General features: G+C 42.3%; 1 protein-coding gene across 1 annotated transcript; it reads left to right on the top strand.

The window, feature by feature from the left end:
• Positions 1 to 11,722: 11,722 nt before the first annotated feature.
• On the top strand, positions 11,723 to 52,036 carry TBX15 (T-box 15). The gene is made up of 7 exons (XM_026859477.1): positions 11,723 to 11,931; positions 21,121 to 21,222; positions 22,980 to 23,151; positions 23,503 to 23,670; positions 27,026 to 27,090; positions 34,534 to 34,631; positions 49,856 to 52,036. The coding sequence occupies exons 1-7, from the start codon at positions 11,840 to 11,842 to the stop codon at positions 50,638 to 50,640; spliced, it is 1,482 nt and encodes a 493-aa protein (XP_026715278.1). The 5' UTR covers positions 11,723 to 11,839; the 3' UTR covers positions 50,641 to 52,036.
• Positions 52,037 to 72,089: the final 20,053 nt, after the last annotated feature.

Here is a 72,089-nt window from a genome sequence, read left to right as displayed (position 1 = left end):
TCCAACTCCTAACAACCCGTTCTGTAAGGAAATGCTTCCTAATATCTAGTCTGAACTTTCCCTGGTGCAACTTGAGGCCATTCCCTCTTGTTCTGTCACTTTCTACTAGGCTAAAGAGGCTCAAACCAGCTCTCTGCAGCTTCCTTTCAGGGAGTTGTAGAGGGTGATAAGGTCTCCCCTCAGCCTCCTCTTCTCCAGACTAAACAATCCCAGTTCCCTCAGCCGCTCCTTATAGGACATGTGTTCCAGACCCTGCACCAGCTTTGTAGCCCTTCTCTGGACATGTTCAAGTAACTCTATGTCCTTTTTGTAGTGAGGGGCCCAAAACTAACACAGTAATCAAGGTGCGGCCTCACCAGCGCCAAGTACAGGGGCAAGATCCCTTCCCTGTCTCTGCTGGCCACGCTAATCCTGATACAAGCCAGGGTGCCATTGGCCTTCTTGGCCACCTGGGCACACTGCTGGCTCCTGTTCAGCTGGCTGTCAATCAATACCCCCAGGTCCGTCTCTGACTGGCAGCTCTCCAGCCACTCCTCCCCAGGCCTGTAGCGCTGCTGGGGGTTGTTGTGGCCCAAGGGCAGCCCCCAGCATTTGGCCTTAGTGAAACTCCTCCAGTTGGCCTCAGCCCATGGCTCCAGCCTGTCCAGGTCTCTCTGCAGAGCCTCCCTACCCTTGAGCAGATCAACACTCCCACCCAACTGGGTGTCATCTGCAAACTGACTGAGGGTGCACTCGATCCCCTCGTCTAGATCATCCATAAAGATGTTAAACAGGAGTGGCCCCAACACCCAGCCCTGGGGGACACCACTCGTGACCGGCCGCCAGCTGGATTTAACTCCATTTACCACAACTCTCTGGGCCCGGTCGTCCAGCCAGTTTTTTTACTCAGCGAAGTGTGTGATTGTCCAAACCTCGAGCAGTCATTTTTGCCAGGAGAATGCTGTGGGAAACGGTGTCAAAAGCCTTGCTAAAGTCAAGGTGAATTACATCCACAGCCTTTCCCTCATCCAATAAGCAGGTCGCTCTGTCATAGAAAGAGATCAGGTTTGTCAAGCAGGACCTGCCTTTCATAAACCCATGTTGACTGGGCCTGAGCATCTGGCTGTCCCTCATATGTTGCATGATGGTGTTTAGGATGAGCTGCTCCATCAGCTTCCCAGGCACCAAAGTCAAGCTGACAGGCCTGTAATTTCCCGGATCATCCTTCCGACCTTCTTATATGTGGGCATCACATTGGCCAATTTCCAACCAGTCAGGACCTCCCCGGTCAGCCAGGACTGCTGGTAAATGATAGAAAGTGTCCTGGTGAGCACCCCAGCCAGCTCCTTCAGCACCCTCGGGTGTATCCCATCCGGTCCCATAGACTTGTGTATGTCTGTGTGATGCAACAGGTCACTGACTCTCTCCTGGATTGCAGGGGGGTCGTTCTCCCAGTCCCTGTATTCTGGCTGTGGAGACTGGATTCCCTCAGTACAACTAGTCATGTTATTAAAGACCGAGGCAAAGAAGGCATTAAGCACCTCAGCCTTCTCCTCATCACTTGTTACCAAATATCCTCCTGCATCTAGCAGGGGATGGAGTCTCTCCCTGGACTTTCTTTTGCTACTGACATAGAAACTTTTCTTGTTATCCTTGATTGCAGAGGCCAAATTAATTTCCAGTTGAGCTTTAGCTCTTCTTATTTCCACCCTGCATAGCCTCACAGCCTCTCTGTAATCACTGTGCGTGGCTAGCCCCTTCTTCCAAAGGCTCTAATCTCTCCTTTTCTTCCTGAGTTGCAGCCAAAGCTCCCTGTTCAGCCAGGGTGGTCTTCTCTGGCGTCGGCTTCTCTTAGAGCACCTGGGGACCACCTGCTCCCAAGCCATTAACACTTCCTTCTTAAAGAGCGCCCAGCCTTCCCGGGCCCCTGTACCCTTCAGGAGAGTCTCCCAGGGGATCCTTTCAAGCAGGTGCCTAAACAAGACAAAGTCAGCCCTTCTGAAGTCCAGGATGTCAGCCCTGCTTAGCTCTCCCCTGACCTCTCTAAGAATAGAGAACTCTATTATTTCATGATAGCTGTGCCGTAGTTGGCCTCCAACCTCCACGTCATCCACCAGCCCTTCTCTGTTCACAAAGAGGAGATCCAGCAGGGCACCTTCTCTGGTCGGTTCTCTCACCAGTTGCGTCAGGAAGTTGTCTCCCACACATTCTAGGAATCTCTGGGACTGGTCTTGTTCTGCCATTTTTTATTTCCAGCAGATGTCTGGGAATTAAAGTTGCAGACAAGAACAAGGGCAAGAGATTGTGAGATTTCACCTGAGTGCCTACAAAATATCTCATCCATCTCTCTGTCCTGGTTGGGTGGCCTGTAGTAGACTCCTACTATAACATCTGCCCTGTTGGCCTTCCCCCTGGTTCTAATGCAAAGACACTCCACCCTGTCTTCACTGCACCTGTGCTCAAAGCAATCATAACAGTCCCTAACATACAGCGCCACCCCACCACCTCTCCTTCCCTGTCTGTCCCTCCTAAAGAGCTTGTACCCATCAATTGGCACACTCCAGTCATGGGAGACATCCCACCATGTTTCTGTAATAGCAACATCGTAATTTTCCTGTTTCACCACAACTACAAGCTCCTCCTGTTTGTTACCCATGCTGTGTGCATGCACTTCAGATGGGCCGATGTTTTGCTCCTTTCCCCCTTCAAATCTAGTTTAAAGCTTTGTCAGTGAGCCCAGCTAACTCCTGCCCCAAAATCCCCTTCCCTCTCCAGGACAGGTGCATCCTGTCTAATGTCAAAAGATCAGGTGCCCTGTATACCAAAACATGATTGAAGAATCCAAAGCCCTGATGGTAACACCAGTCTTGGAGACACCCATTCATATGCTGAATTCTCCTGTAATCTTCCTCATCCATCCCCCCAACCAAAGGATGGAGGAGAACACAATTTGTGCCCCTGACCCCTTAAGCAGTTTTCCCAAGGACCTAAAATCTCTCTTCATTGCTTTAGGCCTTCTCCTGGTGATGTCATCACTACCTACCTGAAAAACCAGGAGAGGGTAGTAATCCTTCGGTCTCACTAGGGTAGGGAGTGTTGCTGTGAGGTCCTTGATGCGGGCCCCAGGGAGGCAGCAGACTTCCCTATGAAGTGGGTCTGGTCTGCATGTGGGGCCTTTGACACCCCTTAGAGTGGAGTCACCCACCACAGTGACTCTTCTGGGGTTCTTTTCAGAGCTGGTTTTAATACCTGGTCTGAAGTGACCTGGCCTTGGTGGACCTTGGTCTTCTTCGTTTGTCTCATTTTCTTCCTCCTTCTCATCTTTGTTCAAAAGTTCCAGGGCCCTGAATCTATTGTAAAGGGGCACCATGAAGGGTGAGGGAGGTGGGGAGAGGATTTTCCTGCCTCCCCGAGCAGCGACTTGTTTCCAGCCTCCCTTGTCTCTTAGTGCCCCTCCTTCTGCCTGATAGTAAGAGGCTGAGGGATTACCTGCCTCGTTTGGAGCTTCCATTAGCTCCTGTTGCTTCAGGGGTGCTAGGGTGTTACTCCAGCAGTCGATTTCCTGTTCATACTCCCTAATACTTCTTAATCTCTCAACCTCTTCTTTGAGTTCCGCCACCAGGCTGAGCAGGTCACCCAGCTGATGGCAGCGCACACAGGTGCTGTCCCTGCTGCCCTCCGGCAGGACCGACAGGCTCAGGCACTCCTGCAGCCTGAGACCTGAACCTCTGCATGTTTGCATGGCAGCTCCGTCTGGGTTGCTACGTTCTTTCTGGCGGTGGTTTTGATGTGAGTGGAGACCATGGTTCGGGCTACTCATGGAGTGGGATTTTTTTATTTGATGGGATATTTTCAGTTGTGATGAATAGTCTAAAGCACAGACCAATGAGTTGCAGACAGTTGTCCTGAGACAATATGGTGGGATTTGGTATGAAGCCTATGAAGAAATCCTATGCTGTGCCATTACTCAGAACACTTTTGGTCACCTATCTTACACTTCTGTAATGAAAAAATGTATTTGCCAAGCATGACTTCAGAGCCCAGCAGCCAGCATCTCCATTTTGAGCTGATGCAGCTTCAGCGTGGAGCTGGTCTCTTGAATGTCTAGTTCTGAACTGTATATTGTCAAAATGCAAAAGTTTTCTTTATCTCAGCATTCTTAAAAAGTACCATTGATTGTGAGATTAAAAAAAACACTTTAAAGTTTAACTGTGGCTGATATTCTTTATCCTGGCTGGAGCAAGAGTTAACTTTTGAGGGCAAAGCCCCAGGGCTAACTATACTAGTAAACTCCAGCTGCTTTGTACTTCTTTGCCAATACTGAGAAGCCATAAACCCAATTTTACTTGCTGGTTAAACCAGGTTTACAGCTGTTTTGCATTGCTGGAGTGCAACAGAGCAGCTGGAGCATACCAGTAAATCAGGGTGATTTTTTTTCTTTGCTGGGTCTTGTGTCCTTTTGTTGAGTCTTACATGGACGAAGCCAAGGCAGAGGCAGTCAGTCCTTGGCAGCGCATAGTTAAGTTGATGCAAGACTTGCATTTAGAGCCAAAGCCACCACTTTTTTTTTTTTTTTTTTGTCTTTGTGTTTGTTTTTATATTCTCCTACTAGCTGTTTTTGCCATGGGGATATAGATGTGTAATAATTCTGTGTCATACTGGCCTTATTATATTCAGTGTTTGTTTTGGTAAGGGCAGTCATCAGCTCGAGTGTATTTTACAAGCTTTGCTGGCTTACGAAAACACCTTATAAAATTATAATTCAGGAGGATGAAGAAGTCTTTGAGATTAAAGTGCCAGAGGAATTCTTCACTTCAGAATCAGCTTGTCTCTCATTGATTTCACCTGTGACTGTATCAGGTTTCTTTATTTGTCTATGACAGATTTTCCCATTTGTACAATGTCTTCTAGTTTTTGTCTCTTTGAGTCTTGCTGATATTTATGCAATTTTGTGCTGCTGTGGTTTAATGAAAGAGTCTTAGGCTGAAAATTAATTACTCTGTACTCAGACAGCCAAAACAAGTATTCTTACTGTAGCATAAGTATAGATGGATTTGATTTGGACAAGCTTGTACTGTCTCCAGATCAGTAAATCCTGATATTGGTTGCAACTTGTAGTCATTAGTGTAGTAATGATAAATGTTATTGGGGGATAGACAAGATATATAAAAGGTGTCTTCCAACCCAAACTGTTCTATGACTCTATTATCAGTAACAAATAGGTTACAAATTCTAGCTGTATGTAGTTGATAATGGGCCTAATGCTGGAAAAAGGAATTATTAATGTAGTAGGGTATGGCAACGAATAGAAAACAGTTCAGGAGGATAAGGCAGCATATAAGAACACCTGTAGAACTTTCTTTGTGTAATTTGTTGTGTGCAGCATGTGCATATGGTTACAATTACCTGGGAAGCATTTAGAAACTTTTGCCTTCAGCAAAAGTCAGATCAGCTGCATAAAATGCAACCATGCTAATCTGCTAACCATGAAGTTACTGAGGTCTTTGTTTTAGCTTCTGCTTAAGTATTAGTTATCAGAGGAAGAGTCATGTGTACCTGAAATAGTTGCACCAGCAGCTACCACACCATAGCCAGATGAACTTCCACTCTTTGAAACTGTTCTGACTTAATGAGTTTCTGGTTTTTCACTTTCATAGGGTTGTGACATTTTGTAGCCAAATTTCAGTAACGTCACACTGCTATATGCATGGTTCCTATGTGGCTGATTTTTTGGGGTAGCAGTAGACATTTTAAAAATTAGAAATCTAAAAAAGAACCATGATATCTGTCTGGAAACAACAGCAAAAGAAGATGTCTGGTCTGTTAATTTCAGCTGAGTTCACAGAAAAAAAAATAACCAAACAAAACAGTGATGTCCCCCAAATTTTTTCTGCCCATGTACATCCAGGATTTTGTACCTTCTTTGTAGTCTTTAGATTGCCAGCAAATTGACTGCAGGGGAGAGGGAAGGACCACCTGTTGCACTAAATGTTCACAAACCTTGCAAACAAAAATAAACAAAAAAACCCACCCCAACCCTAACAGCTTGTAACAGCTGCCACATTCCACTCAAGAGAAATATTTATGCAAATGGAAGCTGACAGAATCTACATGAGATATCTACACATACGCAATAATTAAAAAAATAAAAAAAAAAAAAAAAAAGAAAGTGGTTACAAAAAGAGAAAAAGAAAAAAGAGAAAGATATTAAGTGTTTTTGGGCTCCTATGGGTAGGCAGTGTTCTATGTATGTAATGTTTTTGACATTGTTCTCAATCCTGTAGTTTACATTCTTTGATACCTTGGAGTAAAACATTTGTTGGGTACATGAGCTACTTGATATGGTCAAGGACTAAACTGAGCTCTTTTTCTTTTATTGGTTAAATAAAGGGAGCAGTATCCCTGCTGTGCTCCAGCTGCAGAGAAAATTCTGCTGAAGATTCATATATGAAGTTGCTTAGGAAATTAATGTCTTTTAATGTCTCACATTAAAAGACTGATGAAAAAGCAGGGTATGTATATGAGTAATATTGAGCAGCTGAGTTGTAGAAAGAAGTCCAGCAGTAGCAGCTCACTGTTTTGTGTATGAGGGCTCTGATCCCAGGACACATAATGTTGGTGCAGGAAGCCGGTTGGGGTTATTTTCCGTCATCTTGGGGCACTCAGTGGGGATGCTGACCTCAGAGTCACCATGCTTGTGAGAATGATGTTTTCCTTCCTATCTGCCAACAAGAAGCCTGGGAATTTGTGGATCAAAAGAAATGATGAGCTGAGGATTTCCAGGGTGATCTGGAGATAGTAGAAATGGGAAAGCGATTAAGAAAGAAAAAATCTGAACTAGTTTAATTTCCTCTGTAATCTCAGCAACGGCCATGGTATCCCTGGGCACTCTGAAAGTGACTGTGTGGTCTTGTTGGCAGGCTCAAAGGTTGCTGGAAGTGTAGAGAAATTTCATCTCCTCCAGGCCTAATAGGTTAAACTGCAGTAGCTGGATATGTGGTCAGTGTGGTAAGAAGGGATGATGGGAAGCCATCCAACAGGGCAGTAGAAAGGGAAGAGCCTTTTTGCACAGTGGCAGTGAAAGAGCGCTATGCTTCAGAATTTTTTTTGCACGTTGAACCCACGGGTCTTCTCCATGAACTTTTCAGTAGTGTCGCATGAGATAGTTTCAAACTTCTTGAAATACAATGCTTGCAAGAGCCTGTCTGGTTTTGACAGATCAGGCCAAGTCCCGTGGTCAAAAACACTTGGTTAGCCTGTTTGTCCAGCCTGTAACAAGGAACAACAGTATTTTAGGAACTCTGTATTGTCTCTGGTGAGAATGTATCAGCCTAGAGGAGTTAAGAACTGGCATTCCCCTGTGATTACTGGGTTCTTCTCCACACAGACCAAAATGGCTGTGTTTTCTTCTGGCTACACATCACTCCATAGAACAGCAGAAATAATTGGTGGAAACAACAGAAAAGAAAGAACATAAGGAATGAGCAAGAGTGGAAATGGATGCTTTTAGAATAGAAGGGGGAAAAGAAAGGGGCAGAGTGATACAAACTGTGCAGTCGGCAGGAGCTGTGGAGGTATTAACCTCAATAGCTATGGTGTGGCAGGAAGGGCCCTTCTTCAAGCAGACGGGTGAGAAAAGTAGGTAAGATCAGAAAATGCAAGTTCATCCATTCCTATAAAAGCAACGAGGAACATTTTGACCTGAGACTGTCTCTGAAAGTCCAGTGGAATACTGTAGGTTTAGAAACCTCAGTTGCACCTACTTCCACTTTTGCTAGTTACCAGCAACGGATAAGCTTGGTTTTGAAGTATCCTTTCTCAAGGACTGTACTCTACCCTAGCAAGAGAAAACTATAAAACTGTTTTAATTGCCATTTGCCTAATATATGTCAAAAGTAGCAAGGATTGCAACCTAACATGGCACCATAGAACCAACATTCATATGGCAGGAGTCTGATAAGTTCTCCTAACTCTGAAAGGAAGTGACTGCATGGTGGGGTCTGCATTTCCCTGTGGCTGGACTTTGAATCCAGCATGTGGGATTTTGTACAAAGCACCTCTTTAGGGAAAGGCAAATAATCTTATCTTGTCACTTTGGAGCTAGAAGAAATTATAGAAGGTTTATCTTCCTCAGAAATCCTTCTTCAGAAATCCTTGTCCTTCAGTCAGACACAATCTGCACCTCAGGGTGTTCACAGACATGTTCTTTTTTGTTGGCACTTCTGGAGCTATTCCCTAATTCCCCTCTGTTTACACCAAAGTAAAGTAGAAATGTCTTTGAGCTTAGCAAAGTTGCACTCCACTGAAGCTGTTGCATGAAGAATGCCAAGCTCCCAGTTCCCAGAAGAAAACTCAGATCTTCCTGTCTTGTTTCATCATGAGCAAGTATGTGCAGCAGAGTGGCTTGAGCTGTGCTAGCTGCCAGACCCAACAATTAATTAGTACATATTGAGACTGGTTCACTCTGCACCCCTCTGTATGTTGCTCACTTACAGATGTTGACACCTCTCTCTTGATTAATTCGGAATCCTAACACACAGAGAGAATTCTAGTTAAGAGTCACAGAGTCTTATGGAGCCAGATGTCATTAGGGATGATTTTCATATGTCAGATGCACTTAAATTCCCCCAAATTCTCTGGATATGGAATGAAGTCTGTGTCTCCAGCTGGATGACACCATTCAGGAGAGTTTAGCACAGGAAAAGCTGAAGAAAACATAAAAGCCATCTTAATGCCTACTGAGAGTGAACTAAGAGCAGCAACACTAGTGACTCTCCCTCTTCCATTTCCAAAATTGGAGGAAGGAGAGGTACTTGCTGTTCTGGGCACTAATTTGGGGGTAATTATAACTCATATTTCACGGTGAAAAAAATAGTCCTTGGAAGAAAACCAAGTTATTTCCTCCTTCATGTCGTACTGCATGGCTGGGTAGATACTGACTAGTGAATTCCTTTTGTAATTTTTGATTTGTGCCAGCATGGCAAATTATATCCAAGGTTGTGGCTCTCCTTCCCTTTCATCATTGCCAAAAGTCTGTAAAGTCAGTGGAGTGATATCAGCATAAAATCAGTGAGAGGGATCTTAAGCCTCTGATACTTAATTTTCTGCAGCATGTAATTCCAGTCGATTTCCGGGGATCCCCAAGGCTCCAGCCACACACCCAGTTTGAAAGGCTGTCCAGGAAATGCTAGAGTGATGCGGGGACAACATCTAGCCAAGTGCCATCTGTTGGCCATTTACCATACTGCTTCAGGGATGCACAGAGTTTGAGTGCCCCAAACAAACACAGGTGATGTGTCCTAAACCTGTCTCTTAGATTCAAACCGGTGGGTTGGTACCTCATTTCGGGTGGAGGACTCCATAATGGAAGCTTTTCCCTAGGTCCAGTCTCTTCAGACTCCCGGTATAGTTTACTGTTACTTTCTTAGGACCTCAGAGAAGATGTAAGACTTTTGGTTAATGGTTCAGCACGAGTGATGAAAAAAAAATCTGTGATTTGTGAAGCATATTCTTGCTTTTTGTTGAAGGATAAAGTGATTAACCATTACTAGGAAAACAAATGTCCTTAGCACCCAGGTTTATCCTCTCCAACACTCTGAGGTGGAATAATTTGAGCAAGAGGAAGTAGATAAGTATCACATTGCTCCTGCATCACTGGGCTCCTGAAGCACAGAGAAAATGTCTCAGCCCCTCCGTACTCTCAGATTGATTCTCTGTCTTGTGACAGAACCCTAGCAGGTTATCTCATCTTATCTTGAATCATGTTGTGTCTAGGATATCAATTTTGGGTGTGGTACTGGTCTCCAGGTAACAATCCTCTGTTGGTAGGCTTGTGCTACTCCTTTAGAGGGATGTATCTGTTATTGCTTCAGTCCACCTTGGAAGTCAGTGGGAGACATAAAGGACTCCATATTCGAAATGGATTGGGAGAAATACATACTGAACCTTTCTAATGTCCTACAGAATTGCTACATTGTACTGGCAGATTATCTAAATCATTGACAAAGTTTACTGAAAATGTCCTTCAAGCAAAATGTCCGCTACCTGATGACATATCACTTAGGGTTCTCACAGAAGATAAATGCTTCCTGATGGCACCTGGGGCTGGAAGATTCTCATATACTGTCAGCCAAACAGATTATGTCCATGCCACTGTAGCAGTACGAGTTTTCCAGAAATGTTTCCGTGTTGCACAAAATGGGGCTGGTGGTTCTGCAGAGGCTGGTGGTTCTTCACCCCCAGTCTCTTCTTAATTATTGCCCTCTGCAGTGATGTGCAAGCTGCTCCAGGAAACACTGTCTCTAAGAAATACTGTAAATCTGAGACTCAGTCTGCATGACCTCAGGGTTATTAAAGAGTTTCTGGCATTTGCTTGGTATGGAAAGAATTTTAGCTGGGATGATTTCATCACATTTTTAACACAGATAGTTACTTTTTGTCTCCTCAAGTTTCCCCAGCAGAGATATCTCTCTTAAAGTGCAGAGAATACATATAAATAGCTGTTTAATTCCTTCATTGAGATGCTTGTACTTATGTGATCAATGAGGATACTCTAAAGTATTGTTTCTGAATCTTCTTTGAAATCCACAGAACTCTTCTTGAGCCACTTGACCAAGTGCTTTACTCATTTATTCCTCTGTCGATCATCTATATAAAACTAGTGCCAATTTGTTAGAAATCAAGCTCAAAACCTAAACACCTTGCTTTGCAGAATGTATTGTGAATTATTTTGATGTTGTGTGAGTGTGCAGCCTGTTGCAAAATAACACTGCTATTTTCAAAATTCCATCTTAACCCTACCGTATGAGAACTAAGACCATATATATACCATGCCTACCTAATACATATGACATATTTTTGCAAAGAAATGGCCATCTTACTCAACATGCCAACCTGGCCTTTTAAACTAGTCCAACCTACTTTTTGTTTTGCTTTTTTTTGTTTGTTTGGGTTTTTTTTGTTTGTTTGTTTGGTTTTTGTTTTGTTTGCTTATTTTTTGAGCAAGCCTACTTCTCCCCCATAGAGAGGTGGTTGTCTCATGTGCTCTTTTCTGCAGTTTGCTTCAGTTGCTTTCCTCAGTAACATATTCCATATGTTTATTATCTCCGCTTTTTGTCCTTCAGTAGCCTAGAGCATTTTCCGCACTAAAAGCTGCATGGTTATTTTCCCAGGAAATATCATTGTTCCAAAGAAGATATTATAAGAGCAAATAAAACACATTTCCAAAATGGTGCTGCCAAATAGCAAAATAAAAAAAATGCTCATTATTTTTGATGACAAGCATATTAAAAGGAAAAAAAATGTGTTGTTTAAAAATAGCCAACTCTTCAATAGTAGTGCGGGAGGATATTCAATTAAACAGAATGTAGTTTTCCAGTGAGCCCATCTAATCTTGGATTGAAACTATGGGTTGAATTAGGTTTTTTTCATTTCTATTTTTTTAATCTATATTTTGTACTCCGTTCCCAGCATTGCTTGATGCTATTTATATTTTATGTTAAGTCCTTTTTTCAGCTGTTTCTAAAACTTTAAAAAAATGCCAGATGTCATGTTGGAAACCCAAAGCCCCACATCAGGCCATAAATCACAACAAACCATAAATGTATAAATGTGTTTATATACATAAAAGGCCACTGTAATGTTCTTTAGCACTTCCCTTGTTGGCTTTCCTCTTCCCTCCCTTTACCACTCACAGCAGGTAGAATTGAAGTCTCTTACCTGGCTTGTTTACTTTGCAGACTCAGAGCAGAGCACTGGGTCAGACACGGAAGTACTGGCAGAAAGGACGTCCTGCTCATTTGGCTCCCATTCTGACCTTACATCTGGTGGTTCAGGCCCTCAACCTCCTCCACCTTCATCCATGGAAGAGATTCAGGTAGAACTGCAGTGTGCTGACCTCTGGAAAAGATTTCATGACATTGGGACAGAGATGATCATCACGAAAGCAGGCAGGTAAGAGATCTTTGGCTTCTCATCCAGTTAAAAAAAATCACAACAAAATATTTTTTTAAAAAATAAACTTTTTTTTTTTTTTCTTTTCATTCTTGATAAACCAAAGGAATATGCAGGAAAAATTAAATGGCTGACAGAGTTTCACAGCTGTATCTCCTACTAGCTTTCTTAAGACAGGTAAAGTTGTTTCGTATTGCTTGAATTAGTGGCTCCAAAGGAAAACTGGCAGCTGCAGGAAGCTGTTGAGGATAATCTTTCTTTTGAGCAAGTAAGTCAGGAAATGATCATTGTACTGCTGGCTGTACTGAATTTAAGATGAGTTATGAGTTTTGGGGTGAGCCATTTGAATTTCCTTTCAAGTTCCTATAGCACTTCATGATCCAGTTGACTTAATCTCAAATACAGTGAAATTCAAACTCACCTTTGCACCAAATGAGTTTCTTCCTGCAATTCTAAATAGATAAAATGTTAATGACTTCCTGTGTAAAAAATGTGCAGGTTTAATGTTTCCCTCTGCTATTGCAGTGAATACCACATCAGCTGAGGTTAGAAAGAGTCACTAACAAGACAGATTTTTTTTTTAAAAAGAACACCTCACCCTGCTATGCTGTTAGTCGATCTTCATTGCTGTCTACTGTTAAAAAAATGGCTAGAAATCTGTTAGCCAAAACACACCCTGAAGGTAGTTGTAAGTTTCTAGATCCCTCAAACTAGCAACTTTCAGCCATGTTTGTGTTAACAAAACGTTCCTGACTTCCACCTAATGCCGTTTGAATGCCGATTGAGTCTGTGACCGAAGTCAGGACCATGGACAGAGCCGGTTAAAGCGAAGAAACCACGTGACTGTCACAGGAGCTGTTCCGCTCCTTCCACAGGCCTGCAGAAGGGAATTTCCCTCAAGTTTTGGGGAAAAACCACGGTGCTCTATGGTTTGTAATTTTGTTTCACGTTTGCACTCCCAGAATTTGCCAGAACGGCTAGACTTGTTTCGCGTTCTTGTGAAGTGAGCACTATTGCTCAGTAACTCCAAGAAGTCCAGATAATTTGAGAAAAGTTATATTGGACAATCAACCCAGATTATCCCTGAAGAAGATTATCAGAACCAGGTTAGCTCCCGATTTTAGGTATATGATCTCATTGGCACAGGAAGTGTCTTGCATCAGTAGAGTGGCCTGTGGTTTTTGCCTTTCTGCCTAAAATGGAAGAGGCAAATAATGGGAATTATAACACTGGCTACTATGCAACACCTTTTCTCTGAAGATGTCAAAGGAGATGTAGAGAAAATTGTAATATTCCTCTTTTTATAGGGATTGAAATTGAGATCTAAACAGATTAAGTGATCTGTCCAGCATCATATGACACTGGCATTCTGACTTTGTTGTCCTGGTGCCTGGGTCATGCTGTTTCAGAAACTGAAAGAATGTAATATTAATTGTTGGATTAACACATATTCTGAATGAATTAGTTGATCTTTATGGGATCTTAAAAAGCCATGCCCTGATTACAAAAAAAAGTCACAAAAAAAAATTGCAACATTGATGCCACTGCAATTTTGCAAATAGTTCAACACAACTTCTCACAAAAGCCTTGACTGCATTGGCAGGGGTCCTGGAGAAGAAGTGTTCATAGAAAAAAATAGCAAAATATTCTGTGGAGATAGAACATAATGAAATTAAATACTTTAGATCCGTTCAAAAAAATGAAAATTTTCTATTTGGTCAGACTGATGTATGTATACAAAAAAGATTTTGTAGTTCCTTAAAAGTCTTTAGGAAATTACAATATTGAATACATTGCTTTAAAAACAAACAAACAAAACAAACAAAAAAACCACAAACCCACAAAACAAAAACAAAAAAATACAAAAACCCAAACCCAATCTTTTTTTTTTTTTTTTTAAATTTGTCATCTGCTATCTTCAAGCTATAAACTCTTCTTTGTTGATTGTAACTATATATTTTGACACTTCTGATATAAAACTGTTGTTCTGACATCTATGAATTGAAATGTTTCGTGTCAGCAATGGTTTGTGGAACTTGCCATTCATGTTGCCTTTCTGACAAATATGGTTTCTCCCATCACATATCATCATAACAAACAATAGATCTAATTACACAGTAATAAAAGGAAGCTAATTAAAAATTACTGTGAGATGTACATAGCTCCTTCCATGTGGGTACAGGATGCATCTGAAGTACAATTTCATTGAAGAACCATGCCAAGAATAATGAGCCCTATTTAATAAAGAGGCATCGCAAATAAATGTTCATATTCTCTTTCCCCTCCTGATTTTTTCTGCCCTCTTCCCCCCTCAAAAAAAAACCCAAACCCCAAAGTTTATATTTTTTTACATTTTAGCTCAAAGATTTTGCTTTTCATGTTTTGGAGGAGAGGTCTCTATACTCTCAGAAAAACCTTGGTCTGAATTTTCTGATTCTGAATATGTCTTTCCCCATTTACGCAGCTGTCAGATGCGTTTAATAGCACATGTTAAGAAAGAAGGACACCCTAACTTTATTTTAAGGAGCCCAATACAATATGTATTTCCATAATTTTTAGTAGGGAATAGACAAAGGAAAACCTGTAATGACTGTATAAAGAATATTTTTCTTTCCAAGATTTTTTTTTCTGTAACACCATTAACAGCAGTACCTTTGCAAGCTCCAATCTCGATAATTTTTCCAGTTACAAAAGACTATTTATCACAATACAGAGAATAACTTACTGTGCAAACGATTCTTTACAATCTTAAATAATATTCTTTCCCCCTGAAAGGAGATGTTTATCATTACTTGAGTCCTGATGGTCAACTGACTCATTGCTGGCTGCCCACACAAAATCTGCATAGCTACTAAATATATATATTTTTTCTGCTTGATGATGCTCTTCTCCAGAAGTGATGTTAACAATATTGGAGGGAATTATTTTTATCCTGCTGACTACATTTGTAAGATAGCTAATCATTGCAAAGCATAATGAAGAGTTGGGTAGTTTCTTTAGGTAGCACTTTGTATTGGGAATGGCCCTTCGAGATATGATAAAATTCAGAAATTAAATATTTAACCTCTCAGGTTAAACATTTTTCTTTCAGAGAGGATGCGTCTGTGATGGGTGAGAGCTGAGTCTAACAGTTCTGTTTCTCCATATGGGATGCATGGTATACAATTAATCCAATAGATTAGACGATGATTTCTAGCAAAAATAACAGAACTGGTGTTATTTTCTGTAGATTTCCTACTACTTATCAAAATTGTGAGAGACACACAGTGTAATCTGCAACTTCTTCCTTCCCCTGGGAAGATTTTTCTCTTCTTGTTGCTTTCTCTTTGGAAACCCTGTTTTGAGTCCTGTAAGGCCTTGTTTTGAGAGCCATTATAATTACAGATGCAGTTGCCTATAACTACAGCTGCTCCTTAATTTTCTATGACTCTTAAGGCACTGCTTCGTTCCTGTCTGACCCCACAATGTCTTTCTGCTCTTACTGTGTAATGCTATTTTCTAAGCTAGGTTATCATTTTAAACATATTTCTGGAGCTATATCCTGCCTATGTCAGTCCTACTATGCTTTTTAACTTTCAGACTCCCACTCCCACTCACATTTAATTCTGCTTTGTCTTTTCTTTTCTTGATGCTGTATTTATAGAAGTCTTTTTTTTTTGTCTGTCTCCATAAACCTACTTCAGTCCTCTTAGAACTTTTCCTTTCTTCCTTTCCATCGGAACGTTTTTATTCAGAATTTAATAAGATGCTTATAACAAAACTCCTTTGTGCTAAAGATGCAAATGGCTTTTTGTCAGCTGCTATGCATTCAAATCTGCAACCACCTTTATCTCCTTTTTGTTTGAAAGGCAATCTTAGAGTCTGTACAAAATAAATTCAACTTAAGCCCCAGGTCATACTGATTTAAGCAACTAGACCTAAAACCATCTTGAACTCCTTTTCTCTACCTTCCTTCACCAACAGTGACCACGCATGTACTGGCAACATCAGCAGAGGAATTTGAGTCCCTCCCCACCCCCGCCAGCTGAAGTTCATGGTCACCTGAGCTGCAGGGGTAACAGTTAGGTGACTGCTTCATAAAAGTGCTGCTCAAACTGGGAAGCAATGTGCACTTAGCACTAGGGGAATATACTATAAATATTGCTTGGATTCTTGTTCTGGAAGGGAAACGTTGGCTACTGTTTACGGAGGTGGCTATATGAGTGTGGCCACACACACAGGCACAGCCAGGAGGTGTTCCTCTGCTGACCCAGGTTCTACCTCTCACAGAGCCAGGATCTCATCTCAACAGTGAAGGAAATGATCTCATCTGTCATGTTATAGTTATCATATCTCTACTGTGGGATGGCTCCAACCTATGTACTGAGGCCAGGCTCAGTAATAAGAGTGAAAAAAAACTAATGGTGAGTGGAACAGGTGATTTTGTCCTGTCCTGACAACTCTGTGCCTCTTGATAGGTTGGTTGTCTGGAGTTTCTTTGCTTCCCTGAAACCACGAGCCTGAGTTGTTTGAAACGTGTACTAGGGGCTGTTTACATTACTAAATGGGAGGTTTTTTTTAACTCCAGAGGAAGGAAGGAAGGAAGGAAGGAAGGAAGGAAGGAAGGAAGGAAGGAAGGAAGGAAGGAAGGAAGGAAGGACGGAAGGACGGACAAGGGTCCCACAGTGCTATTCAGTTAGAGATAGCAGCAGGGATTTTGTTGCAAAGCTCTGTTGAAGCTGAAGGGGCCCATGAGAGGACTTCTCAAAGTGAGGACTGGCAGGTTACAGCTACCAAAGTGCCACCCAGAGGTCCTGGTCCAGTGGGCTAGATAAGATTTCTGCAGCTTCCAGAAAAAAGTCACCTTCGGGAGCTACTGAGAAGATCTGCTGGTCTCCCTCTCCCTCATAAACAATACATCCTTTTGCTCCCAGACTCTGCCCTCAGCCTTTCCTCTCAACACAAACATATCCTCTACATGATCCCACTCTGCAGAGGAAAACAAAAAGGCATTCCTCCCTTGCCTTGCCTTGCCTTGCCTTGCCTTGCCTTGCCTTTCTTTCCCTTCCCTCACTTTCACTCATCACAGGTTTCTTTTCATAAAGAAATATACATGTGGCAGCAGTCTTAAATGCAGGGAAATATGAGGTATAAAATAGCAATGATAACCTCAGGCTGCCCTGTAAACTCGTGCACATTGTAAACACCATGCACACTTAATCTGCAAACCTAAATCAGATTATTTTGCAGTGTTCTCAATCACATTTTTTAATGAGTAGGAAATTATTACTCTGTTTCTGTCAATAGACAAATTGTCTTTTGCTACAACTGAAGAGCACATCCATTCATTTTAGGGTTTGTATTTAGCAGATGTTACCCGTAGGCAAATTTAATCTTGTTTAAGTTAAGTTGTTCTTATGCAGTGTATAAACCATTACATTAAACAGGCATGAAAACTGTATAGTAAATTGTGTCAGCCCTTTTAAACTCTCATCCAACTTCTGCTCACTAAGCTGTCTCTACAGGAGTATTTCCAATGCCTGAAGACTTCAAGGAATTTTAATTTTTATCCCCTAATGGAGAATTGTCCTCTCTAAAGCTAAGATGTGAAACAAAGAATGAATTTATGTTGGAAGGAATTTTTGGAGGTCATCTGGCTCATGCCTCCACTCAGAGCAGGCCAACTTTGAAGACAGATCCAATTGGACACAAGCTTCATATGTGTTGATTCAAGGAACAGGGACAAGAGTTGGGACCTTGAGGCTTCCAGGTGTTAGAAACTGAAGCTTTATAATATTGGGGGAAAAGAAATCCAGTTTGGGGATATACCTGTGATCCTCCTTCTTTGAAATTTTCACAAAGGAAAATTGAGCTATATTTTTGTATTAAATGAAAATTTTAAACAACAATAAATAATGCTGGCTGCCATAATCTATGACTTCTTTCTATTGCTGAAAGTTCCCAAACATGATTCGTAATATCAATACACTACTGTGCTGACAAATACTATTTTAATAAAATTATAGAGATCTCTGTATATAATTAATTTTCTTCACATTCAGAGTTTTGTAAACTTAATTCTCATTATGGAAGGAGATGGGAATTCAGTAGACTGAGGTACAAGGACGTCACAAAAAATGCCTTTTAAAACACTTTTAAGTGGTCTTAAAAATAATTGTAATAACCTATTTCATATCACATCATATTTCTCCTAAAAGGGTACTGTGTGTAAATTCACAGTCTAAGTTCAGAAGACTGTTTTCCTTCTGAGTGGTAAAGTTGACATATAAATAACTTAATCATCTCAAACTGCTGTTGATATAAAACCTCCTCCTGAAATCTATCAGATATTGTCACGTGTCCCCTATGAAAACAGCCTTCATGTCTGTAGCTGTTGACTATAAAGTTAGCTGATATTTTTCTAGATGAAAGGTTCTTGACTGTTTATTAATACAGTCATTCAAATGGCCTGAATTCCTTCCAAACCTTCAAGCCTCCATTTTCTATAGGGCTTCCTCTGGGAAGCCAAGAGTCAGCCAAGAGGAAACCCAGAGCACAGAGACTTAGCCAGGATTATACCTGAGTACATCCCTAAATCACCTCTCTTTGCCTCTGCCTTTTCCATTTTCCCCTTTCCACACAGCAGCGCTTCTGGAGACCTGCTGTGACAGTTCCAGGCCACATCCTTATGGCAAAGAAACCTGAGTTACTTTTACATCCCCTGAAAAAGAAAAACAGTAATAATTTACAAAACTTTAAAAGTACACTTAAACCTTAGAGAAAGCAGTGGGATCAGCAGAGCTCTCTCCGATCATTTTAGAGATTAGCCTCTAAGCCAGCTGAATGGTCTGTGGTAATCTTTTACAAGGTATTTCATAAGCAAACAACCCCACTGGCTATACGCAACTTTACACGGGGCTGCAGATTCAGAGAGAGCTTCTTGGGACACGCAGCGTTCAATTTTCCCAATACAGTGCGCAGACTTAGACCCAAAGAGACTTAGATTTAATCCTGGGTTTCTCATCAACCCTCTGAAACATGACCCACCTCTTAAGCTGCTCCCAAGCCACTTCTCTCCAATTAAGGAAAGCTGGACTGTAAAATGCCACATCCTGTACCCATTTGGCTTGGCAGATTTAATGAGCCATTGTGGTAGAAAAAAGGTAATGCCCTCAAGCCACTGAAGACTAATCCATTATTCCTTTTTTTCCCCAAAAATCATTCAACTAACACACTCACACTATTAGTTGTACAAATGTCCTCTCTCCTTGAAGGGTTTCTGCATAAAAAAATTCTGACAGTTTTATGTCTCTCATAACTGTGGTTAGCTGTGCTCCAGCAACTGTGGGGTGGTGCTCTCCCTGCTCCCCATGATAAATGCCCATTTCTAAGGCAGATGTAGTTACTAATAGGTCAGAACTTTACTTCTTGGTGGCCTGAAATGGAAGAGCTGTGTATAGGGCGAAGGCTGAGCACAGCCTTCTCCTTCCCACCCTCTTCTGCAAGTGGGTATGTGTGGCCTAGATGAGAAAGAATAAAATAGTTTCTCATGGTTGTATCCCTTCAGTGCAAAGTTCTAAAGAGATGTTTGGAGATCTTGACATAAGATTTCTTGTTTTCTTCCTCCTTCAGGCTGTGTCCATTAATAATACTTTGAGAAACAAAAATACTGGGAGAAGGTTTAAATCTTCTTCTCTGATATTTCACTGCTCCTTACTAAATAGAAAGGAAAGTGTCTTGATGGTTTCCAGGGATGACCTGTAGAAACAGTGGACAAACATTTCTGGTACACTTTTCCACAATTCTGGCATTGCAATCTTAAATTCCCCTTCAATATCCTCCTGCCATCCAATCTACCCTCATTCCATAAAGATATATCTATTAATCGGTGAAGCAGAATGTAGTTTCATATGAGCATCCAGTACTTTCAGTGTTCCTCCTACCAAAGCTCTGTATCTTCTGGGCAGAAGTCATGCAATCGGGTAACACCATCCTGTAGGACCTCAGCTCAAGATTTTCTCCAATAAAGGCTGAGAAGCCACTCAAGTAGAGCTCAGGTTTGAGTTAACAGACAGTGAAACAACTCAGGATTTCTTTCAGTGCTCTGCTGCTCATTTCCTTTTGCATTTCACCCAGTTCTGCTCCTCAGATTTTATGAAGATGTTAAAATACTGCATTAGTTGCAAATATAATATGGCACAAAAAAATTCAGCTCAGCATGCTGAGGACAGTGTAGAATGGCAACTGGACTACTGGCAACCAGAAAATTTTAAAGGAGAAATTATGCCATAGCCACACTAACACTGACATGCTTTGAGGTTCATATTGCTGTTCTCTTCTGAAATAATTACCTAGCTACAAACACTTCCAGAACAGTGACTAGTGCATAGCAGAGTTAAACTTGTGCTCAGACAGGAAAAGAGAGGCTGGGAATTGATTCTTGCTGGTGTAAAGTTTCATAACTTGCCTATCAGGAGAAAATACTTAAGACAGATCTGGATCATATGATGTAGAAAAAGCAACACTTATGAAAAAAAGATTGCACAAAATACTACCAGGACCTCAAGGAAACCATGACGATAATGACAACGTTTCTGTTAAATGTGTAATATGTGCCTAGTAAGTAGATTAATTTGAGGGACATTTTTTCTTAAATAACTATAAGCATAAGAATGAGAGGATCTTTTAGGATGATGGATTTGCTTTAAATATTACTCCAGTACTATCAAACTCGATACTGAAATGTTATTTTTTTCAAAAAAGAGAACTAAAGTGATCCTGTGCTTAATGAAATATGATAGAATAATTATATAATAGATGGATGGCCAGTGGGAAAACAGCAGGAAGGAGGTACGCCAGTGGGAAAACAGCAGGAAGGAGGTACGCTGCCCACCCTAGAAAGGCCTAGAGAGGACATTTTGTGTCGAACATAGCAGAACTGTCTGATAGGAGCTGGGACCAGAATGCTCGACTAGGAGTGTTTTATTTTTGCCCACACGTGGTTATTGTGCTACATCTTTTCTTAAGTGGTAAAAATGTGAAGATTCAAACCACTGCCAGCACAGCCTTTGCTACCCACACCAAGCCCGGAGGAGTCATGCCAAGTGCTGGGCTGTGCAAAGTAGAGTACTCCTGGTGTCAGAGAAAGGTCTAAGAAGCCCATTCAGCTTCCTTATTCACCATTTTCTTCTTTATTTCTACTTTTCCTAGGAGAATGTTTCCAGCCATGAGAGTGAAAATTACAGGCTTGGATCCTCACCAGCAGTATTATATTGCCATGGACATTGTGCCTGTGGATAACAAGAGATACAGGTAAACTTTTTAGGTGCAGAGGTAGGAACCTTGTCATAACTCACTGTCAGTGACAGAGGAGGAAGGACACATGCCACTATACACCATTGCAAAGGTGTGCTGGAGGAGACCATCTTGATTGACACCAACATAGTTGATTTGATCAGAATTGTGAGATGCAAACCCAGATGTTGAATATGCTCTCTTGCACTTCCGGATTGAAATCTTGCTCTTTTCAAATAGCAGTTTTTAATAGGGGAAATCCATAGCATGCATTTCACAATTGACGTGATTAACAATGACTGTCTGAGGAAACTGATAACTGGAGTTATCAATGGGGAGTCTGGAGTCTCTCAAACTACTTCAGCAAGAAAGCAATGGGCAAGTAGCGGCTGAACTAAGATGGGCACCTCCAGTCTGGCCTGAAATGAATTGGGCACAGCAGCCACAGGGATTATAGTCCCTGACCTACAGTGTGGAGCCATTAAGAAACCCTCTGGTGCATCCTCACCCCTAAGCTGAAAGATGAGAAGTGGTTTCTCTGATATTAATGGGCTTCTGATCCTAAAAAGTAGTCTGGAAAACTCATGGTTCTCTGCATCCGAGAAAACTATTAGACAGAGGTGTTTTATCTATACTCATTAAAAGACCCCTGAGAGCAGGTCTTTTCCCCAGATAGTCTTGATTGCACCACATTTCAAGGATTCAAGAATTGATCCTCTGCGTCAAATACTAAATATTACATTTTTGCTCAGACTGTGCAGTGTTTCTCAGGAAAATGTTTTTCCTGCGAAGCATCAAGGTAGTGTCTGATACTCAGCTAGATGTTTTTCCCCTTTCTTTGAGTATGGTTCTGAACAGCAATAATGTCAAAATTAAATGTGTTGTCTTACACTTCTTTTTTCTTTGTTAGCTTCTGTAGCAATATCGAGCAAACTAGCAGTGAAAGAAACAGATTCTTTTTGTTTGTTTGGTTTGGGGTTGTTTTTTTTTTGTTTTGTTTTCTTGTGAAAGTACAGGAAATGAGTCACTGAAATATCTTAGTAGAGCTGAGTAGAGACCCAATGAGGGGCAGCACAACTCAGAGGTGTTAGCAGGACTGTTTGTGAAATATTGTAGGCTGAATGAGCTACAGGATAGAAAGAAAAAAAAGTGTCTAGGCAAATCTATGGTAGACAAATTTATGGCATATATAGAATGGCTTGATCAGGAACACAAAATATTACAAAAGACCAGGAATACAAAAATTATTTTTTCCTATAATCCCAACATCTATAATACTATATGGAATTTCCTATTTTGCAACATTTCAAACCAGAAATTCTTTTATCAATTGTTTTAGTGGTATCCATTGGATTTTGTTCTTTCTGGGTGAAGACACATGTTTTGCGCAGTCTGGCATGGCAGCCAGCACAGACTTCCAGAATTACAGGGCATTTATTAATGTTTTTGGAGAGGGCTTTGTTTACACGGATTTTCTAGCCTCTTACTCTGGCTCAGAGAGGGTTAAGGAGTTGAGAAGGCACATGTGGCAGAGTTTTACAGGGAAAATAACTGCAAAGGTGGTTTTAATAAGGAATCAAGTCTGAACAAGTGGCTCAGGGGTAATCTGGCTTTCATTTAGAAGGTAGGAGGTTGCAATAAAGCACATTCTCCGCTGACTGCAAATGAGAGCTTGGGGTGTGTGCGGTAGGGTGGCAGGGGAGGGGGAGCCCTGGAAATGTTCCTCCAGTGAGTGAGTGAGAACTTTCCTTAGCCATCTACCCTTCCTCTTTCAGATATGTGTATCATAGCTCCAAGTGGATGGTGGCTGGCAATGCTGACTCCCCAGTGCCCCCGAGGGTTTACATCCATCCTGACTCACTGGCTTCTGGAGACACCTGGATGAGGCAGGTGGTCAGTTTTGACAAGCTCAAGCTGACCAACAACGAGCTTGATGATCAAGGCCATGTAAGTTAGAAGCTAATCCTGATGCTTGCTGCTCCAGCCTTTCTTCTCTCAGACGGGTGCTGTTGCTACTTTGATGTCCTGCTGGGCATGCTCTCCAGATTTATGGAGCTTTTTTTTCCCTACTTCAGTGTTTTTCCTCAAAATGTTGCCTGACCCTGTAAAGCAATATGGCCCCTTTCTCTCTGCTCATAGCACAAACTTTGTTTCATACATGCTTGTAAGGAAAGGATACTTTTCTTCATATTAGACCTTACTCCACCCCTGATTCCTTGTACATTTGGATGTAGTGTAGAATATTTGGAAAAAAAAACCCCAACAGTACTTTTTCTTCTCCATTTGTTTTCTCTTCAGATAATCTTACATTCAATGCATAAGTATCAGCCCCGTGTTCATGTCATCCGCAAGGATTTCAGCAGTGATCTTTCTCCTACAAAACCAGTTCCTTCAGGAGATGGGGTGAAAACCTTCAACTTCCCTGAGACTGTCTTCACCACAGTGACAGCCTACCAAAATCAACAGGTGAAGCTTCATGCCTTTGGTCTCCTTTTATGTTAGATGTTTGTAAAAATATCAGTGTACTTTTCATATATGAGACATTAACTTCTCTAAGAAATGTAGCTCAAGAAGAGTATACATTTTACAGGCTCACTGGTGGGTTTTTTTTCTGCACAAAAAGAAAATGCTTGCAATGGAATGGTGTGGAGACACAAAGTATTTATCCAGAAAACCACCTTGCAGATAAGGTGTCCACAGTTTCTCGCGTAAAGTAAGTAGGTGAGATCAACCATAAAGGTGTTGTGTTCACATTTCTTTGACGCCTCATGGTACAAACTACAGTGTTCTGTCCCCACTGTAATTTTAAGGCAGTACAACTAGTCTGGATCTGTTATCTCACAAACAAAACACATAGTTGTGGGTTTTTTTAACAGTGAAAGAAAGTTTTAGAGAAGCGCAATTTCGTCAGTTTGCTGACAAAAGAAGCCTCTGAAAATCACCATCAGCAATCAATGTATTACATCTGAACTGAAATTTTCATGCATAATTAAGGTTTGATTCAGACCTTGCACAGTTCCTAGTGAAGAGTGTTACTATTGACTCCAGACATCATAAGGAAAAGATGTTGCCACACCAGGATCCTATCTATAGAGACCTTGACTACTGAGCTTTGTTACTGATCTGTCCTTTTTCTTAAACTAGACTTCACAGCACTAAAATATAATCTCAGTGCACAATAGTGTTTGATTACAGAATTCCCTGTCTATCTCTATTTTCCCCAAAGATATCTTTAAGAGGAAATTAATTGCTGAAAAAGTGAACATTTGAGAATATAAGCATTTGAGACACCAGTAAAGAGATTTGGAAAGGTCTTGATATGGATTACACATTTGTTTTCCCTTTTTCTTTAGTGGCCAGTGAAAGATGGTGCCCTGATCTTTAAGGAGGTGGCCTGCTTCATTGTTTCTGCAGGCATGTTACTTGCATGCATTGAGAGCTCCTTACGTTCATCTGTTGCCTTTGTAGTCTCCTTATGTATTGCTCAGGGATTCCCATTAACCTTCACACCACCTCTGTCATGCTTTGGGCTCAGTGTGCTCCTCTTCTCTTGTTCGTGTACACATACTCCCTATTTTATTCTCACGTGAGAGGCACTGTGCACATCCTATTTCCCTTTCCTGCCATTCTCCTCCTTACTGGAGCGGGGGTTGTGATGGCATTAAAAGGGCTGTGGAAGGTAACTTTTTCCCAGCCACATGAAACAGAATCTCAGTTAGGGAAGATTTTTGCTGTGTTAATAGTGTGTCCACTTAGAGAGCACAAGGTACTATTTTGGAATAAAAATAATCTGTTATCAAGCCTGTTAAGGAAATAGGTTATACAATTTTCTGACATAAATTGCAGAGCAGTCTTGAATCAGAAATGGTGAAGTAAATATTTTTTTCCATGACAACATCTGTGCTTCTGGAAAATGACTTCATGAACCCAGTGAATGTCGTTATGTTTAGTATTCTTGGACTGAGAGACAGACTCACGTCAGGTCAGTTCAGGGCAGATTGTAAGAGTTACCCAATATGTAATAACCGTGAATTGTAACAATTTAGTAAATTGCTACAGAGTTTTTATTTTGCAAGGTATAAGAGAGAGCACACATACTTACAGTGCTCCCATGACTGCTTCTGGATACCCACTCCTAACTTTTTCTCTGACTGGTCCCCTTGAATTAAATTTGGATCCAAAATGGATCAACTTCCAGGAGAAAAAAAAAAATTGCAACACAATTGTGGGTTTGCTGTCATTGCAGCATTTGAAATTTCCTGCCCCTTCCCCCAAATGCATTTATGTACTTCAAAAACTTTTAACTGTAGACCAGATATGGAAAGAGTACAGAGAAAGGAAAAGTAATGACCAGACCGATAAGACATAGTTATGCAGGTAAGGGGAGTGCTAAGGCAGGAATATCTGTCGGGCACTGGCTCTGTAAGGCCACCTCACTGTAAAGAAGCACTGAAATTTCTTCCTGTCACCCTGAATTCCAAACGTTTTGGCATTTTGCACCTTCCCAAAATTGGGGGGTGGATTTTTATAATACAAGTAAAGAAGATTCTGATGGGTTGTAGAAACCTTTTCATGAAATAAAAATTTAAATCCCCTCAATTTGCTGCATGCCCTCCAGTGGTTGTAAAACTTTGCCCTACTGGGAGAAGAGTCTCTGGAAACAATTGTAAAATGTTAGCAAATCCACCACAGGGATTCCCTCTGCTGTAATTCCATCCTCCACAGAACATATCTGTCTCTGTATGCACAAGTCCCAGGACAGCTGCAAAGTCAGGCTAGCGGAAATTAAGTTCACAAATTAAGCTTCTGCAAAAATAGGAGCTGCATTCCAGATCTGAGGTTAATATCCAGAGTAAGGGCTTGGTCCTGACAGAAGCAAAACACCTGTAAATCCCCTTCAGATAAGTCTGTATTAAACTAGTCCCTTTTGAGCTGTTTCAGCAAAACCACCTCAAATCTGATAGGATCTGGCAATAACTCTCTTTTCACTCCAGAGACTCAGGGACAAGGTAAGGCTGGCAGAGGGAAGCTCTCGTGCTGCAGAGGTTGGGGATTAGCCAGCAACAGGGAGTATGATACCATGGGCTGCAAGGTCAAAATCCCAGTATTATTTTCCATATTTACCAGCATGAAATTCACGTCTAAAAATAAAGCAGGAAGGAAGGTTCCCCAAAAGCACTTAAGTCTGACTGTCATCTTATTTGTTTAGAGGAGGGAAAAAAGGGGGAAAAAAAATGGTTTCTAGACCATAAAACCCTTGAAGAGCCATCCAGATGCTGACCAGAACAGCAGCACCTTGCACATGGGACTGGGTGTCCAGCTGCCATCTTTGGAGACTGTAGCCTGTGATTTACTTGGCCTTTACTTCTTAGAATTGTTTAAAGGTCTGTGAATGCATCCCACTGCTGGATATCTAGAGTGCTGAGGTGGGGATGACCCAGATACCAGCCAAACCTGAGCAGTATGTCTGCTTTCTGAGTCACATGGCCGTTGATGAGTTATAGCTCCTGGGGTTCTGTACCTGGGTCCAAGGTGTGCTCCTCCTTTAGGAGCAGCTTCTCAGGCCCAGTGTTGTGCTGACAGATTTCTGCTGACATCAGTGTCCTGATGCTGACAGATTTCTGCCTCTGGCACCATTCATTTGCTAAGCAGGTAATTTGTTCATGGCTAACAGAAGGGCAACTTTAATGTAAATACGGGGAAATAAGTATAAAAGATGTACAGGTGATTTGGGCAAGAGTGGTAATCATCACTAATTTTCATTTGTTGAAAGAAAAAACAAATAGAGAGATCAGCTAATTGTCTTTTTCTTCCTTTGTAGATCACCAGATTAAAAATTGACAGAAACCCCTTTGCTAAAGGTTTCAGAGATTCTGGAAGAAACAGGTAAGAGGAGCTTGTTTGTGTTTCCTCACTGATCTCATCTCTCCTTCCCCTGATGAGTGCACAGGGCATGCATCTAAGGCTGAGGAAGGCTTTTTGTGATCGTAATTATTTTTTTTACAGGGGAAGTTTGCTGTAGACTATTTCTTAGAGGAATTAGAAGGACTGTTTACCTTCTTCTGATTACCTAAATCAATGTATGATGATGACTTCCTACTTTCCCGGTTAGCCAGCTAGACTGACCCTATTTCTCTTCAGAAGTCTCCTCCAGTGCTGGTCCTACCTCTGCCTGGGTCCTGCAGTCCCAAACCCAGACAGAAGGCTTTAGATATTCTTAGACAACACATCTGCAAAGACAGCTTATTACTTTCCTTCTTGACAACATTTTTCTGTGACTGTATTTTTTTTTCTGTTATATGTTTCATTTCCTGTTTGCTGCTACCTCAGTACCCCTTGTGTTACCAGTACTTGCAAGGCTGTTTTCTTCTGTATATATTTTGCTGTTGTTTTATTTCCTGCTGGATAATTAATTTATGCTCATTTCTATTATTTTCATGTTCTGCTGAGCTTTCCCATTTGTTGTTGAGATTAAAACATTATTTAGGATCTCTGGTAAGTTACTAGTAAACTGTTTGTGTATTACTGATATGGTACCACATACATTAGGTAAATGGACTTGTAAAGATACTGTAGAATTACTTTTTATTTTTTTAAATTAAAATGAACAGAGAGAAAATTTCAGAATGTAAAACAGACTAATATGTCATAGGCTAACGTTCTGCAAAATAATAAAAGTTGTAGGTGACCTAGGGACCTAGACATTTTTGTTTGTTCTTTATTATATGTAGATCTGGCTGAAGGGCATTTTAAAATTTGAATTTTCACAGGAAATTCCAAAACTTGGAGCACAAATGCTTGCTTTACATTAGAAGAAAAAAACTGAGTTTCTAATATGTTTGCAAGATAAAAGTACAAAAAAGTCCTAGTTTCAAACAACTTCAGCTTTTCTCCAGTGATGTCAAATTGTGTCACTTAATTTTGTGAGGACTTTCATGAGAAGATCGAGTACCTCAAACATTATTTAGAATACATTGTATTGTAATAACACAATAGTAAACCAGGAACTTTTAATAAAAAAATATTTGTATTAGTAAAAGACAGAATTGTCAAAGAAGAATAAGACAGTCCAAACAAAAATTTTAAGTTTTTCTGCCACTCATGAACCCAGCAGTGTGTGCAACAGATCTAAATATTTCAGATTACATGATGTAGGTATCCTTTAAATCCGTGTGACAAAGGCTTTAAACATTAAATTCATTATAGAATTAGACATATATGACTACGTTACAATAACCCAAGGGTTGTAAAGCAAGGCTCTGAATGTGCCGACCGGAGTGAAAATCATGTGCATAGCCCTCGTTTGCTGTCCCCACGGGCACTGTAATTCAGTTTTTACTTGCATGCTTCTCTCATGTGTGTTCGCCAGGACTGCTCCCTCACTCATGGTTTGGTATGGGAAGTGTTCAGTGAATGGGCAACTGCCCCGTGTTTCCCATCACCTGTGCAAATGCTACACTCTCCATGATCACCAAGAAAAGACATCATACTGACCTAGCAACTTCCTAGCTCAGCGCCTCTGTTTTCATCTTGCTGGAGCTATACAGAAAGATGTTACTGCCCTTATTTAATCCCTGCCATGAATGTTAGGTCTGATACTTGAAGCATATGTGATCTTTACTCTGCTCTCCTCTCCTGTGTGGGGGGAAGTAGTATATGCTCCGGGTACAAGGTCTTCCCTGTGTGCAGAGATACAGCTGTGCTGGAGGCTGGGTTTAGAAGAGGGATTGATGCAGTTCCAGGTACATGGTGGGCTAGATTAACGTGGAAGGCATTAATAAGGTCCTAGCCCAGTGAATTTGGACAGTTTCCTGAAAAGGTTGGGAATTACTGATCTTTGTAGCTCATTGATTTAAGAAAGGGCAGGAAATTGCTACACGGCTGCAGCTGTGGGGAGGGCTCAGTAAGGCTCTCTGCTGATGTAAAGAGGAATTAAAATCTTTAAGGTATTACACATCAAAGAGAGCAGCCTGAGGCTTTAGGAAGAAAAAAACAGGCAAAGGTATTTGCAAGCACATATAGCAGTCAGGCGCCTGCCTCACAAGCAGTGGTCTGGCTAAGGTTGCACTGCTGTTGTCAACTGGTGGAGGACACTAACGCTCAGCTGCTCCCCTTAAAGAGGATGTGGATATAGATGTATACATAAGAGGGAGAAAAGCGTTAAGGTCCAAGCTGCATGTGGAAAGGACTTTCCAAACTGTGATGGTTGGCTCCTCTTCCCCTAGTGACTTTCTAATCTCATCAGGATCACTGGCCAACTGGAGTGATGACAGTGATGGTCTGTAGCTTCCCATATCCCCACAACAACTTTGGTCAGGTATGGTGCATCAGGCTGGAGAATGTCCCACTGAAAGTGTAGACCTCCTTTGAAAAAGAAACTGGGTAATTTGAAAAAGAAACCGTTTGTGAAGAAGGCAAGTATAGAGTGTCTAAGAAGTTTTCTGTATAATGTCTTAAAAGAAAAAAAAAAAAGTGTGGCAGCAGCAGGGGCGACAGAATGTCTGAAGTTGTGCCAGGGCATGGTATCCCAGCAACACTGGGATCCTGAATTAGCGCCATGGTTAGAGTTTGCCAGCAAATGATGGAGGAAAAAACCAAACGCTAGAAAAAACAGAGCATGGTGGGAGAAGAGGAACTCTTAGGCTACCTCTTCCCTAGGGCATTCCCTTTTTGCTTTGTGTTGAGGCTTTTCCATGAAATGAGATGGATGTTTTTCCTTCACTTGTTTCTTATTCTGTTAACACTGTTGTTGCCTGCTGCAGAAATTATGGAGTTGACTGTTGTTTTTATAGTACAAGAGACTGCTAAAATCCTGCTGCCCTGGGGACAATCCCACCATGCTGTAACTGCCAGTATCCACCCTGGGGAGAGATTTTTTTCATGGATCCCTTCTGGGATCTCCTTCATTTTTTTGCATGGTTGTCTCCCTTCACAGCTGACTGCCTCAGTCCTTGTGCTGGGAGAAGGAGCAGTGAGATATTTCAGAGGAAAGGATGCAAACACCTCAGCAGCTGGACACTGTTTTGCAGTCTTTGAGCACTCAAGCCATACTAACTAATGGTGTTCAGCAATCTAGCCATTACTCTTGATGGATTAGGGAGCTAGCCTGTGTTAGAAGGCCAATTCTTAGTTCTCACTTACTAGAGATTCCCTCTACGTGATTTTTGGTCCCTCTTTGCTTTATCTGCAAAAGCATGTAAAGCATGTGTAAAAGTGAAACAAGAGAACCAGTACTGGTGGTGAAAGGATACCTATGTAACGTATGTACAGGGCAGGTATTACCTGGTTGCTTTCCTGAACTTCAAGAGATTGAGAACCAGAGATTTTGACATATGGAGCTCAGCTACCCAAATGTTTGGGTAGCAAGGGTGCACGTTTAATGCCACAGAACCTATTTTTGGAGACTGAGTAAAGTTCATTTGACAGTGGGATGCTTGCAGGAGCTCCTTACCCAGGAGGAAGCCAGAACGGAGAACAGTCAGGAAACTCAGCAGGGTGATGGAAGAAAAAAAAAATTCAAGCTGAAGGCAAGCAACAGCACTTTCCTTTCAGATGTGGGCAGCTGAGGTGAATAAAAGTTGTTTGCATTGGAAATGCTCTTTGAGCTTTTGTCTAGGGTAGGAGAGCCAGGAGGCTGCTTGAAGCCAATAGTTTGGCTTCCCCAGTGAAAAATGAAACAATGACCTGAATCCTGCGTGCAGCGGGAATGTCAAGGTCGGCCATATGGAATGGATTATGGAGGTGCACAGATAGCTAGTCCATCTTTTTTCATTTTTCAGACAATGGAACTGTTTCATTTATTGCCTATTATTAAAACTTTATAGCACTAAAAATAAAAGAATGAATGAAAAAGAGAGAGCAAATTTTGGATACCTTTTAAAGGACTGACCTTATTAAAATAAAGCTGGCAGTGAGTCCTCTTCTGATACTTTTTTTACTTCCTTCATAAAGATGGTGTGAGAGGGGAGGGTTTATGGCCTGATAGACATTTTGAAATCAATCTTTCAGTGCAGTTCTTTGGAAGAGAAAGTGGATGCCACATGGATAATGTTCAACACACTTGGTACCAGCAGCCCTCACCAAAGTCCAAAAGAAGTTGCTGAGATTTCAGAAATGCTGAAAACAACTGGGTTTTTTTTTGTCAGCATTTATTGCTGTCCCAAAACATCTCTTCATTGTCCAGGTGGAGTATGTTTTCCCTGTTACAGGCTGAAACACACACAGAATAGCACTCCAGTATTTTTGCTGACTAAGAGAGCACTACCTTTCTGTCCTGTGGTGGAGGCCTGTGATGTGGCTCTGGATATCTTGGTACCACACCAGTGCCATAAACTGTTATGGGAGAGAGGGCTGTTAGATTGACAGTGATAGAGTTTCTTGATTCCCACCTCCTTACCTCAACATTTTCTTTCAAAAATAGGAATACATCACAGACAGAGGAAAAAGATATATTGAAAGGCTGGGGATAGAGTTGTAAAATCAGTTACTCAAGGGTGGTGTGACTTCTTGCCAAAGCTGTTTTTTGCAAAGCTGCATATTCTTTCTCTGCAAGACTCCATATATGGGGTGGTAGGTGCCCCATGGGTAGCAGGTTAGCACATGAGGCTGGTGCCTCATGAATCTTGTTTGGTTCATAGAAGGATGTGAATGTTCAGTAAGGATGCGTTCTGCTTAGATACTATTCCAAAAACATTTGTTCTGGACAAATAAAACCTCCAAAAAAACCCAACAGGAAAAAAGGATGATATAGTATATAGGGAACTAAATTTGTGCATAGGAGAGCTGGACATAACTTTGAGATCTGTCACCCACATACTTAGAGAGGGTGTTTTATAATCCATGTTCCACATATGCATACCTCTGGGGGAGTAAAGGGGCTGGGGCAGGAAGAGGAAAGAGGCTGTGAAATTTGGCATCTATTCTTCAGGTACCTGTGGCTGTGGTGTTGCTTGCAGCATTACAGGGGAGTCTGTGAATTTGGTGAAGCCACAGTGTTGCTGCCAGCAGTTGCAGTGTGGAAAGGGAAAGGTGGCAGGAGCCATGGGGGTTGTTGTAGACCTGCTCCCCTGGAGCAGGAGGAGGTAAGACCCTGGTGGTGTCCCTCTCCTGTCCCTGGCATACATGGCAGGAATACAGAGCATCTTGCTTATTTACCATTTATATGCCTATTGCCCGTTTACCTTCATCCATTTATATAGTGCTGCCATTTACCCTCTATCATCTCACAGGCACAGTGGAGTCCAACCTTTCAAAGCAGTAGAATATTCCTTTTTATTACTCTTTTATTTCTTCTTTTTATTATCTCCTGACTATTTTCTTTTTCCTTTTAGAAGTACAAATTAAACGGTACTTGCAAGAACTGTATTGATACAGGGGAAAGTGGTAGTGTGGGAGCTAGAAACTTTAAACTGTGAGTCAAACTGAGTTGAGAATGATGCAGGCTCCAGGCAGAGGCAGGGGTAATAGCTTTAACTTGCCTCTACTGTTTCCCTGAGCCACCTCCCATTAGGGGTTGGATTTTACTGGAAGGGAGACATAAGAGGAGAGCTAGAAGCCAGATGCTGGTGTAGAGTGGGGTTATGTGCACAGGGATCTAATGACTGAGCCAGACCGTGTGAATACTGGTTTTAGTGAGCTGGCCTCCCTACTTCCCTGCACAATCGTTGTGGCAGATGCAGAGCAGCTGGATTAACACAGCTGGAACTTTCAGTCTGCTTTTCAGGATGTGTTACTTGGTTTTAATCAAGACAGGTCCTTACAACAGCAGGTCTTGTTGCATTGCAACTTGCTCAGGGCATTTTATGCCCCCTGGATATACAGTACCAGAAAGCTTTCCCTTCGTGTTTGGGCTGGGCATTGTTTCATGAGAATGCAAAAAGGTACTGTTCTCTTCCCGATTGTGTGTGTCGAGAAGCAGATGCAGTCTGAACATACGTGGCTTTCTCACACAGGGAGTGAAGGAAATCCTGGGGGTGGTACCAGTAGTCGAAGAGCTGATTGTGCATACAGACTCCAGCTTAGCAGATGGGTTTGCGTTCTGCGCTGCCTTGTCTCTGAGCTCCATGAGCTGGCAGAGGCCACTGTATTAACCAAATAGTTTTGTTGTAATGTGCTCAGCACTAGTGTGAGACTGCTATGCAGAGATGTCTTCTGTTTCTACTTCTAACAGCTTAGCAGCTAATAAACACCATGCAACAACCTCTCTTCTAAACCTCCTCTTAAAATATAGAGTTTGGTTTGCCAACTCCAATGTATTTAAAGCATCCAAGCTTCCGGGGAGACTTTGGAAAGTTAACTGAGTGAGTGGAGGCACGTGCAGAAAGACATTTTCAGAAGCAAAAGGCAGCTCCAGTATCAGCTCAACATCTGATGAGAGGCTCTGGGGATGTTAGAGCCTTTTGCATTGAAAGGGGATATGTTCTCACATTTGATGAAGCATCTCTAGTCGAGTTCGGTCAGTGCGAGGTCTATAACCTACTGCTGGAAAAGAGGCAGGGGAAGGCAAGAAATGGGGAACAGAGCAATGTGCAGCTTCCACAGAGGGGGGCCTTTCCTGGGAAGAAACTCCAGGGGGTTGTCTTGTGAAGAACATGGGGGTCTTTCTCTGATTATATGTGTATGTTCTCACTGAGCCTATGGAGTTATAGACTTTCAGCAGAGCTAGCATTCTGTGGTGAAAATAAGAACAAATCTGAGATCACAGCCTTTCGAAAGGAAAATTTCTCACTTGATTTTTGGCTTTTTCTCTTTGGTACTCTTTGCAGTGAATTAGGTCCCCAAAGGAGAGACGACACACATCCTTCATAAAAAACTTCTTATGAAATTTTATTTGAAGTCCCAAAACCCAGATTCCCATTTGGACAGCTTCCTGTAGCACTTCAAAGCAGTGTCCAGAACTAGGAGGTGGCAGGGAAAGGCAATTCACAAAATCCCTCTGATTGTGAAGGCTGAATCCCAGACCTTCCTCGTTTGCATCACAGCTTGCATCCACAAAGTGTGGAAGCCCGCTCTATGATGAAGCATGCCTTGAGGAGCTGACAGTCATGTGTCCCCTGCAAAGCAGACAAAAAATTTGGGATCCTTGTTAAAAAAAGATAAAGGTGCTGGAAGACTGTTAGGAGCTTTTGAAATCCCTGGGGAAATTTCTTTTTACTCCAGTGGCTAGCACCTGTGCGGAAAGGCTCGCTTGAGGAATTCACAGATGCCAAGGTGACCTTTCAGAGGCCACTGGCAGCCTGTCAAGCAAGGTCAGAGTCCTCTTCCCCCGGCACTGATACTCTTGCCAGCTGACTGACATTCTTATTTCCTTGTTTTATTTTCATTGCACAGGACGGGGCTGGAGGCCATTATGGAGACCTACGCCTTCTGGAGGCCCCCCGTGCGCACTCTCACCTTCGAAGATTTCACTACCATGCAGAAGCAGCAAGGTGAGCATACAAAGAGCATGCAAAGAATAAGCAGGAGAAGAGGGTGTAAGAGCAGCAATGTGCTCTGCCATGAATTCAGTGGCTGGGATGTGGATATCACACACCTTGCTGAGCTCCTGACTGCTGTGAAAGGACACAGAGCAGAGAGGATGGATGGAAATGGTGGACAGGTTGTGCCTTATGAGGTGAAATGGAGCTGCTTCACCTCCCTGGTGTTCCCAGTGCTAGAGCTAGAGTCCTAAGCGATGGAAGGAGGAGCAGGAAGGAGCGCAGGGTTAGGTGAACCAGCACAAGTACTTGGCATGAGTTAAGCATGAAAAAGGCACAGAGAGACTGAGGAAATGCTCCAGCATGTCAGACACTATGTTCTACATTTACAGTTAACGTTTACCATTTGTGCGGAAACACAAGGGGAAAGGGTATATGTCCTCTGAAAACTTTAGGAGACCAGAAATGGGCCTTAGCCCAGGATCACGCTGTCTCACTTTCAAAACCCGTTGGCTTTGCTGGAAAGACTTTCTGTTACTATGAGTTTGGGAGGAATTATTGGGTAGGCCAAGTGTTTTCCGCTTATTCATGCTGTGTCTTTTCATAGCTTCTGCCCTTTACATCTTTCATTTGTTAAGTAGGGCTTTCATCTCTAGTTTCAGGATGTGTTACTTTTTTTTTTTTTTTAAGAATAGGGTTTCCCCATTCACTTCATTGCAGCTATTTCTAGTTAAAAACACAGTGATCACTGGGAATAGAGGTGTTAAGGCAATCTGGTACTTTTTTTTTTTTTTTCCAATATACATGCAAGAAAAGAAAAAATCCAAAACTGTGTTCAATATGACACAAATGTTAAACAATCACAACCAAATGCATGCCCTGTGTAGCAGATTCTCCAGCCTGTCGCACTTGAGCTTGATATCACCCCAAAACTTCCTTCTGGACTTTGAATCCACCTGGGCATGGTGGGCATGGTCTCCTCTAGAGGGAAGGGAGTGGCAGTGGCTTCAGGGGGTGCCCATCACCAGGGCAGAATCAGAAGGGGATCCAGAGCAAGAATCTCTTCTGTCCCTCCATCCCCCACCCCAGTTCCCCCTGCAGCATGCCAGAGCCCAGCTCACCCACTAAATCATTTTTCTGAAGTCACAGCACCAGAGGACAGACCACACTCCTGTCAGCTGTGTGAGACTCCCTATGCCTAGTCTTTCCACGACCACCCAACCCTTCTTAAACAGCACAGCACAGGGCAGGCGAGGTTTTGCACAAGCTCAGGGGCTTTTGTCGAGGAGCACTTGTGGTGGGGCGTGCAGTCAGAGATGGGTTAAAGCAGGGATTCAGAAATGTTTTGATCACCCACCTAAATAGAAACATAACAGCCTCTCCTCCTAGTCACGGTTGCTGAAGCAGCCCCCGTCCTCTGCCTCACCCCCTATTCAGGCTCACACGTCTCCCCTCCCCTCCCATTGGTTATCAGATAACATCCTAGTGGCAAGTCTAGCTAGTGCTTACATGGTAAGGTAATATTAGTAAAGGAAAATATTTAATGTATTTTTAGCCTGTTTTAATATAATTTGGCAGCTGAAAAATCAGGAAGCAAGCCAGAACCCTATGAGCAGCCAGCTCTGTGCAGACCACCACTGCCACACCACAGACCACTAGCTTTAGGGCAGCCCTTAACTTAAGTTGTGTCCATAGGTCAGTCTCAAAAGTTAATAACTCACTATAAAAGAGTGCTCTCGAACTCTGCATTTAGCCATGTGAAATGACCTCAAGATAATGAATCAGAAACATTCCCTCCATCATAGTGCTCACCTCTCCAGTGGCTGCTGTAATGAGCTGACCTCTGGTCTCAGTGATAGGTGCAAAGCCAAGGTACAAAAAAAGCTCTTATAATTTCTGGCTGCCAAGACAGCCCCCAAGGGCCAGCACAGATACACTGGTCTGGAGGTCTTGGAATTGCTGGCAGAAAGAGCAAGTAATGCTGAGGTGGCTTTAAGCCACATGTGATTCTTCTCTCCAAACCTAAGATGACCAGGATGGATGGTGTCCATACCTCTTTATCTCCTTGCTTTCTAGCACATTAACTGTGTGACAGGTGAGTAAATCACTGGTGTTTAACAGCTGACTTCAGCATAAGCTATTGCAGCTCAGATCCTCTGAGACTTAACGAGTTTTTCAATATAAGGGACTTGCCTGGGACTCCAGTCCTCTCTCCCACCTGAAGCATCAGTGCTCTGAGCTGTTATCTTGTACCCTTGCATATTTATGAATTAGAGGTCTTCAGGGTATTATTTTAATAAACAGACACTTTAGTTCTAGGTCATGCTGCTGTCTCCAAAGCTGGGTGAATATGTGGCATTTCTAAATAAACACTCAAGGGATTGCAAGACTCCATTTTATCCCTTGAATTGTTGGTTTCTCATAGGCTGCATCTAGTTTAGGGTGAAGTTCTTTGGGATTGACACCAAAATGGATATTTTTAGTTATGGCTATGGATGAGAAGCAGATCAGCTCGTAGGAGGCTGAACAGGAAGGCACTAGGGAAGAGTGCTACATGGCTGACTCTGGGAAACTGCTCTAGGTCTACAGGAGACTTTCAGGATGTGTGAACTATTCTTCCTCTCTTGTCTCTGCTGTGGCTCTACATGAAGCCTAGATGTATCCATGGCAACTTAAGAGGAGGGCATGCTTACTGCAGATATGAGATGAGATGAGATGAGATAAGATGAGATGATGAGATTGGCAAAAATGGCCACATGACTAGGAAGAAACATCACTGATGAGGAATGTGTTATGGTTATTCAGCTGGGAGGGGAGGGAGGATTTCACAGTACTGAAATAAGATGCTGTCTGTGATGGATAGGAAAAAAGCAATAAGCTCCAGTTATATGAAATCTAGAGAAGTGATGGGGCAGATATCCTGTAGGAATGGTGGAATTCAGCCCTGATTTTTGAGGGATGAGTCCCCCTTACTGTGGTAGGAAAAATGATGCTTTCTGGGGCAGAAGCTTGGGATTTCAGCAGCCTAAATATGGTACCTTTGCTGCTTTCCAGCTAGATTTTTCTGTGCTATGGACTGCTATGGATTCTTAGCTTTTCTTGTCACTTTGTAGCATTTTCATGAAACAAAAGTTACCTGCCTTTTTCAAAACATTTTTGTTAAACAAATCCAACTGAATTATTTTGTTAGGTTAGAGGTTTGACTGATAGAAAATAACTGTATAGGTGTGTTGTATTTTTGGAGAGCATTTAACTTGTTGCCACATGTGCCAGCTTGGAAAAATTAGCGTTACTGTGTATTAAGAAACGAGTAACTGACTGATCTCAAAGCTGATGGGATAACTGTGAATACACCACCCAGTGAGGACAGTCCCAGTGTTGCTCTGCAGAGACTGGTTTCAGTATTAAGTTGTCCAGAATGAAATGAAACAGTGCAGTTGCTAAAAGGTACAAATCTCATAAAGACTCCAACGTGGTCAGTAATGATGGAAACAAAGGTATGAAGAGCAATAGAGATTGCTTGGTAACCTGTATGCATTCAAACAAAGCGTGACTTTTAGTTCAGGCGGATACAATATCGTGGGTCTAGAAACAAAATTTAGGACATACATACCCACTGAGTGTGCTGGAAAATGTTGGCACTGACAAGAATTTGGAGGTCTTGGTGAATAAGAGGCAAGAGACAGTGTATGTAATATTGTGATAAAAAGGGACATGCAGTCTTTGGTGTAGAAAAAAAAATAGTGGTAAGTAGTGGGGAGACAGTTTCCTAACTGCAAACTGACATTACAATATGGTCTTCTACTGTATGTATTTTTAAAGGGCGGAAAGAGATTGAAGAGGATTCAGGGAAAAAAAAAAAAAAAAAAAAGTAGATTGATTTGTTGAATGGAGAAAGTGCCTGAGAATGAATACTCAGTTTGCATAGTTAATCAAAAAGAAGATCAAGTAATGAATCTTTACAGCCTATACTATCTTGCAGAGAGAAAAATACACGGTAGTTTTGTGTCACCCATCCTCAATAGACTCCTGTGACTCCAATTTCCACGTTTTTATGACACAACTGTGTGGAACATGTTTCATTCAAGTGGTTCATTCTGATTCGTTCTGATTTTCCTACTCTAACTGAATGTTCATCCCTTTTTGCGGGATGTTAAGAGAGAAGGAGAACAGAAGTTCCCCCTCATCCACGTTCTTCATATATTTCATTGTTTTACAGGTTTTTATGCTCCTCTTCCATGCTTCTCACAGTGAATAGCACCAGCCATTTAATTTCTCAAGTGGGAAATTTTCCAGGACCTTAATTGTTTCTTTGAAAACAAGTCTGCACAGAGTATTCCAGATGTGTCCACATGATACAATTATCTAAACGTATTAGAATTTTTTCCACATTATCCTTTCTGCCGTTCAACATACGTCCTAGAGCTTTGCTTATTTGTTTGGCCCAAGCTGTGTTGAGCAAGGACCACAGTGACACACCGAATCAAGACTTGGCACACTGGTTGCAGCTGTTTCATACAGGGATTAAATAACTTTCTAATCTACAGAATGATAGGATTCAGCTGCCACACAAACTGGAGAGCCTGATATTATGACTGGTCACACAGATGCCTGGTGTGATTGAATCTAGCAGTCCACAAGCTTTATTTCCACATGCTGCCAGTGAAGTAAAGTGCATCAGTAAGTTTCCACAAGTCTGTGACCTGAGTGGTCACAATATTTTTCTACCAAGGAGAAGAATATGCTGTTTCTGTCAGTAAAACCCCCTGGCCTGAGAACAAAACCTCTGTTTTGGAGCACGCAATCCGAAAATCATCACAGCTTTACAAGGGCAAGCGCCGTGTTTGACACAATCACAGCAGATCTGCAGCCAACTTGGAAAAAAAAAAGTCCCCTCTGAACAAAACCTTTGCAAGACATGCTTAGAAAACAGCAGTCCAGGAGAGGGTGAACTTCTGGAGAATGATGTCACCCGCTCTGTAGTCTACTTATTACTAGGGAAAAAGGGGGCTTGGGATTATTGAATGCACATGGCAATGAGATGTAGGGAAAGCCAAGAATCTATTAAAGTCTTTAATTGGAATATATTTTCAAAATTTAGATTGAACCTCATCCAGATTCTCATTATTAAAAATATGTGGCTCAGTTTCTTGATTTTAAAAGGGAACATAAAAAAAAAAAAAAAAAAAAAAAAAAAAAAAGGAAAAAAAAAGAGTTCCAGTAACTCTGGATTGTGTTGCTTTTCAAGAGTAAAAAGAGTCATTGCTGGCTCCTATGTGATATACAGTTTCCCACAGGTTATTGTGATGAGCAGAGCACTATCAGTGACTGTAAGTTTTGCCAGGACATAGAGACTAGAAAGGCACTGTGACAATGCTAGAATAGTGATCAGTATCTGATCCTTCCTACAAAAGCTTTTGACTTATGCAAGAAATAAAACTGAAGGTACCCTGGCAGCTGGCAAAAACAATTACCTTCTAAGAAGAATTTCAGGACCAGTATGAGAAACACACAATGTAGTATTATCAGCAGGTTTGCAGCATGTAAAATTTTATTTCACCATTAAATTACTGTTTTGATACATGCATACCAAATCCTCAAGAGTCAAACGTCTTAGCTTTGACTGGTGAGTTCTCAAGGCAGCTTTCCTTTATAATAGGGTATCTTTGATTGAATAAGTGCCTTTGCTGAGGACTCTACCAATTGATTTCAGTAGATTCAACCTGTTCTTCATCAACTTGAGCATCTGCATTGATCTTGAACTGAAGACCTGAGGTAGAGATTCTGCAAAACTTTTAATGGTTGTTGAGATTAGCATCAACAGATTTAAATTTGTCTGAAAGGGCAGTGGAGGCAAAGAGGAGTCCAGTCAGACTATCTCTAGTATCAGTAAGTGTCTCTGGTAGCAGCAAGTTTGCTGCAATCTCTAGAGCAGCATGTGTGTACAAGCTGGTGATTGGCTCCCAGTGTCTTCCTCTGAGAGGGAACATCACAACCCCACAGTCTTACATCGACAAGTATATGCACAAAAGGCTCCCTCTTCTGTGTGGAAGAGGTTCAAATCTTCTCATTTACTGCTGGAAAGGAACAATGTTTTCTTGTAGTAGCACTGGGTCCAGACAGACCCTAAGGCTGCATCAGCAGATGGGAGACAGATACTCTGAGCTGAGGTGTTGCTGCTTTTCCATCTTCCCTGTCTGTAATCATTACCCTTTTTCGGGCAGGCATCACCTCTGTCTTGCCAAAGTTTGTCTGTACTGTTTGTTACTCATCGCTGCTTTGGTGTAATACTCTTCTCCTTGCTGGGGCTAGTGCTCAAAGACCTGCCCTGATTGCACCCATCTGAAAACAATATCGTGAATTCACAAATGTGTATTGGTGTCAAGTGGAGGGAAGACTGAGCCCTCTAGAACTTCATCTGAGGAATCTTGAGGCAGAAAGAAGCAAATAACTGTTAAGATCCTTTTGGCTTTATCTGAGGTCCTGGATCCCTAAAATAGCATCTGCTAGAAGAGCGGAGCCGCTGATTTCAAAGGAGGCTGAACAACCTACAAATACATCTGCTTGGCCACTTGCCTCCCAACGGCAGCCATCAGTTCTCTCAGCAGTGCCACCAAGATAATCTGGATGCTGCTTCCCTTTGAAATCAATTGTGAACAGTCTAAGCTATTGGCAGAGGTCAGATATCTGGGTTTGGTCTCAATTATCTTCTTGATTCTTTTGACCTTGAAGAGGAGATTGGAAACAGCAGTTGTTGCCAGAGTTACTGGGATCAAGCGCTGATTTCTGCTGCATACTTCAAATGGCTCATAGATTGCCTCATTTAAACGAAGCAACAGGGAACAAACCGTTCCAGCTTCTTGGTTGAGCTGCAGACAGTTTTTCTTTAGGGAAGGGGTGTTTCTGGTGCTTCAAGGTCTCATCTTTCACAGTGAAAAGCTAAAATACCCTCCCAGATATGACACAAGGGGCTGAGAGTTAAAGTCTGTGCCACTCCCTGGTGACCTGAAAGGAGCCCGAAGCTCTCTTGTTACTGCAAGGAAGTGTTTAGCCCAAAGTCTAATTACTGAACCCAAAATCTCTGTTATCTCATGGGTGGTGATCATATTTCACATGAATGACTGGAGGGGAGTAATGATACATTGAAAAGTTGCACAATTTGCTCAGAGAGGCACATTATTTTTGTTATGAATACAAAGTGGCAAGTACTTTGAGCTTGCCACAATACTGTGACATTTTTCCTCCGTTCAGAAAGTTTGAACTACAGTGTCTCTGGTTTTTATAGTTGTTTATCATATTTTTAATTGTTTAATGTGCTGGGGCTTCCAGGGCCTGTGCTGGCCCAAAAGAGACTCCATCAATGTTGGCAGTAGAAGTTTACAATTCAGTTTACTTCTGTCACCACCAAAGAAATCACTACAATTTCAGTTAATCTCAGCTGCAAAGTTGCAGCAGCTTCTGTTGTGACTTCCTGAAGGATTTGTGCCACAGGGAGTCCTTTCCTGCAATCCTGCTTTCATTCAGTGTCATCTCCTGGGAAAGCTTTTGGTTCATGACCCGCTTGTCAATGTCTGTGCCCAGATGGTGGTTATAAGTGTGAGGGACAGTGCATAATTATCACTGGCAATTTTCTCTGCTAAAGCGAGGTGCTCATCATCCTCCAAACCCAAGTTGATTTGATCTGTCTGTACTTAAAGAAGGGAAACAGGAGACATTTCTGTAGGAGCTGACATATAGCTCATGGAAGTGTGTACGCTGCGTTACAAGTGTCTGTGCAAAAGACAGAAAATTACACCCAAGAGGCCTTTTTCTGAGACAGCACGGAGCTGGCCCAAGGATACCATGTGTTTATATGAAGAGCAGAAACTCTTGTATTAAAGACAGTCTGGGGTGACTTGGAAGGGGTTGTTGTCTCTTACTTTTGGGTAAAATCTCTTGGTGCTGTGGATATAGATAAGAATGGAATTGTACTTTTGGGGCACATCAGAAAAAAAGGTTATTTTTTACCATTAGATCTTGAAAATATTTTATCTTCAAGGGTGACTATGGCAAGTTTCTCTAACTTTATCACAGCTCAGTTTGTGTTACTAAAGCTAAAGGGAAGTAAAGTGTTATTCTGAGTTGTTCTAGATTTACCATTAATTCCAGTGATTCTTATAATCTGAGGCAAACTTATAAAAAAAAGGTCTTTCTCTATAATTTACTAAAAAACAAAATTTCCTTTCATTCCTCACTTTTGTGCCATACAGTACATACTTTCCCCCTTAAATCTATTGTAACCATCTTTTTTGCATTCTGTGAGCTGTATCTCAAAGAACTACGAGGCACTCTTTATGTTTCCTCTACCACCCCAGCAACTTGCCTTTTGGTAGATTTCAGGTCTCATTTGGGCCTTTAAAAGATTTTACCAGTGGATTCATAATTTGATAATTGGCCAAGGGTTCTAGAGAGAAAACAGGCAGCTACACTCCGAGAAGACAGAAACAGCTCTCATTCCCATGAAAGTGGAAAGTTTTCATTCCTGGAAATGTGGAAAGAACAAAGAGAGAGTCCAGCACATCACAGACGAGGTGGCCCATCCCTTGCTGGGTGAGAGGATGAGGAAGAGGCATCAAAGCTGTTTAGTTTTCCAAGGTGGTGAAGAGGGAACTCATAGGGGTAGTGATGGTGCAAGAAGAATGTGATGAAGAATCTTTTGGTCCTTCTGAAGTTTTAGGCTTGAGATTTGGAAAGCTAGGAACGGGAAGAGAGACCTTGGTCTGTCAGTTATACTTGCAAGGCAAAAGTTGTAATGATATTGAGAGCAGTAGTGACACCTGATTTTGTGGCATTTATAGATGCCTGGAGATGCAAGTAGGTGCCCAGGGAGGTGGTGGAGTCCCCATCCCTGGAGGTGTTCAAGAGCAGGGTCGATTTAGAGCTTAAAGATATGCTGTAGGTGGGAACTGTGCCAGGCGAACAGTTGGACTAGATGATCTCCAGGGTCCTTTCCAGCCTAGATGATTCTGTGTGATTCTGTGTTGAGTAGGACTGAGGCATGTGTTGCTTGAAGCAGAAATGAATCCAGGTTTGTGCTAGGCCTGGCTCTTAAAGGACATGAGATCAGATGATTACAGTGTCGCACCCTCTGGCCTCATAATCTATCAGTCACGTCACCTGGCAATCTGCACAAACTCTCCCTCATTACTGTTTCAGATTTCCATCTTTGGGCAAATACTTAAATTTTATTCTGTGACCAGAGGTTCAGTAACTTGGAAGACTGGGAGTAAGTTTCATAAACCATACTTGGGGTGCATGCATATACAAGTGCACAGAACAGAGGTGGGATTTTTGTTCAAATTTGTTTTCTTGTATGCATGCCATCACATTTATTTACTGTTGTGTAGAACACTGGAAAAAACTGGGAAGAGTTGGTCACTCTCATGGTTTAAAAAGTCCCTTTACATATGTGTACGTCTGTATAGTCTTCACAAAACCCAGGCCTTTCAGGAGTGACTTAGAGTATGTCTGCATGGACGGGCTCCTCTGTCTGTGCTCCATGCTGGCCAGACATGCCAGCTCCCAGCCAGCTCCATTTGGAAAGCTGGAGAGCTGCATTAGCATGGCTCTGTGCCCAAGTGAATAAAAACTGCCTCTCAGGAGGGCTTATTCGCTCGAGTTAATCACCAGAAGGAGAGCCATGAGCCAGATGAATGGCTAGTGGCCACAGACCCTCTTTCCTACATACTCAGGTGCTCGGACACATGCTTATCACTTGGTGGAGATGCCAACATGTTGGGCATGTGTCACAAGAGGGACTGTGGCTCCTCCAGGAGACTGATCAGCGAGGTTGTGCACTTATCACTCCCAAGCATCTGGCCTTTGGTCCTGCTCACATCTGAAGGTGGGAGAAGATAGCTGGGCTGAGTTTGTGGGCCTCACACTGTTCTGTTGGGCTGAGTACAGCCTACAGGCCATAGGCTGACCATGCTGAACCCACAGCTCAGATGTGAAGCCTTGGTAAGCTAAACTTGTTTCTATGGGGAAGCAGGCTGGTCTGTTTAAGAAGCATTTGAACTCAAGGAATAAAAGCTTTGTGCTGACTGACACGTCAAAATGTAAAATCTTAAGACAATCACCTTGCTGTTCCAATCCTTGTTAGGAAGTCAAGGCACAAGGTCTGAGGACCCTCAGCCACATCTGTTGTTAACGAGACAGTGAATACCAGGCTGAGCCCAACCATGCTAAGAGCTGTAAGCTACAGATGTGATCAAATAATGGCAGTGATCAAGTTGCCCAAGATACATTAAAGCTCTTGGCTGTTGGATGAGACTTTGCCATTGCAGAGGACATGGCACTTGTGTTCAGTAACCTTGTGCTGACTGCAGCTTCAGCTTGCACTTGCTCTCCTCCTCTTCCTTAAGCAAGGACTTCAAGGACTGAGAGGTTTGTACGGAGGCACTGCAGGTGATGGTAGCAACCGATGCCTGGAAACATTAGCAAGGGAAATATGCTGCAGTGGAGTCCAAAGCATGATTTATGTGTACCTTTCAGATAAAGGAGCTTGGGATAAGTTTTGGGTCAACTGACTAGTGTGGTGTCATTTATAAGAGAGATCCCAGAAATTTTTCCATGCACAATTGCTTCAGACTCCCTTGACGCTGATGCTCTCCCCACTATCTTCCTGTTGCCAGAAAGCTCCCTTGGCTAATGCTGGCTGCTGGCAGATGTGTTTTCCATCTACACTGCAGCGTTAGAAGTTCTTTATGTGACCTGCCCCATGTGGAAGAAGTCTCAGTTGCCTTTAGATGCCCTGGCATGCTGAATACTTCAAGAATACTCTAGCCCTTCATTTTAAGGCACATCATACCCATGGACTGGGTATGTTTGGGCTTGCAGTTTACAGAAACTCTCCTTAACACAAGCTCAGTCTAGGTGAAAGAAAAAGCCAAGGTCTATTTGGAACATATATAGAGACAGCACCATTACCAAGGCTTAGAAAGACAGAGTCAACAGGAAGGAAAGATCAGTCATAAACTGCTTGGGATGAATTTTTAATGGCAGATCTTACTTGTACCCAAATGAGAGGCTGTAGTTTCTTCCCTAATCCTTGTGGACAGGTATTTGACACTGGTGCACAGCCAGCACTTCTACATGGTGTCAAAAGAGGGAAGGCTGTCATGAGGAAGAAAGTTTGCCTTTACATTGCACCCTCTCCGCAGGGTTTCTCTGTCTTCCACCATAATTTAATTCTTCTTTTTTCCCACCTCTACTCCTTACCAATGACTTCTTATTCCCCGGTCCAGTTTGCAAGTTTTGACCTTTCTTGCACTAGATCATTCACCACTCCCCCTCTTTGGAAATGTTCCTGTCACTTCGATAAGGTTAACTGAGTTATCACTTGCACGCCCAGACAGAGCACAGGCTCCTTTCAGGAGAGCACCAGTCCTTGGCTAAGCCCTGAACGTAACAGCAGGACACAGTGAGGACAGACACTTTGATCTGCGATGCAGGACAGGGTTCAGATGCAAAGGAGGTAGCTCTGAAGATATGAACCCTGTATTTTTTTATACAAATGTGACTTGCTAACCACACACTGATGTATGCAGGGCCAGAAATGATCTTTTGGAGACCAGACACAATAGTAATTCATCACTTTGGAATCATGGTAAGTGTGGAAGTGAGAGATACTGCGACATTACTGGTAAATGCTGTTGGTGTTGGCCACTATTTCCAGGGGGAACAGTGGGTATAGAAAAGGAACAGGGGAGAATACTGAGGGATTCGTTTTGTTCTTGCTTAAATGTGGTTTCAGTTGAATTAAACCAGACCTAAACATAGCATTGAGTAACAGTTTAACTAGATTGGTTTGTATCCATGCCTTCCATTAAAACGACATATACATCTGTGTATCTGATACTGTAGTATGGTGTGGATATACTTGCTGGGCTTGCTGCCATCTCTAGGGGTATTTGGCTGACTGTAATAACTATAGTCCAAGTTATAACTTCACAAAAGTCCAGGTTGTGTTTGGCTCATACATAGCGCTGCCAGCAAAGACGGATAAGAAATATAATGCAGAGTGGAGAAATATAAAGCAGAGTGGAGCTGTTTGCCTTCTGAAGAGAGTGAGCTGAGATGGACCTTGCTTTGTATTGTTTTCTGTTCCACTTAAAGGTGTCAAGATTATTCTGCAAATGATCAGGAACTTTAGGCTTCTGTGTTATGCTCTGTTGCAGCAGAAGCATGGTGTGTTCTGTGCTTGTGGTTGTCATCAGTAGCGAAGCATTCTTGAAAGAGAGTCATCAGGTCTGGCTTTTGGTCCCATTGAGAGATCTCTCACTGCCTCATCATTTTAAAGTTACAGAGAGAAAAAAAATTTTTTTTTACTTTGTTTCCTAATTGCTGTGTTGTCACTTCAGGGTTTTTCTGTTGGACCACAAACAGGGATATTTCAGAGCAGAATCACTTCAGTCCATTTTTGGGGGTAACATGAAATGTGCAGTTCTCAGTTTTGGAACCATTAAACAGCTCTCACAATTGCTAGTCAGAAATCCCTACTTAGTCTTATTCTGTGGATCCAAAGCCTCAGTTAAGGTACGACTCAATCGTAACTCCTTAGCAGATGTTTAAAGCCTAATGCTTGAGGTAACTGGTGTGTGTGCTCTTCTGCATAGTTTTTAAAGGTTAACTATGGGGTAAGGGAAGACTGAAATGAAGACATTGCAGTTAATCATCTATTCTACGTATTTTATTTCAAACAGATCATTAAATGCCCATACATATATACATATGTATTTTTACTTATTCTCCAGATACTGTCAGCAAGTAAGTCACTGTCTGAAGTTTGTTCATGAAATATGTGGTGTAAAGAATCAAGTGCGGGATTACTGTGGGTTAAATACATCTCACTTTGTGCTGTATTTGTTTTGTGATTATGTGACCTCTGTATTTTAAGCTTTGATAGCTAAGTGATGATATATGAACTCAGCTGTCTGCTTGCCCTCTCTGTTGGAAGTTACCCTCTTCACTGCAGGGCTGACAGGAAAATGTGTGTCTGTAATCGTGTACCTCAGTTCAATCTCACCTTTATCAGCAATTTCAACTGAAATAGACTGCAGTGAAACGACGTGTGTAGAGACATTCCCTCCTGCTGACCCTGCTTCAGTATTGACAACCTGTAACAGAGACAGGGAGAAAGGCTGGAGGAGATACCATCTTAAATTACCACCAAAAAAATTAGCCAGAGATTGTCTTTTAGAGACTTTAACAAACCCGGGAAGTGTACTTTTTAAAATAAATGCTAAATTAGAAATTCACACAAAAAGCCTTTCAACTCTGGAGCTAAAATATGCTAGGAAATTTGAGCTTTTCAGTGTTGTCAAGGAGGGAATATAGAGAGTCCATGATGCCATTTGAAACTTCAAATTTTATTGTTAATTTTAATGGAGATTGATGCAATGATTCTCTTTTATGCTTCTGAATGAATGACAAAAGGAGTCAGTGGCTTAGCAATAAGCATTCCTCCCCATGGCTGGTAACAGGGATGACTGTTTTGACTTAGCAACACAGAAAGATCCAATTTCTTGATTCTGCCTGAGTCAATGACAGCCACTCCAGGTTGTACTTACCCAAGGCTGGTTTTCTTTTTTTTTCTTCTGGCTCTTGTTTGGGAAAAAAAAAAAAATCCCAAATATTATTAATGTCTCAATGTTACATTTTCACTGTAATGTCCCATTCTGTTTCATCCTAGATATGTCAGAAAGAGTCAGATATAATCTCATTTACATTCTCACCATCATATACTGACAAAGAACCTGCCTTTCTAGTGCATCTCTTAACCATTAACATCACCTCTTCTCTTTTCATCAAGCAACAGACCTAGACTGTTCTCAACATTCTGCTGTTTGTTTTTGTTTTGTTGGTGGGTTTTTTTTGTTTTGTTTTGGTTTGTTTTTTTTTTCCCCCAAGGCAACACAAGAGAAAGCTGTCCGTTACTTTTGATCCTCAATGTGCAATCTCTGGCTTGGTTAAATTTCAGCTGCCCACTCTAACTCCTTCTTTTCCAGTCCCTTCACCTCTCACCTGTAATTTTCTAGCTTGTCCAAAATGCTGCATCACCAGTTGTCTTCCTAGTTCCTCTGATTCTATTTATCCCCCAGTAAAATTTCTTCACAACCACCTCTTTTCTCCTTTTACAAGAGTCTTCAGTACTAGTTGCAGAAATGGGATCTTATGCAAAGAGAGTCATACAAACAAACAAACAAACAAGTTTCACACCAGAAAACTGAATTTCCTTAAGCACAGAAATTATTTTTCTGGTTGATCAAGGAAACTTCCTCTAACTTAGAATCTTGCCTATAAGTAATCTCTTCAAGCTCAAAATTATGCCATCAGCTTTTTCATACCATTTACTTTCAGTTTATTACTGTTCTTGGAGGTATTATTCAGTATTATTTTCCCAGGTCAGAACATATGAGCATTCCTGCTGGGCGAAAGAATTAATTCTATCATTCATAGCATAAATACTGTATAATACATCAATACTACCAACAGGCATATATCTCAGTATTTTGTTAACACCAGTGATATAACATATGGAATCCCTTTTAAAGTTAAATACATGATTTAAAAACCTGATACATCCTCTTTTTCTGCTCTGTGGAACAGGCTATAGCTTGAAACTGTGTCCATTCATTTTAGTGTTACTTCTGACTTAAATAACTACCACTTCACCCTTCGAACCATCTGAAAAAAACTTGAATGGTGCAGAAGTCCAACATGCTTTCAGCCACTTCCTGCGGCAAGCCCACTGAGAAGATGGTATAGCATGTTTGTAGCAACACCATGTGAACTGACTGGTGATTTGCTGCAGATCAGGAGAGAGGAGAAAAGAAAGACTTTTTTTTTTTTTCCCCCTAAAAAAAAGGACTCGATAAACATGCTTGGAAATGGCAGATTTCTTGACTGATGGAGCAGTGCTTTGGTTGCTCTGTGGCAGGCTTGCTCCCCTCTCCTGTTTTAAAAGGGAAGAAAGCTTTTATTGAAAAACAAAGTCATAACAAAAAAGCAGCAGGAAAGATCAAGGGATGCTATTAATAAAGTGAGGGTCCTTGCCAAGAAAGGCTGAGTTTTCCAGCGGCCATTTTACCACCCTTGTTTCTTTATTAAACTAAGCTGGTTTTTAATGAGACTGTCTCATTCTGCAGATGTTTATCCTGGGCTCTGAACATCCTCCTATGTGTTTTGTTTTGCAGGAGGCAGCACAGGCACCTCCCCGACCACCTCCAGCACAGGGACCCCATCACCCTCTGCTTCCTCTCACCTTCTTTCTCCATCCTGCTCCCCTCCAGCCTTTCATCTGGCCCCCAACACTTTCAATGTTGGTTGCCGGGAGAGTCAGCTTTGCAACCTCAACTTGTCTGATTATCCCCCGTGTGCCAGAAGCAACATGGCTGCCTTGCAGAGCTACCCAGGGCTGAGTGATGGTGGCTACAACCGGCTGCAGAGTGGTACCGCTTCTGCCTCACAGCCCTCCGAAACCTTCATGCCTCAGAGGACTCCATCCTTGATCTCAGGAATGCCGACTCCTTCTTCCCTGCCTAGCAACAGCAAGATGGAGGCATACAGCAGCCAGCTGGGATCCTTCCCCAGCTCCCAGTTTCAGTATGTCATGCAAGCAGGCAGCCCTGCCTCCACTTCCTCCTCTTCACACATGTTCGGTGGTGGCCACATGCAGCAGAGTTCCTACAATGCCTTCTCCTTGCACAATCCCTACAACCTCTATGGATACAATTTCCCTGCTTCGCCCAGGCTGGCAGCGAGCCCGGAGAAACTCACCACCTCCCAAAGCACTTTACTCTGCTCTTCTCCATCCAGCGGGGCCTTCGGAGAGAGGCAATACCTTTCCACAGGGATGGATCACGGGATGCACATGATCAGCCCTCCCTCCAGCAACCAGCAGACAGCCAACGCCTGTGACAACAGACAGTATGGTGCGGTTCAGGGCTCCTCCTCACAGATGTCTGTGCACATGGTCTAACAAGCCATGCCTCTCCTTGGCATCAAAGGCAGCTGGACCTTCATCATTGCCAGGAGTAAACACAGCCCAGTACATTTTTGCCTTCAAACTTATAGTGGAACTAGTATTGTAATGATAAATAAGAATACAAGCCATCTAGGTATGTGCCACAGAACCTTGTGGAAAGCCTCGACTGACAGCCATTGCAGCTTGTAGCCCAGGGCCTCCAGACCTGGCATGGAGTGTCTGCTCTTTCTGGACATTGCAGAGAGAAAGGCATGACTTTAACGAGAAGCTGGAGAGAAGCAGCTGAATATACTGTTTATGCATTAACTCTCAGCTAGTGTGAGCTCTCGGCGTGGAGGGAGCCGGTGCCCCTGTGCTGTGTCATCTGGGTGTTGAAGAAAGGCAGTCTCCCAAGGCTTCATCCTTTGAAGCTGCACTGCCCATAGATTTAAAGACCTCCCCCTTCCCAGACTGTTCCTCACTGCTGGAGTGGCTTAGCCCATTTCTGAAGCCAGCAGTGACCCGTGGGTCCTTCTCCTACTGTAGCACAGGAATGGCACTGCTGGGCTGGAGCTTCTCTTCCCAGAGGTTTCTGCATTTTCACCATGGCTCTGCCCGACCTGTGGATCTTTGTGAGGGTCGAACTTACCAGCACCCAGCCTGCAGATGGAGATGGGAGAGAGAAGAGAGAGAAGAGTTTTCACCCACAAGCCAGCCTCAGACATAAGCAGGAAATGATCTTCAGAAAGATGCATGGGGTAGAGAGGGATCACGGTTGACGTGACCCGAAGTGATGCACCCAAACTGAATGGATGATGGCCTTTGTGGAGAACGTGTGTCCCATAACACTCAACCCAATGGGAGGAAACTGTTCAGACTGAGCTCACAGGGAAGAGCAATAAGAGAGCTCTGCTCTACAGAAGTGCAGCCGGCCTCCCTCATCTTGCATGCAAGAGTTGCCATAGAAAACCATTAGCATTTCAGTAACAGTGAGGTCGAGCATTCGCCAGCCTCTCGCCTGCCACATGATCTCTGTTTAACCAAATAGATCATTGCCTTTTGACATCTTTCTTCTCTGTTTTTTTTTTTTTTCCTTTTTTTTTTTTTCTTCAAATCCTTTAAAAATAAGAAAACAATTGTAGCTTGGTGCAAGCTATGCATTTAAGTTGTGTGAAAATGCAAATACCAAGTAACAGAATACAGATATTATTGAGATTTGTTGTGAGGTGTTGTAGATAAATGTATTTATATGCCTAGTGGGGAATTCAATATTATGAATATAAAAGAGGGCAATAAAAATGGTATGTAAAATATGTATGAAGAAAAAGGTGTATAAAAATTTGCCCTATGCACGGAACTCTGTTTCTAAGTGCCAAGCACAGAATGCGCTAAATAAATCTTTGCAATTGTTTCCTCTGTGTTTTTTTCTGTCTGTGAGGCTTCCTCAGTGGTCTTCTAGAGAGAGACATTTTCAAAATACTGTCACGTGTGTTTGCACAAGAGAGGAAATGAAAACACAGTGCTGAATTGTGAAGTCCAGGCAATATTACAATAAAAATAAAAATTCTGTCTTCTCAAGAAATTTTAAAAATTGCTTGGGATCTGTCAGGTGCCTGCTTTCACAGAAAGTGTGTCTTGCAGAGAGCTAGAGTTGTTATTTTGATTGTTCAAGACTAATAAAAAGCTCTTCGGAATAGTTTTTCACAGTCAATATAGAAAATAACACTTACAAATAACAGTATAATTTGTTTCTCATTTTTAAATGTCATTTCGGGATACATGTCAGCTTTTCATTTGTACTATCTTTCTAATATGAGATTGAGACATTAATACTGAAAGCAGCGGGGAAGCTGAAGCCCCAAACCTGGCTGTAAGTTATGGCTGCAGAGTTTACAGCTTTCTTTGTGTCAATAAACTTGTTTTTCTGAACTGAAAAAGCACCAGTAAGGTCGAAAGACCTTGAAAGATAAATTCTGCAAGCATTTCTTAACTTTTATTTTCACAGGAGAAGATAGATATACCTATACCATTCCCAGTTATGTGCCTAGTCTGTTCAACTGTATTCTGACTTTTACTGTGCCTGGCTGTGGATGCTGCCAAAAAAGCGTTGGAAGGACTATGGATGGGAGAGAATCTGTCCCTCCCCGTGTTGTCTTCTGTTTACCCCTAAAAATTAATTCTTGGTTTAATCTTGAAACAGGCAGTTTTATAGCCTTTCCACAGTCCTCCCAGAATCTTTCAGAAGTACTCTTCAATCTGTGCTTTGAGGTTTGCCATGCTTTTGGGTTTGACTCCATCCTACGGCAATGATTTCTACAGGTTAATAGTATGTTGTGTGAAACAATATTTCAGTCTGCTGGCTATTTGCATTAGATTGCTCTTTGTTATTTATTCCATTTAATTCTTTGTGAGTGAGTCTGTATTTCAGCTAAGAAGAGAATGTGATTTTAAAAAAAAAAAAAAGGTAATTATCAGAATCAAAATATATGTTTCTAATCTTGATTAAAACAAAAAATTAATGTTATCAGAAATTATCTCTGGAAAGAGTCACTGAAGAAAGCAAAAGACAGGTGTAGGGCACAGCCTGCAATACTAGTGTGAAGAACTGGAATCCCAGTTTCCATGCATTTTAATAGGAATCTGTGGGGAAGAGCTTTGAAATTGTGACCGGGACTCTTCAGCAATGTGGTCCTCCAAGGTACTGAGCACCCTGTCCCTGATCCAACCGAGGTCTTCAGCATACTGAGATAATGCTACTCCATCCAATTCCTTCAATATGAAACTTACTGACCTAGGGTGAACATTTATTGACCATATTTATAGGCATATTTATTTAGCTCTTATGTGGCACATATATAAAATGAGAGAGCTTGGTCAGCTAGTTATTCCTTCATTTTAGCATATGTTTAAAGGGTTTTTGACTCAGCATCAGAATATTCAGCATCCAGACTGAAAAAGAAGAGGAAAAAAGCCTGAGAGACTTCCCTGTCCCAAGATGTAAAGTTGTAAGTACACAAATATGACTCTGTGTGAAATTTACACAGACAGTCTTTGAGGATTAAAAACAAGCTAACAGTGAAGTGGAAAAAAAAAATAGTCAACTTTTCCCTTGGTTGTAACTGTGCAAAGCAAAAGTAGATCAGTGTTTGGAGGACAGTAACAAAAATTACAGGCTAAAGCATGTTAAAATCATGCAGTTAGTGTTCAGTTAGGTGCAGAGGTGAAATCCTCCCAGGATAACAACTTCCCTGAGCAGACTACCTGCTTAAGGCCTTGACACTCCCCAGAAACACGAGATGAGCATTGACTCTGAAGTGGGCCCAGGTACCACAGAGGTGTCTCAGATACAGCAGTGGCTCTTCTCTCGCTGCCACCCCTGTAGGGATACAAGGCTCCGAGCTATTTGTCACTTTTTACTGAGGCTTCTCAGAGAAGAGATGATGGCAAAGGGCAGCGGGAGAGATGCACATTCTGGGGGATCAACCTGGGCCCTGCTCGCCTACTGGGCAGCCCAGGTTGCAGTACACATAGCAGCCACTGCTGGAAGACTCCCTTTCCTTGGGTGACTGCCCTAACTACAGATCTTGAAAGCCCTCCTGGCATGGTCACACACTCATCCACAGTTGCAAAGATGTAAGTTCTCGCATTGTTTCTTCAGAACAGGCAAAGGAAGGAGGACAGGGGCCGAATTAATTTTCCCAGTGCAGGGAAGACTACTGTGTGACTTCTCCTCATTCAAAGAAGCCATACAAGGAACAAGTATCCTTCATGCACACGTCCCCCTGCCCCAAGTTTCATCTGGCATATGTGTGTTGTTACATGCCAGAGGATCTACTCAGAGCTGCAGAAAGGCAGGGCGTCTTTACTCCACCGCTCCGGGGCTGACCCATCTGCTCTTAGCCCATGCAGCCTTCTGACTTTCAGTCCAGGAGAAGAGAAGACTCTATTTCCCAGTTAGATACCGCAAATTTAAAGCATGAAACATCATGTACCTATTTGAAGATGTGCCCTTTCTTAAAAGCCTGATCCAAATGCCAGGAAGAGTAGTGGAAATCTCAATGATAGGAGACCCCCTCGTCTTGCAGCACAGACTGTTCCAAATGCAAACCTGGCAACTTGTTACACAAATGAAAAGGATGGAGGAAAATTAATCAGAGTGGGTTTGACAGCTTTGCAAAGTTTACTTAGCTTCATTCCTTAACACACTGACAGGCACAGCACATAAATATTACTGCGATCGCAGTCCGTGCAGCTCAGCAATACCAAAGCATGGCACTCCTATGCAACATAGTGTTCTTGGAGGTAATGTAAGTACTATGTGCTAAAGCAAGGGCACAAACATAAATAGAATTAAGGTTTACAGCCTACGACTTTATGTTAAATATACTACGGCAAACATTACAGCAGGTGATCTGCTAGCGTGGCTTATTTATTGCATACTGAGTGAAGCTTTACTGATGTCGGTGAGGGCTGACAGTCATATGCCAGTAAAAATAAGTGTTCAGACTTTTTTCCCCCCAACACAACTAGGTGTATTGACCCAGAACACACATCCCATGTTAGACTAGGACTAGCAGATGAGTTTTGCTGGGTGTTGTTGCTTGTTGGGCATTTTTCTGAACAAAACAACAATAATGTGAAAGTGCACCCAAGGACTGGGCAGAGGAATGCCTGAGCATGCCAATTACATACTACAGATGCACTAGAAACGCAGCTATAAAAACAGTGGCAGAACTTTGTGAGGAGGATGTTGTTGTGGCTAAGGGGTAATTTGCCATAAATAAGCCAGTTTCCGTTCAAGGAACATCTGACTCCTTCAGCACTTTTTCTTCTTTAGAAAAGCAGCCTGCAAGAGCAGGTGTTTTGGCCAGTTCTGTAACCCAAGTGTTTTGAGTCCACTGATGGGACTGTTTCTGAGAGCTTGTCTGTTGGTCAGGTGGGAGGGGTTTGTGTAGCTTGCTGCTGACCCACAAAACTTCTGTTGGAGAAGTAGCTCCTTCTAATTTGTCTGTAATTGCTATCTAGGAAACTGTATAGGATACAGCTAAAATCCCTGGATCTCTCTTCAAGGGTTGTTTTCCCATGTCAGTAACAGTTGCTTATCACTCCAGAAGTGTAACGTGACCACAAATGGCAGGAACAGTATACAGAGCACACTTCTTTAAGTATTAGCTCCTTTCTACAATAAAAATAATAATGCTACCCTGCCTGAATGGAGGACTAGGCTGGAAAAGAGCGGTTCACATGGTTGCATGCTGTTGTGTTGCGGCAGCCCAGTGATGAGCACAACTTCTGTACTGGATAGTGGTTGGCATAGACCGATTCAGGGAGGAGCAATAAACCTCCACAGTACGGTTAATTGTGTAATAGTCTATCTCTGGAGCACTGAGCTCGTCTATTTTTCTGACTCAATGTGGAACTCATTGCACACTGTGGGAGAGAAGGATTAAGAGCCTGTATAATTTTACACCGGTTGAAGTTCCTACCGATGCTGTTTTTGTTCCAGTAACATTCTAAATTTGTTGAGCATTTTGGAAGCTTGGACATTCAGCTGGATAGTGCCATTCTCTGCTGAGACAGGGTGACTTCTGCAGGCTCCTCTCAGCTGCTTTCACAAGCAGTCTTAGGCTCTGCTAGGCCATGCCTCTCCTTGAGCATCCAACACTGTACACACCTCAGGCACTATTTTCCATCTGACTGGATGCAGCAGCACTGCAGACACACAGTGTTGGCCCAGGTGGGGCTGTGGGCAGAGACCATCAGCCCTTCCCTTTGGATGATGGGGAGAATGGCACTGGTTCAGCCAAATAGTCAGGTTGCCTGTAGTCATTATCAGTGAAGGTGCCTGTGCCTGGGAAGGTCTTTTGCCTCCAGACTACAGAGATAAGAGCCCTGGGGACATATTGCAGTGCCCACTGCCTTCCCAGTGTTTCCTTTGTAAGAACCAGGAGTGCTCAGGGACTGGTGGGAGGGGTGACATGTCCTCGAGTTCCTCTCCTACCTGATCTGGTTTAAAACATTTCCCTTAATGTCCAGTCAGGTAACTGCCCATTAATACAGTTGCATTTTAAGCACAAAGGAAAACTGCAGTCAGTTTGTTATATTAAATAGATAATGTGGTCTAGTGATTGGAGACATGATGTAATTACCTGCATCTGCCTCTCCCAGTAAAGCTGGAACAAGTTGCAGTGCAATTAACCCAGCATAAACTTAAGAAGAGCCTGCCAACCATTCAACCCAGGGCCAGCACTGTACTCCATGGTTTATATTATGTTGCTATGCAAAGGTCTGTATACAGAAATATTAAGGTTAGAAAGAAGTATGAACACATATGTGTGTTTAAATGCACTAGAGGAACATGAGAGCAAGGATTCAAAGAATGGCCTGTACCAATAGCCAAGGATATGATCAACAGTAGTGAAACCGGTAAACAATAAAGAGTATGTTGCTTTCACCAAAATCACAGCACTGATGCCACAACAGCAAAACTGGAGTCAAGTAATGGGAGAATGGCGGCAAGACTGACAGCACACTGCGTGTGCCGTTTTTTTACTATAACCCTAATAAGAAGTCAAACTTTACTTACCGAATATGAGGAAGGAGAAGACAATGTGCAGCAATGTCATCCAAGCTTTACAATGGATAATTAACCAAGATTAGAAGGTAAAAGATCAATAGCTGTGTCTCCTGAAACATATAAAAGACCCATCCAAAACCCAATACATTATCACTAGTGAAAAGGAAGCCAGAAGATGAAGTGAAGGTTCAATGACAGTGGATCCTTGCATGCAAGTTACTCTGACCAAAATACTTGAAGACATACATTTTGGAGCTTCTGAGTCCTGTGTGTGATGGCAGTGTCATGTTTTTTAGAAAACTAAATAATAATCGCTTCTACTTCTATGAGGTCTTGCACTTTTTGTTACATGAGTTCCTACAGCTGTAGTATTACCCATAAAATACTTCAACTCCCAATCCTGTGAACATTACAGAATAAAGTTTTGCAGAAGACCTGAGGAAATCAACACAAAAATTTGGTGAACCAAGAGAAAAAAAGTAAAAAAAAAAAAAAAAGATTATGTCAAAGGAGGGTGAGCTAGCCTGAAGAAACCTATATAGAAATGAAAAATAAAATTCACACATCCAAAATAAGAGAGAATTGGCCATGTACACATAGCAAAAGGGACAACATAGATTCTGTAAACATGTTCTGTAAATCGCTCAGATAATTTTGGATAATCAGTAATAAACTGCCCTCCTTCTTGAATGGAGAATTTGAACTTGTCCAAAGGAGCTTGCAATGCTACATCTGACCACAAACATAAGAATTGTATCAACAAAAAAAATCAGCATTTGAAAAGAAGCATATTTACTCCTTAAACATAAAATGTGCTGTATTAAATTTGTTGTTTGCATTGTATACACTATTCTATACACTGTAGCTACTAAATGCTTGAAGCAACTAATCACTAAACATTCACAGTTAAAGGCACATAAAATTGTTTACATTGTCTATACACAAACATAAATATTTTTATGTCTAATTGTTCGTTCTTGGTTTAGGGTGACACAAACACCATGAAGTGTTAGGGGCTATCATCTCATCTGTCTGTCCCTGTAACAGGGGATTTGTGAAGCATTTTCCATCACTGCCATGATCTGGGATGGAAACCATCTGATTCAAAGAACTTCTAGAGTTAAAACCCCATTTAATAGTAATTCTTGATTTATCATACTTGGTTTCTGTTGAAAAATGAAGACCCTGGCTCCTGTCTTGGGTTTACTCAGGCACAAAGCCAAGCTGGGGAACTAAATAATTCTGGTGTCCGTGTTTTCCACCACACAGAACATAGTGGAGAGGTTCTGTGATGGCATAGGAGAAATGTAAGGCTAGAAACATCTGTCTAATGTGGCCCTAGTTCAGGCTGTCAACTAAGGTCTATAAATAGCAAAAAGTGAGAAGAGCAGAGAGGGGGAGCAAGTCTTAGCTGTCATACGGCCTTAGTTCTTTGCCTTCTGCTTTCTAATATTCAGCTCATATTCACCTTGTGAGTGTATGAGCGTGCCGTGTTACCTGATGTGATCTGCTGATGTCCATCTCTTTCAGATCTGAGCTGGTAGACTATTCAGTGTTCATTGTATTGGCATCAATGAACGATAGCTATGAAATGCAGCCATAACCATGTACAAATCAGCGTGGCCTATGTTCAGGGCAGTTTGACACCCCTTGACACTGAGTTTCAGCAATGATTTACTTTTCATCGTATACACAAAGTTGTGAAGAGAAGAAGATATGGCAAGAAGAAGGAAATTCAAGGGGAATATCATGTAAAGTATCTTGACAAGCTGAATTTAGCTGTGCAAAAGAGTCACAGCTCTAAAGCTCAGGAACGTAATACAGGAGCATTTCTGGGCAGGCTGTGGACTAGATGCCCAGTGTTAATGCTATTTTCCACTTCTAAGTCCAACAGTTCTACAATAGAAGGAACTCCATACAACATCCATGAGTAGCCCCTACAAGGCAAGCAGGGAGTTCACAATTTCAACTGAGCTTGAATCTAAACCTAAAAAATCCTCTAGGTCCATCCATCCATAATAGCTATGTTTTTTCTCCCTTCAGCTGTTGCCACAATTGTGCCACTGGGGGGTTCTTTAATTCAGTTCTCCACTACTTTTATCCATGTTTCCCAGAATGCTAACAGCTGCAATATAATGAGATTATTTATGATTTCTAAATATCATCTTCTAATGTATCTCCCAGGCCAGCAAAGCAGCAGCCCAGCAAATCTCAGTGAACCAGAGCTGCCTATAACAATCCCAAAGTGTCCAGCCATCCATTTCCTGGCTTCACTGGTTTCTCACTGCACTTTTTCAGATTTCCTTCTGGAGCTTTTTTTTTTTTTTTTTGAACAGCCATAATGGAAAGAAAAATGTTATTGGCTGCTGGTGCTCAGTCCCCAAAAAGGCGTTGCAGCAGGAACCTCTCTTCTAGGACTACTTTGGTGGTGTACAGAGGGAAGGATATATGTTCCGTCCTCGATGATATCCCCAGACATGGACACAGTGACCCCTGACCCAGCAGCCTCTGAAAGAGAGTCTGCAGTGACATGGGTGGATGCACTCTCACAACCTTCTGGTCTGGTCTCAACAGCTGGCATTTCTTCCATTACTGCATTTTTCTCACCCACTTTGGACCCTGCCCTTTCAGACAGGTACATACTTTAGGATGAACACTTTTCTAACGCTTCACATGAAGACTAATCTCTTTCAGTGTGAGAATGAGTTGACTGCTTTTCAGCAAACTTGTTAGGCATTTATGTCTAAATAAAGGCTTTCACATAGTAACAAAACATAATTTCAGATTTTCCATTAAATTCTATTTTATGCTGATTATTTTTTCAGAGACCTTTTGCTGTTTTATATAGCCAGAAAAATACCTACAACCTCCTCTTTGTGATAGTACTTGAACATTTATCCTCTGCTTTCCATGGCCAAGGTAGTTAAAGAATAACTATGTAATCCCTGTACCTCCCTTGCTGGTCAAGGCTGTGTAGCCCCATTTTACAGACAGTAAACTGAACAAAAGACTTGCCCTTGGCTATGCATACCCTATACCAGTTTCTGCTCCATTTATTGCAAAGCAGTAATGACTGGTAGAAGTGATGATAAAGTCCCCATCTTTGATAATTTGGTACTGTATTAAAGGTAATGTTGCTCAATTTCTACATTCAAAGTTTAAGTCAGATGTGAGGAAGAGAGTGCTGTGTGATGACTGACACCACCAAGCATAGGTAGTCTGAGCTATATTTCTCATGTCGCTGTTGCAACATCATCCAGACATGCAGGTTTAGTGGGACCAAGCTTAGTATTTTATCATCGACCCATGGCAAGGCAGTGGTAAAAGACTTTCCAGCTGAGGCTGCAAAGCCTGTGGGTTACAGAGGCAGGAAAACCTGACAATTGCATGCTGCTCCAGAGCAGTCCTGCTGCTGGCCAGCAGAAATCTCTGGGGCACAATTGCCAGCTTCTTACCACTATGCAGAGCTGAAAAGTGCACCCCTGGAAACACAGTACTTGTGCCGATGGTGCCCTTCAGTTTGGTTTTACTCTACCTTTGTGTGTGGGTAAACACAGCCCTGTGCCAGCAGCCTTGTGTAGGTGCACATGGAAAAAGAGACGTCCAAACAATATGGTATGGAGATCTGGGGTAAAGGCATGTTGAAAATGTAAAGGACATTTACATTAAAGGAAGGTGTGAGAGCTGTAGGAAGAGCCAAATTACAAAAAAAGAGAGTACTTCAAGCAGCCAAATTAAACAAGACACAATGGGGGCCAACTTTGCCTCCCAGGCATTTCACAAGCCCACACCCTAGAGTTCAGAGGGCGCTGTGGGGAGAATCATTTGTCCCTCAAAGTCTTATTTAACTTGGACATGTGTAAGGAACTTTAACTCTTCTGTGACTTGCCTGTCTCCACAGTACTTGAATCTTCCCTTTTAAATTTTTTTTTATTTCTGGGTGCTTTTTGTTGGATGAATTTTAAATCCTTTTTGAAGACAAATAATTTCTTTCTATTTAGAAAAATAATCAGTGCAGGCAAAGCGTAAAGTCATTTTGGTTATAGTCTCTTGGAGGAAAACAGATACAGTATTTTGGAAAGAATTTGAAATGAAAACACAAAGCCTGATGGGATTTAAATGTAGAAAACCAAAAATTCGGTCTCGCCCCCTCTTTTCCCTCCCCCTATTCATGAGGTCACCATTTCTCATCGCGCAGACTAATGGCACCTTGCCGGGATCCTGAGGCAGCCACTAGAAAAAGTGTTCTTGCTTCTGCGAGCACAAAGCAGGATCAAACTGGCCAAGCGAAAATAATCAGAGCGGTTTCTTGAAGCTACAAAGAGAGAAACTTTGTAGAACCAGAAAGAAAAAGATATCCAGAAAATGCAGGCAACCTTTCTTGTCCCCTCAGAAATTTGATGCATAAGCATTTGAGAAAAAGGAGACTAGGTGAAAATGTGTGAAATAGTGAATGTGCACTGAAATTCAGCATTGCTGCTTGTAAACAGATTAATATTAATGGAGTTGTGCATGCATGCATATATGTGTGTGTACGAAGTATGAGAAGCAGGAGAGGGTCCCTGCCCATGCAAGATGCAGCAGACCTCAGTTCAACAAGTTTAATCCTGCTTGCAAGCATTTCACTGTGCTGCAGCAGGCTGTCTCTCTGAAGAGGGAGGACTGATGCCATTGGCACCTCAGCTCTACTCCCACTTCTTCAGCAAATGACTTTTCTGACAGGATTACTCCCATTGCCTCCACTCAGACTTCCTGAGGTGAACCTTTGTTCAGCCCTGGCCCGGTGCGAGCAGCACCTGAGTTTTGTATCCTGTGTAACTCAGTCCACCTGGAAGGGAATTGTTCACTCTGACACTGCATTGGCCTTGTTTAGCTACAGCTATTTCCCCTTTTTTTAATAAATTGTGAGCCATATGGGGAGCAAATCAAGAGCATGAGGGGAGTAGGTATAGTGAATATTATTCTTCCCTTGCAGATTTCTCTGCAGAAAGACACTGCTAACTGAAAGGACCTCCTGGCTGTATTGATGGCTCCTAATCACTGTCACAGAATTATAGAGTATATTGTGTTGGAAAGGACCTATAAGGATCATCGAGTCCAACTCCCTGCTCCTCACAGGACTACCTAAAACTAAACCATATGAGCGAAAGCATTTTCCAGTCTCTCCTTGAACTCCGACAGGCTTAGTGCAGTGGCCACTTCCCTGGGGAGCCTGTTCTAGTGACTGACCACCCTCTCAGGAAAGAACCTTTTCCCAGTGTCCAGTGTTCCCCTGACACAGCTTCATTCCATTTCAATAAGAATGGTAAACAAATATGTTAACAGACACTACTCACTTTTAAAGCTTAACTGTTAAAGCAGCAATCAGCCGGTCCCTGGTGTTCATTCCAGACTCTAAAACCTGTCTGTCTGTACTTATCCAGAACCATACAATTATAGAATAGTTTGGGTTGGAAGGGACCTTTACAGGTCATCTAGTCCAACCCCCCTGCAGTAAGCATGGACATCTTCAACCAGATCAGGTTGCTCAGAGCCCCATCTGACCTGACCTGGAATGTTTCCAGGGATGGGGCATCTACACCTCTCTGGACAACCTGTGCCAGTGTTTCAGCACGTTCATCATAAAAAATATCTTTCTTACATCTAGTCTAAATTTACTTTTAGTTTAACATGTTACCCCTTGTTTTATCACAACAGGCCCTGCTAAAAGTTTGTCCCCATCTTTCTTATGAGCCCCATTTAAGTACTGGAAGGTGGCTCTAAGATCTCCCTGGAGCCTTCCTTTCTCCAGGCTGGACAATCCCAACTCTCTCAGCCTGTCCTCATAGGAGAGATGTTCCATCCCTCTGATGAGTCAGCTCAGTTTCTGGGACAACAGTGGCAAAATGAGTGCTCTAACTCTTACCAAAGTCAGGCTGTGGCACAATTATCTTCAGTGTAAATTTCTGAGTTATTTTCTTGCTACTTAAACATGGACTTATGTTGAAGATCCAGTTCAAAAATGTGTCCACCTGACAGTTTCCCCAGTGCAAGACAGAAGGAGAACTTACTACAAAGCGAAAAATGTGTCTGTGAGAGAGACAGATTTGTTTGTTGAATTTTGGGTCTGCATTGGAATTGTCTCCGAGGAAAACTGACGGCATTAAGAGTGTGGAGTCTGTTTGGCTAGATGGGATAGTCCTCTGAAATAAGGGAAAGTCTTAAACATGTGCCCAGCATCAAGCACATTCCTAATATTCTGTCCATACTAGTACAGATGTCCCTATGCCAAAGCCTGCAGCTCAGTAAAAGCACATCTGGTGCCCATGGGCATGAGTCAGCCACCAGTGAGGAGCACAGCTCCTGTCTGTACCCCTAAAAGCTCTGTCTAACAATCACCAGTCAGTGATTTATCACCATGCTGACTTGGTTGCTCAGGACAAGCCAAGCTTTAGCTGTACCTGATAAGACTTCCAGCCTACCATGCTGTTAATCACATACTTGAGTATAATGTTATGGGATTCTCCTCTTAATTTTCCTTTCCAGTATGAAAGCTTCCACCAAGAATGTTCTTCTCAGCTTCTTAAGAGCAAACAGGTGTTTATTTCTGTGCAATGCCATGCAGCACCTTGGCTTGAGGTTGTCCCATACACATCCCGGACTGGGATTTTTACTGAGGTCTTCAGTTGTCCCCAGTATCTCTGAAACCCAAATTATTTGGTTTTTATTCTTTTATTGGCCTCTTCTGCTACTTTTGTCATGGATCAGATGGAGCTCCTCAGTCTTGTAGTGATACTTATTTTCATTACATCACTTGCAGGAATGTAGGGATGAGCACAGAGTGTCTGGCTCTGACACTGACAGATCTCACACTGCTCCCAGGGAGATGTCCAAATGTTACAAAGATGAACCATATGGGCAGCCCCAGCATTTGAAGCCATTAATAGGAATTTTTAAGCAACTGTGATTGATGGAGCAGCTCTTACAAGTCTGAGATCAATGAAATGCAACTTGATCTTTTGAACCCAACTCCTTAATTTTTTTGTTCCTTTTTCTGCAGAGAATCTCATAAAACCATTTCTGTGCAGACAAAAGCTGTCTGGGACACTTCATGTGGATTTGTCATGCATTTTCCTTTTGCTTCCTGCTCCGCCTCCTTTGCAGTTTCACATGCAGTTTGGTTTTGAGTCTTTCTCCATGGTCTGTACAGTCATTTCAAGATCAGCTTATTCTATACTTGTGATTGGCATTATCTTGAGGGTCTTTTTTGGGAATCGTTATTTTTCATTTTTTCTTAATTGAATTAATTTACCCCTCATTATAACCTGAACATCAGGGAGAAAAAAGTGGTAAGAAAAAAGAAAAGCAAAAGTCACTGAGGACAGAGGAAAAGCTGAACAACCTTCACCAGAAAGCAGGGAGCCCAAGAAAAGAACAAGAGAGAAGACCATGCCTAATGAGTCTTGAATTATCTGATACTGATATTTTTTCCTCAGGATCTGCTGACACAGATTAACAGTATCCAAAACATCTCCATCTTCCATCATTCTCTATCAGAGTTTTGACCAATAGAGCAGTTGCTTCCAGTAACTTTGGACTGAGCCAGATGTCAGCCAAGATGTCAACGGTCTTCCACCAGCTGCATGGTCCTGGAAATGAAAGCCTGTAAGAGGCTGGCAGGCCACTGAGAGATAGAGGAGAATGAGCCTAGAAAGGCAGAGGGAAGGGGCAGCTTCTTAGAAAGCCAGGCAGGGAATTAGAGAGAGTCTGGGGAGAAGGGAAAGGGAGTGAGAGTGACATGGGGAGCTGTAGTTAGCTAAGGTCACAGCCTGGGGACAACAACAGGAGGAAAGGGGCAAAACAATGCAGATGATGTGAGTTGAGGCAGCACAGAGAAATGTGAGGCATAGCAAGAAGAGAGGGCAGAGTGGTCCAGAGTGAGGATGTGAATGGCAAAGGGCTGTGGAGGAGAGGAGAGGAGGACAGAAGTAAGGAAAATTGTGAAAAAGACAAGGGAAGAGCCTTGGAGAGTTTGGGATGGATGTAGTGGGAGAGAGGGAAAAGCAGAGAGACAAGCAGCAACCTTTCCTCCTCTAGGGAGGGGAAAAGCAGGAGTAACAGAATCACAGAATCACCTAGCTTGGAAAAAACCTTGAAGATCATCCAGTCCAACCATTAACCTCACCCTGACCATTCCCAGCTCCACCAGATCAGTCAGCGCTGGGTCAACCCGACTCTTCAACCCCTCCAGGGATGGGGACTCCCCCCCTGCCCTGGGCAGCCCATTCCAACGCCCAACAACCCCTTCTGCAAAGAAATACTTCCTAAGAGCCAGTCTGACCCTGCCCTGGTGCAGCTTGAGGCCATTCCCTCTTGTCCTGGTGCTTGTTCCTTGGTTCAAGAGACTCACCCCCATCTCTCAGCACCCTCCTTTCAGGGAGCTGTAAAGGGTGATGAGGTCTCCCCTCAGCCTCCCCTTCCCTAGACTAAACAACCCCTGTACCCTCAGCTGCTCCTCGTAAGACATGGATGTGATGGAAATGGAAATGAAGTCCATGTTTTATGTAGGATTAACAGCTGCATTTTGAACTTGAAAAAAACACATATAAGTCAAGAGTTGGGAAAATGTCCATTTGGGCACTAAAATGAAGAAATGGGTGAAAGCAATGAAAACCCTGTGTTTAGTTACATGATGCTTAAACCAATGTAGATGCAAAGAGGATTTGGAGAAGGAGTTGCAGGGGTCATACTGACTCTTGGATTAATAGTGCCTGGAGTGGGATATCTTCCCTTCCCTTGACTAGCTGTGGGTTTAACTCAGTGCATGGTTCAAGGTAGGTAAATTTTAGGAGGGTTTTGGGACAGGCTGCATATACTGAGCTTCCAGGAAGGGTGAGAATCTGTTCCCAGAAATCCCAGTTTGAATACATTTTCTGGAGTGCACCAAGACTGAAAGAAGGAAGGACTTTTTCTTTGCTACCCCTTCCCTCTTGACTGCTCAGCATAGGTTCAGGCACACTTATGAGTTTATGACAAATGGCAACAATGGGAGTATTGGTGGTGGAGTATGCAATGCAGTCCCTCAGAGTTATATGGTACTTCCAAAACACCATGAATCACTATTCTTTGGGGCTGTCTCTGTAAAGCTTAGTTAAGAGAGAAGCAGAGAGGTGGCATGAACTGATTGAGAATGGTGTGAGTCTAGGAACTGGGATTATTCAGTCTGTCTCTGTTGCAGGTTTATCTCATCTGGCTCATGCTACCACCCTATTCTTGGCCATGATTGTCAGGGAGCAAGTCTGGGTTCAGAACATGCAGTCAACTTAGAAAAAGTGTTGCTGAGGATGCTGATGGGATTGGGAGCACCCAGCGCTTCATCACCAATCAAAAGCACAAAGAAAATGGAAGGTGTTCCCAGGACTCAGTGACACAGCTCAGCTCCAGACAGCTGGTCACCAAAGTAATCTGGGAATTTACAATATGTGACAAAATTTCCAGTGTAGGCACATTTTCCTTACAGCTCTGTGTCTCTTTTGCTAGGGAAAGAGTCAAACCTTCCCTCTGAACAACACATTGGATTCTCCCTTACATTATCAAGTTTCCAAAACTAGTCCCTCCGGGATGTGGTCCTGGACAGGCAGAAGGAAGGGTGGCTACAGCTTCAGGGTGGGAATGATGGGTCCATCACATTCATCTGGAACTCGCATCCCACTTCTGGGCAAAGGGTAAGCAACTGCTAAGCAGTAGAAAGTGCTTGTGCACTCTGCAGACGTCAAGCACTCCAGAGTGCTCAAGTACCTTGATACCTTCTAGCAGTGGGCACAGATCCAGTTGCAGCTGTATGCAACCTGGAGACTTTCATCTTCAGTGTCACACAGATCATTCACAATGTAGGTGACTCCCAGGGCCTCACCAGGGTCTTCTGGAGCACCCACATCTCTGGTTTGCAGTTCATACATGACAATGAGGTATCTCCAGAGATACACTCACAGTAGATGGGTTCTTCCATTAAAAAGCCTTAACGTTTGCAAAATGCATTGCTCCCTCAATAAAAATATTACACTCATTTAGCTAATGGTATTGACTCAGATGTTCCTTAAGCTCTGGAGTGTGCCAATAACAATGCTACTAACCTGAGTGGTTTGGACTTTATAGTCTTTTCTTTGTAACTAATACATGTGATTAACATTTTCCTTAAAAATGGTCAGGGGAGCAGTGAGACATACCAGGCTGGCAGCATTAAAAATTAGAGCTGTGTCCCCAAAGAGCAGATGCAGGCTGACAAAAGACAGGGCCAGCTTCTCACACCCACACAGGGCTCTGGACACACAGCTTGGCCTCACACCCAGCTTTGAGAAGTGATTGGCAAACCCAGTTGCCACGAGTTTCTCAGATGCTGGCTGCAATTACTGAGGCTGCCAAAAGCCACAAGCAGGCAGCCAGACAGCATCACCACATGCTGGCAGGGTTTGTCTCTTATGAGCATCTACTGACTGGAAGCCCTCTCATTGTCTTCCACTTTTTTAGGTCAACTGCAAAACAGGGCTGAGCTTTAACAGGGGACCCAAACCAACCATCCACTGACCTAACTCACCTCCCTGAGCAGCTAGTTCCTCATCTGGGCATTACATGAACCAGGTAAGTGTTTGCTTCATCAAAACAGCCTGGTCTTACACAGTCTCTGCAACTGGTCATATTTAGCTTTTCCCCACCATGAGCATTAGGGGAAGACTAAACAATTGGGGGGAAGATCTTTCAGCCTTGCTCTCTCTGAACCTTTTCTTTTCTTTCTTTCTTTCTTTCTTTCTTTCTTTCTTTCTTTCTTTCTTTCTTTCTTTCTTTCTTTCTTTCTTTCTTTCTTTCTTTCTTTCTTTCTTTCTTTCTTTCTTTCTTTCTTTCTTTCTTTCTTTCTCTCTTTCTTTCTCTCTTTCTTTCTTTCTTTCTTTCTTTCTTTCTTTCTTTCTTTCTTTCTTTCTTTCTTTCTTTCTTTCTTATCTTCTATTTTGTTTTCAAAACTTGCTTTAAAATTACACTGACTCTCCTACTTACAGTCACTGCTGCTCTGCAGCTCAGTCAGCCTTGTTGATCCCTGCTGCAAGTGACAACACTTCTCACTGTCTTTTATATATCAGCTTAACAGTCTGGTAACAACTGGGCAGGACTGGATATTCCTGGCACTCGGTGCATATACTGTGCAAGGCTTGTAGTACGGCACTAACTATATTTTGCTGTCTCTTGCTCTTGAACTGTTACCTTCTGATTGCTTGAAAATGACTCATGAGGTTCATATGGTCCAAATTAAGTGAATGGCTGAACACTCATGGTGCTGTAGATTTCTTAAAGGATTTTAGGCAGAATCTTAATATTTCATTCTATGCCTGCAAATTCCTGAGATTTTTTAGTGGGAAACAAAATGCAGATTTTGCAAACTACAGAAATGTTTCATCAGCTGAGGATCTGAACTGTACTTCCACCCTCATTTAATACCTTTTGTAGCACACTATGTTTAATACAGCTATAAAGCAATGTAGTTAACAGAAACTTTCATTCTCTAAAGGGCACTTCTCCATTTACATGCACTGGCTCAGCACTAGAATTTCTCTTCATACAGCGGAGCATCTTCACCAAATATTTCTTTAAAAAACATGGTAAACATCTATGGGACATTTCCATTATCTTGGATTGCATAAGAGATTATGTGTGTACAAATATCCATTTTCAGCTCTGCCTGGCAGAGTAGCCTGTACTGTCAGCAGTTCTCTTCCAAGACATCCTAAGAGCTTCTCTCCAAACCCTGTTCCTACCCTTTAGCCTCCCCAGATCTGCAGCACTGGCCCTGCACTCTTGGTCCACCAGCTCTGCTCAAGTATGCTCAAGTATTTTCCAGAGCATAGTGATGTGAATTGCTGAAGAATAGGCAAACACTGTTCCTGGTGTGCAAACTGTTACTGCACTCAACAACACTTTTCTCAGAGCTGCTGCTAAATTTGTCAAGTATGTAAGTGAGACTCCAAAAGCTGAATGGACAAAAGACTTGGCTCCTCTGTTCTCCATTACCCTAAAAACCTGACCTGCCTACTGTTTTGGGGAGCTGTACTGTTGGTTTGGAAGTCAGTCTTGCACCACAGAATTTGCCATGGAAAAAAACACTTGCCCTTCCCTAGGTCTTAATTCTTTTAATCTTGAGTCCCCAGCATTCCCAACGGGTATTCAAAATGCCTTGAGCCCTTGGACCTTCCTTTTCAAGTTTCAGCAAAGGCTGGAGGGTTTGCCAGTGGTTTTGCTTTCCTAGCATGAGCCAAATATGACTGCCAGATTTCTCAAGAGGGGATGTAAGATTTTCCAATTTCTAAATAAGCCAATGAAGCATAAAAGTATCGAAACATAAAATGAATGTGTTTTATGAAAGGATTCTCTGTTGTCAAGGAAGGAGGGCTGGCAAACACCTGAGGGTGCCCGGAACTTTTCTCCTCTGTGACCTGAGGCTCTCAGAAAATGACCTTTACCAGCCTAAAGGTGCAGGAATGTGGTGGTGCCAAACTTCCCCTCCACATGTTGTGGGCAATTTAATGGAAAAACCTGTAAATATTGCAGAATGTGGTGAATTGTTAATATTATTACTATATCTTTAGATAGAGGCATGTACTGTTTGTTTTATTCTATGTAACTCTCTTTTTGTACAAGTTAACTACTGTCTAACAAGGAAATAAAAGCCAGAGGTTTCATGCTTACAGGAAGTATATAGTGTCAATGGATTTGCATAGTATTTAGAAGAGTTAGAGTTACATTACAGTGACGCAGTTCTACAGCACTTGCTAATTCCCTCTTCTCCCCAAATACTTCCTCCTGGCTCTCGTTTTTGTTTGTTTGCATGTACCCAGTCTGTTATTCCTCTCTCCATGTGCTGTGTAGTTACCAGACAATTGCAGTTTAACATATTAACACTGCATTTAATACTCTGAAGCAGATCTCAGGCTGACAGTGCATCCAGATGGGGGTCCACTGCCCCATCCAGAAGCACCAGACACTGTCATCCAGATTCTCCAAATGAGAACCCCAGACATTTGTCTCTTGCTGTCTCTTTCCATATCAAAATGTTACTCTCTATTCACGCATCTATTCCAGCAATTGCAGTAAAATAGATCTTAAAATCCCACTTGATTGCCTAGCGAAGCGGAGTGCAAAGTGTCCCCAGGAGAGTTTGTGTGACAGTGATCTCCACATCAGAGAAAGTTTTATTTTTGTCAGATATCTACCCAGACTTCAAGATTCACATAGATATTGTCCCATACTTACACATGCATGGCAGCTTATTACTCTGAAAATGCCTGACCAACAGTAGCAGAGCTGTTGTACCATCTTCAGCTCTGATTCTGGTAAAGGGGCAAACCTCCCATGAACAATCTAACAGCATTGCAAGGGTGACCCTGGAAAACTCCCTGGAAATGCCCTTTCCTTTTTCCACCTTGAGAGCTGGTTTCAATTGCCCTTCTTTTGTGGCAAATGGGGGTAGAGGTGGTGACATCAGGCCCTTCTTGGCAGCTCCCTTTTCACAAGGAAGCATGCAGTCAATTAGAGGATTTTAATTAAAATACTTTTCTGTAGCATCCTGTTTCCAGGCCCTGCTGTAAATTTAACTTGACGTTCCCTCATTTAACAGGTGGGTGAGATTATTCTGAGAGCTGCCAGATGGAAGAAAGCAGAAACAGGGCTGGCTGTTGAGATAGAAGAATGAAGAGAGGAAGAGAGAGGGCAGAAGCAAGGAGTGGGGCAGATATCTGCTGCATATCTGTCAATATTTACTATGTAACATGCTATCCCTTTCTGTGATGGTTCTTCATTGCCATATGCACGTGGCTTCTTAAGTTTCTTTTGAAGGATAAAAGTGGCAAATCCAGGATCAACACAGTTGCATTTGATTTCCTTTCCTTTTGGATTGGAGCAGTTCAGGAATAACCAATGAATGTCAATTGATGCAAAATTCAAAGCACTTCCATTCTACCCCCAAAAAAAGAAAAAAACCCCCCACCCTTTAACCTGGAAGCTGGGAAGTGGAGTAACAGCTGTGAGGATGCAGTGCTAGCCATGGGAGTGGGCAGTTTGCTAGCAGTCCCTTCTGCTGCTGCAGCTGTGTCAGCACCAGCTTCCAGATGCAACGGGTTAAAGGATATGGGAGAGAAAAGATTGTTTCCAAGAGGTTAAAACTCAGCGTCTAGCAGAAACAAGGATGAGGAATGTGGAAAGCTGCCAGCTGGGAGTCTGTGAGGTAGAAAGGCTGGAGACAAGGGGTGGCTAGGGAAAAATATGAAAGGGACCAAAGGAAGAGAGAAAAAAGGGAAGGATAGTCTGGGAAGGAGGAACCTTAGAGAACAGGGAAGGAAGAACTGCTGTGTGCGGATGAGTACAGGGAGAAGACTGAGAAATCCACGGAGGTGACAGGGAAAGAAGTGGGGAGGAAGAGCAACAAACACTCTTATGCTCTCTTTTCACCTTTGAAAACAACAAAACATACGGGAATTAAAGACCAAACTTCAAGCTAATGTGGAAGGGGCATCTGCACTAATCTCCTTCCACTGTGCTATGTAGGACTGTAGTATTCTGACCCATCCACCACACAGCACGTGCTACCAGGGGTAAGACCTCCAGAGCAATGCAGGGTAGAGGCTATCTGAGCCAGCACAAAGCTGTGGTGCAAGTAAAGGGGATGTTATAAATCCTCAGAAACATTACGCACTGCTGTTATAGTGGTAGCACAACTAGTCTCACTTTTGCATTGCTCACCTGAACCAGCTGCTTTCAAAGGAGACTTCTGCAGCAGAAGGCTTAGCAGATAAGGGGTTACTCGAGAAAATTCCTGGTAAGCCTTTTCTTTCCATATGGTAGAGGTTGGTTTAGGCTCCAACTTCAG

This window comes from Athene cunicularia, assembly GCF_003259725.1.
Source record: "Athene cunicularia isolate RWA chromosome 1 unlocalized genomic scaffold, athCun1 chr1_part1, whole genome shotgun sequence".
Classification (NCBI taxonomy): Eukaryota; Metazoa; Chordata; class Aves; order Strigiformes; family Strigidae; genus Athene; species Athene cunicularia.
The sequence above is the reverse complement of the archived record's forward strand: the minus strand, read 5'-3'. Positions and strand labels throughout refer to the sequence as shown.

What these genes read in the sequence shown, in the direction of transcription:
- TBX15 (XM_026859477.1), top strand. Translation starts at nt 11,840, where the DNA reads ATGGAAGAGATTCAGGTAGAACTGCAGTGTGCTGACCTCTGGAAAAGA. An exon ending in ATCATCACGAAAGCAGGCAG is followed by an intron (nt 11,932 to 21,120) that starts GTAAGAGATCTT and finishes TACTTTTCCTAG; the next exon opens with GAGAATGTTTCCAGCCATGA. An exon ending in AGAGATTCTGGAAGAAACAG is followed by an intron (nt 27,091 to 34,533) that starts GTAAGAGGAGCT and finishes TTCATTGCACAG; the next exon opens with GACGGGGCTGGAGGCCATTA.